General features: G+C 42.7%; 3 protein-coding genes across 3 annotated transcripts; all 3 read right to left on the reverse strand.

The window, feature by feature from the left end:
• Positions 1-3,511: 3,511 nt before the first annotated feature.
• LOC150062489 (arylacetamide deacetylase-like 4 family member 1) lies at positions 3,512-13,400 on the reverse strand. Its single transcript, XM_090333917.1, has 4 exons — positions 13,233-13,400; positions 10,295-10,511; positions 9,289-9,352; positions 3,512-4,286 (listed from the first exon to the last, which is right to left on the reverse strand). Exons 1-4 carry the CDS (start codon positions 13,398-13,400, stop codon positions 3,512-3,514), a joined length of 1,224 nt encoding a protein of 407 aa, XP_090190043.1.
• An 11,880-nt stretch (positions 13,401-25,280) lies between these two features.
• Positions 25,281-34,916, reverse strand: LOC150062490 (arylacetamide deacetylase-like 4 family member 1). The gene is made up of 4 exons (XM_090333918.1): positions 34,752-34,916; positions 31,858-32,074; positions 31,072-31,135; positions 25,281-26,055 (listed from the first exon to the last, which is right to left on the reverse strand). Exons 1-4 carry the CDS (start codon positions 34,914-34,916, stop codon positions 25,281-25,283), a joined length of 1,221 nt encoding a protein of 406 aa, XP_090190044.1.
• A 10,703-nt stretch (positions 34,917-45,619) lies between these two features.
• On the reverse strand, positions 45,620-53,990 carry LOC150062491 (arylacetamide deacetylase-like 4 family member 1). The gene is made up of 4 exons (XM_090333919.1): positions 53,823-53,990; positions 52,777-52,993; positions 52,025-52,088; positions 45,620-46,394 (listed from the first exon to the last, which is right to left on the reverse strand). Exons 1-4 carry the CDS (start codon positions 53,988-53,990, stop codon positions 45,620-45,622), a joined length of 1,224 nt encoding a protein of 407 aa, XP_090190045.1.
• Between the last annotated feature and the right edge of the window lie 17,814 nt (positions 53,991-71,804).

A 71,804-nucleotide genomic window follows, 5' to 3' on the forward strand; every position in this document is an offset into this window, starting at 1 on the left:
GGAATCAAACCCGGGTCTTCATGCATGCTAGGCAAGCACTTTAACCACTAGGCCAAACTCCTGGCTCCCATGCCATTTCTTTTATACACAATTTTTTTTCATTTTTCTTTAGTTTTTTTAAAAATTTTTTCTCTTTTCCTCTGAATGTAGTTCTTCATTTCCTTTCTTCTGTTCCTTTCCTTCTACATATCCCAATTCTCTTTTTGGTTCCTCCTTCTGTTTTTCATTATATACCTTACTTTTACTTATAGTTTCAATTTAACCTGTTTCCATTCATTCCATATGTAAGCTAGGCTGTAGTAAAAACTAAACTTGAACTTGGCCTGGTGATCTGAAGGTCCAGTAATGCACAAAAGAGAATCGCAATGAAAAATTCTAGTATTTTAGATTAAATTTACTTTACCCCCCACAGGTGTGTATGTGCATGCATGTACACGTGTGTACACACACACACTTGCACACACATGCACTCACAAAAACATACACACACACAGAAAGTCTGCTTTGAAATCAAAAAAGTTTTCAATACTGCCTAAATAAAGAATCAAATGGGCAGCTGGGCATGGTGGCTCACAACTGTAATCCTAGCGACTCAGGAGGCTGAGATCTGAGGATCTCTGTTCAAAGTCAGCTGGAATATGACAGTCTAAGAGACTCTTATTTCCAATTAATCACCAGAATACCAGACATGGCAGGGTTACTCAAAGTAGGAGCGTGCTAGCTCAGGGAAACACCAATGCCAAGAGGTCAAACCCCACAATAGATAAAAGGAAAAAAAAGACAAAAAGACAAAAAAATACAAATGTGTAGACATATCTTGGATTTGTGACCTCAGACTGCCAAGCAATACCTTTACGTTTATGATGATGGGATACTGTAGGCACAGCACAAGGTCAGAGGTTAAGTACGCCATACTCAAGGCTGACCTGACTCCTCTCACTACCCAATCTGCCACTACTGGAGACCAACCCCCAACCCACCAATAACAATGTTCTTCCAAATAAATACCTTCCATGTAGAGAAGACCCTATGTCCCTATAATCTCCATGACTGTGATTCAGGTCCTGTGTGATCCCCTTCTGGGAGCATGACCTCTGACCATAGCAAATGTGGCATACACACAATTACATGTTTGTGAGTCCATCTGAGTAGTCCAGATAATGTCTCTCTTGTGTGTTGAGGGAGAGTCAGCCATTTAGAGAAAGTCAGAGGAGAAGAAAAGCGTACAAGGATTTGAGAAGTCACAAGTGTCTGGCCAACAGCTAGAAAGAAACCGAGACTCTCAATCTCTCACCTGAAGGAACTGTACTCTACTGAACAATCAAAAGGTGGATATGGACCATTTTCTAGTTGAGACCCCATTGAGACTGAAAACCAAATGGAGCCATAAACCAGAATTTAGCTGAGCTATGCCAGACCCTTGATCTACAGAAACCATGATGTAATGGGTCTGTGGCTTTGCCACCAAATTTGTAATACATTAGTTGTGTAGAAAGAAAAAGATGATATCCTCTTCCGTTAAAGCCATTAATGTAGCTGGATGCCTGTGGCTTATGCCTGTAAACTTAGCTACCAAGGAGGCTGAGATCTGAGGATCACTATTTACAGACAGAAAAGTCCATGAGGCTCTTATGTCCAACTTACCATGAGGAAACCAAAAGTGGAACAATGTCTCAAAGTGAAAGAGAGCTAGGCTTGAGCAAAAGACCTCGGAGACACTGCCCAGGGAGCTGGTGACCTATAAAATCTGAACCATGGTGTCTGCTTAGGCTCTGAAGGCCCAATAAAATTGTACCTGACAAGCAAACACACAAGATCTACAGAACAAGACCTTCCATTAATCATAGAGGATGAGAGAGATCACTACCATTAATCATATGATTCAATATTTTGAGACATTGAGATTGCTATGTAGGCCAGTTGGCCTATGATAACACCATAAAACTTCTGGTATTAGGGGAGTGTGTCATCAGGTCTGGTTATGTCAATTAACCTTGATTGAGAACTTGATTAGATTGAGAGATGTGTGAGAGTTCAGAAAAGAACATTTTTCTTTCCTCTGTGAGTATGTTTCCAGAGAGGATTAAAGGGAAAAGACCCATAATGAATTTGGCATGCAATATTACACAGAAGGTAAACTCAACAAAAAAGAAGAAAGCAGAAATCCAGGGGGTGTGGATTCTCCTTTCTCTCTCTCTGCCTTTCTCCATCTCTCCCTCTCTGTCTGTTTCTTCTCCTGCTTCTCAGTTGCCATGATGTGACTATCGTGCTATATCCTCTCCACCACATCTGATTCAACTCTGAAAAATCTGAAGCACATAGAACCCATTTGATGGTTTAATGCTTGCATAGTTCTTTGGGCATTTGTTATAGGGATTAAAAGTGTGATAAACACAGTACTGGTACCCAGAGATTCAATGCTTGCACAGAAGAGGCCCTCCAGCTGCATCACTTCCCTGCATCAGGACCACAGTGGTGCTGGGCTCTCCCAGATGCACATCCTGCAGATGGGCCATGCAGTGACTGCTGGAGCTGACCAGCATGCAGTGAGAGGTTCCCATCCCTCCTCTATGAACAGAGAGAATGACCTGGAGAAGCAAGGACTGTGTTCTCTGTAACCAACTGCAGGAGGCTCTCCTGAGAAAGGCGTCTGCACCTGACTCCCTGGGGATGGACTTTCACATCCCTCCAGACTTCCCATGGAAGATGGCCCTGAGAGCCTGACTCTTGGGAGTCAGGGGTCTGCTTTGGGGTTCTGATTAAAGACTTGAACTCCACAAAGCTCGAAACTCATCAGAACTCATCTTTACTGCCCATCTCTCCTCACTTGCCTCCTTGTCTGTCTTTCCTCTAAAGCCCTCTTTGAGTCGTCCAGCCCGGGGGTGACCTGTTCCTCAGGACAGCAGGAGGGAATGTGAGGTGAGTTTAGATTGACAGGTGACCTTGACTTCAGGAGCAATGAGGTGACCCTATCTTGAGCAAGACTGTGGCCCCGGAAAGCTTTGTCATCAAGAGTGTGGATTCACCCAGTGAGAGCATGACAAATAGGACACATTTATTCTGCACAGATCTATAGGCTAAAAGAAAAAGAAATACCAAACCCAAGGGCATCTTCTCTTCCTTTGATAATCATTCTCTGAAGGGGAATGGTATAGAATGGTGCCCCTGAGACCCTGGACATTGTGGGTACGGAAGACAGATTAGACTTCCATGCTCAAGAAGCCAGGTAACCTTTATTCTCTCATCCTCATGATCTTGACCATGCATTCATTCAGTGTTGGAGTTGTGGAGCTGTAGTGGAGTTGTTGAACTCCACTAAGGCTGATGGAGAGACCATCTAACCTCATCTTACTCAGGGCTTCTTCAGAAGTACCATTAATATTTCTTTCTGGCTATTTGGTATTTCTTCTTGTTTTTTTTCTCTATTCTCTGTTTTCAGTGCAGCAAATGGAACCCAGGGACTTAAGCATTCTAGGCAAATTCATTGCCACACCAGAATGCCACAAGGCCATCATATTCCACATAGGTATGTGACTAGAACATTCATAATTTTTTCAGCACAAGGGAAATAGAGAAGCATGCTATCAAATAATAGTGTACATCCATGGAAACCATCTTCTGCATGGAACCAGGTCACAGGGACCCCCTGATCTTCCAAGCGCTTCTTATACAGCAGGCCATCATCTCGGAGGATGTCCCACTCACAAGTCACCACCAAGGCCTCAGGAAGCTGAGCCATAATCTGGTCTTCTGCCAGGATTGGGGCATTGGCTACCTCGAAAATGTGTCTGGTTTCCAAATAGGCAGCCTCATTAAAAGGTGCGTGAAATTCACCTTGGTAGTATTTCTTTCTGAATCTTTCAGGAAGATTGTCAGAGCTCAACCACTTCTTATACTTCTCCCAGATATGGGCAGGAATACAAGCACCTTTCAACAAAGCATCTTTCCAGGAGGAGTCAATTCTCAAGTATCGACAGACACACATCATCATGATGTCTCTGGTGAGAAATGGGAAATTTGTGTTCTGGGGAAATGAGGGTAGCTGAAAATTGATGAACTGGACAGCAGGGTAGACCAAGATCTGAGCCCGGAGCTTGGGAATATCAGTTCTGCCCACCAAGGCCTGGGTGATGAAAGCCACAGCGGTAGCTCCAATACTGTCTCCAGAGACCACCACCCGAGATGGATCCACCCCATAGAGTTTGAGGGACTTCAGAAAGTGGATGGTGGCATTCAGGCAATCCTGGAGGGAGACGGGGTAGTGGTAGTGAGGAAGCTTGCGGTACCTGTGGAGGAAAAAGGAAACCCAGCACCTCAGTGAGCATGAGTGTTAGAAGAGGCCATGTGCACAGTGCCTTCTTCCCCATTAACCATGACCACCTCACAATGTGTCCTAACAACAAAAGAGGCTGATGGCTATTTCTTCTACTTGTGTGTACAGAGAATCTGTTTAGAGTCAGAGTGGCTGAAGTTCTCCCTCAAACCCCATATCTGCTTCCAGAGATGAACAAACCTACACACAGGATGCTGCTACTTCAAATGCCTTGGCTATGGAAACAGAAAATAAGAGGCAATTGAAACTGCTGGCGGTCCCACTGTGTGTCAGCAGGGGTGGGGAGGGAAGGTTTAGGTCAAGGTGACATCGCTGTGGTCATAGAGGAGAAAAGAGGAATGGAGAGGAGGTGGTATACGAGGAAGGAGAAGGTATTCCTGAGTTGAGGCATCTCTCAGCTGTCTTCTCCCGACTTGCCCTGTGGTAGCCATCTGCCCAGTCTGAAGCTTCTTTTCCCCTGAGTAATTCCAAAGCTGTCCATCCATGTGCTCTGGCCCACGGCCAGATCTTTGCATGGATCGGCTATCATCACACACTGTGTATCTCCTCAGAAGGCATCGGTGCAGTTGCTCAAGCACACCTTTCTGTGGTCCTTGTTTAAGGGATCTTCATTTTCTACAGGGATTTTGGGGTCATGGACTATAGGGTTGGAAGCTCAGACACCATGCTAGCCCATTAGGATCAGGTCTCCACACTGGAAAGAGTTTGTTCTCCCTGACATATTCAAAATTGTATACTGATGCTTAATGACTTACTGGAGTCCTAAACCTGCATTGGCTCCTCATGTAGAGGAAATCCAAATGGAATGAGCCTATCAAAGATGCATAAAATAACGGTCTTTTAAAACGTTTTCTCACGCCCTTCTCTAAACTTCATCATATTGACTTTTGGTGATCATTTGGAATTAGCTTCAGAATCATATTGACCAGTGGCTACTGCCTCTTTTTGCAATCCAATGATCCCTTGGCTTCTAAAAGAACAGAGATTTATTTTTAGTTCTCCGTGTTCATCTCTATATTAATGGCAGTTGGTAGTAGGTGAGTAAGTAGGTATGCAGGTAGGGAGGTACCTAGATAGGTAATGGAACGAGGAAATGACTTTCAGTAGGTGTTAGAGGAAGTGAATGTCATCCTGTAGAACCATTGTCTTACCAGTGAATGGGTCGTGGGCAATGAACTTCAGACACTGCTGATTCCCTACATCTTCAGTCATATTTCCACTAAGAGATACGCTACACTGAATGTCAAGGTCAGCTTTTTACATTGCCTTTGTGGGTCTAGGCAAAGTTTTACGATATTGATTTGGTTTCCTTTCTTTTTCAGTCCTCAAGGATATTATCAGACGTTTTGTATCCTTGTGAAATTTACTAACACTGCTTTGGATTATGGGATGTTCTTTGGGTTCATTTACTAAATAACTCTTCAGTATTTCCTAATAGCTCAGTCATTCTACAGTTTGGATGGAAGGCCTTCTTGGAAAGGCTCATTTCTCCAAGTCTTGTTTCCTACTTGGTAGATCCAATCATGTGAGACCTTTGGGTCTGTTGTTTTCATAGTCACTTATAAGACCACACATTAATTTGTGCCTGAAGGACACCCAACTCCACCTAATTTCCCACTTCATGATCACGTAAAAGTACTAATAAACACCTGTTGGAAAAAATATAGATTTGTCGGCAAAATAAAATTTCACTTCATGGCACATCATATGCAGTGAACACTGCTAGGCTTTTCTGAAGAGAATTCTGGGGAAAACCTCACTAGACTTAAGCTTAAGGCCTTATGTATATAATACATTAATAGAATTGTAACAGACTGTATTGCTAGGAGAGGCCCATAAATAACTATTATATTACCTCCACCTGCCCCTAGAAATGTCTCAACACAAGGCTTCCTTCCTGTGGGAGGGAGTATCCACCCTCTTCCTCTGCCTAAACCAGACTTAAATTATACCTTCCCAAATTCTTCTGGGCCTTGCGTATCTCTTGCTCAGATTCACTCCCTACCTATGGTGAATCTCCTGCTTACTCTCACTTCCCTTTCTCCTCTAGAAACTTGTGCTCATCTCATTACTCATGTGTTTGTTGTTGGCTTTTTTGTCTCATCTCTTTCTACTTGAACTCAGAGCTGACCCTGAGATTCTTTTGTTCAAAGTTAGTATTCTACCACCTGAGCCATATTTTTGGAAGCTAATTGGAGATAAGAGTCTCAGATATTCCCATCAGGCTATCTTGCAACTTCTGTCCTCATATCTCAGTCTCCTGAATAACTGGGACATGTTGGGTTGTTCAATTCATCGCAGGAGTTTTTGTGAATCTAGAATGGACCAACACACACACCAAATCACAGTCAGGTCATTTGATTGTGAGGGCTCTAACTTCAACAATGGATGAAGCACAGAATAACCTAAGATCTGTTGGTATTATTGAGCAGGGGTGGTTTTGAACATACAGGTCTGTGAAAGGAATATGGAAAACTTTGTTATAAAAGATGGCAAGGCTACCAAATGCTGTAAATATAGGAAGTTAGGTGATTTGGGAAGAAGCCCTGAAGAGAGAAGCTCTCAAGGCTGATGGGAAAATGCTCATGAGGTCTCAGGTGGAGACATGATTCTGTTGGGAATTGGACAAAATGCCATTTGTGTGACATTATGGCAAAAAAATACCTTTACAATTTGTCCATACCTTGAGACTTTTGGGGAGATAGAGACAAATAGAAACAAGAATGCCGAGCTGGAAAATTTAAAATCAACACAATTTCCCAGATAATTACTGTGCTAAAACACTTGGGAAAAGAGAGCATGGTTGTTAAAGAGAATAGGTAAATAAGAGGAAACAACCACTCTTAAGGAAACAATAAAGATCCCTTGAGAACATTTCAGGAACTGGCCAGACCTCATCTCCCTTAGGTGATCAACTGTGTATAAAATTTTATAGTTACTCTTAAGCACCTTCATTCCATGTTCCTTCTAGGAGGTTATTTCCTCAGAATCATTTTACCATGCTCAGTAAACCATGCACCCAGTGATGAATGCCACAGGGTCCACAGAGGCCCAGCTACCCCATGAGCTGTTCATAGACTGTTGTTGGCATCATCCAAGACTACTTGGGGTAGAGATTTGAAACAGAAGCCTGAGATGCTGGCAAATCGGGGCAGTGTTGAGGTCCCTGCAGGCAGTCTTTGAGATGGGTGATTGGTGGCCCAAGGTATGAGGATAAAGCCTGTGTTGCAATGGAAATGCAAGTAGTTGATGATACAGGGAAATGGGGTCTATGCTAAGTAAATGTGCAGGCAGTGACACAGCCAGCTCAGCAGAGAGCAAGTTGGATTTTAATCTCACGGCCCACAGGAACATTTGGACATCACGCCACACAACCATTTGCTCCAGATGGCAGAAAGGGAACTACATGACTTAATGTTTTCCCAGCTATGTTTTATTCGTGTTCTGATCCCTTTCTTGCTCTGTAACTCCATCCTCCCCTTTTGCAATGGGAATGTTTACTCTGTCTCATTTCATCTCGAAGGAATTTAACTTGCTTTGAACTTTTCAAAGACCAACAGATAGTAATTGACTTTGAGTCTCAGAAACTAATTTGCACTTGAACTTTTGAACAATTTCAGAACTAGTAAGATTTGAAGTACTCTTTTACATTAGGAGATGGCTAGGTGACCTTGAAGTCCATAGCAGAATATTGTTGTTTAGATATGATGTATCCTTTAAAAAAAAAAACAGAAAGAAAAAGAAAACTTCATGGGTGAATGCTTGTTCCATAGTTGGTAGAACCAATATTAAAAGGTGATAGTGGAATGGGGGAGCTAAATTCGCCAGATGAAAGAATCGACTGATAAATTAGTAATTTCAGGGTAGGATGTGGACATAACAAGACGTAGGTGCTAACTGGGGAAAGCAGGTTACTGTGTTTGAATGGTGTCATATTTCTTTTGCTTGCTTGCTTGCTTTCTTTCTTTCTTTTTTTTTTTTCCTTGTGGGTCATGGGGCTTGAACTCGGCCTGGGTGCTGTCCCTGAGCTCTCCAGCTCTAGGCGACCACCCTATCCTTGAACCCAGCCCCACTTCTTAATTTTTAGAAGTTAATTGGAGATAAGAGTCTCAGGTCCTGAACAAAAGTCTTATAATAAGTAATTGTTGTCGTTAATGTACTATGTTATCTCTTATCTCTTTTGCTGTCCCTTGGTTATCTCATATTGTTACAGAATTTTACCTTGTTATCAGATATATTGTATATATGCTTATTTGGTTGTTTGAAATCGAATAGGGAAGGGAGAAAAACAAGATGAGGGACTGGGGTGGGGGGAGGGAAATGGAGACAAAAACATGATAAATGTATCAATGTATGTGAAGCAATTATTATTACAATAAAAATATATGAATAAAAAGGAGCCTCAGGTCCTTTTGTCCCGGGCTGGCTTGGAACCTTGATCCTCAGATCTCAGCCTCCTGAGTAGCTAGGATTACAGGCATGAGCCACCGTGCCCGGCTTGAATGGTGCCTTATTTTTGACCCCTTCCTGTCTCTTTCTCCTTCCTGACTACAGTTATGTGAACATCTTGACTCTGCCCTGTCCTCCTGCCACGATGCTGACCTACCTCTCCAGAGGGACATAGCAATAGAGCGAGATAGCCTGGCTGGGCTGAACCTCTCAAATAGTGAGCAAAACTATAATCCTGCTTCTCCAAAAGATAATTTCCTCCTGTGTTTGTTAAAGTGGTGAAAAATAGAAGTACATATTCTTGTATTTTCTTTATTTACTCTAGCAGAGCTCCTCCTTGCATGCCCAGTGATGGTGATCCTTTTGCACACTTCTGGTGTCCTGTGGCACTTGCCTCTGTCTGGGAGTGAGTGTGTAAAAGACACCTGTTGTCAGGACTCCTCTAGCCTATCCATAATCCTCCAGACTACCATGGCTGCTACTCCCTCCTCTCTTACTCCACTTACCCCACGAGGAGCAGCACTGAGTCTGTCTTCTTGGCCAGGAAACTGCACATATGGTGGTAAAGATCTGCAAGACAAGAACAAGCCAGTGTTGGGCATGCTGGGGACCTAGCACTCCCCACCACAGCCCCAGGGTGAGCAGCCGCTGGTGTAGGGTTGTGGGTGGCATACTGTCTGGGTCCTATTCCTGTTCCTTTGGAAATGACACTGTGAAGCTCTGGGTAGCAAAGCCAGATACTTATCTAGAGTTTACCATGCATGGAGGCTCAATGGACCATAAGGTTCATCTACTTTTTTATTTTTTATTTTTTTTTGCCAATTATGGGGCTTAAACTAAGGGCCTGAGCACTGTCCTTGGGCTTTCTCAAGGCTAGAGCTCTACCACTCAAGCCACAGCACCATTTCTGCCTTCTCCTATGTATGTGGTACTGAGGAATCAAACCCAGATCTTCATGCATGCTAGGCAAGCACTCTACCACTACGCCAAACTCCCAGCCCATAAGGTCCATCTTCTGCAATGTTTATTTTACAGTTGGACAAACTGAGACCCCAGAAGGCTTAGGCATCTGAAGCTGACAAAGCCAGCACTAAGGAGTTTGGATTGGGAGGGAGGAAGATGAACAATTTTATATATGCACTGTGGTGAGGAAGCAGGTGTGGCTGGATCTGCCACTTGATTAATACAGTGGTTTGTCCAGGTTTTAGAAGGCAGGGAGCTTATGACAAAGGTGGTCATGGGAAGGAAGGGAGGACTCACAGTGACGTCTCTAGAAGAGCCTTTCAGGAATCCCCGACCCCTACCAGGAGTGAGGGACCACACAGTGGAGAACACTGCCAGGAAGCTGCATCCCCACCCATGGCTGGGCGCCTCGTCTCTAGCTGCTCGTCCTCCACCAAGCTCCAGCCACTGCTGGAACTGGGCCTCCCAGAAGGACACTGGCCAGCTAGACGAGGCTGATGGTGATGAGGCCCTTCCTCCCTGACCACACGCCACAGGGAATCACTTTACCCAGGCCGCCTATCACTGCGCCCCCTCCATGGTAGAAGATGATGCCTCGACGAGGGCTGGAGGACACTGCCTTAGGCCGGAACAACCTCACATTGATTGTCCCGAATCGCAGGTTGGTCACCAGCACGTTGGGGTCCTTTCTTACGGGCAGTAGGCGCTGTAGAAATTGACAGAAGCCGGGCATGGAGCAAATTCTGAGCTTCTCAAGTATACACCCCTGGAGGAGAGTTGGAGAGAACGTTGAGCTATCTTTTCCATATTCAGCTCTGTTAGACATTTTGAAGCCAGGGTCAGGCAGTCGGTGTGCACACGGCTGCATGTGCAGATGAGGTCCTCAGTTCCTCCTAAGGCTTATGGATATGGGAGCTGGTCATGGTGTTCTCACAACTCAGAAAGGTGAAACCCAAGGAAAGGCAGCCATGCGTTCTCATCAGAAACAATTTCTTGGCACATCCATAGCAAACACCCCGGTCTACTTGCCTTAGATCAATGCTGATTCTTTTGTTGTTGTTGTTGGTCATGGGACTTGAGCTCAGCCTGGGCACTGTCCCTGAGCTCTTCAGCTCAAGGTTACTGCCCTACCCTTGAGCCAAGCCCCACTTCCTGTTTTCTAGAGGTTAACTGGAGATAAGACTCTCAGTTCCTTTTGTGCCCGGGCTGGCTTTGAATCTTGATCCTCAAATCTCAGCCTCCAGGGTAGTGAGGATTACAGGCGTGAGCCACTGCACCTGGCTTCATACACCATTTCTACCAGACTGCCTCTGACTGCTTGGTTAAAATAGAGCCTTTCCTTCTTTATTGACTCATTTCCTATACACACATGTGAGAAAAGTCACAGTTTTTAGTCCTAATACAATTGTTAGAGGCTTCTTTTTCCACAGAGTCCACTGTGAAGATGAAGGCTGAACATGGACTTGTTCCAAACTCAGGCCAGCCTTCACAGCCATGGTAGTTGTAAGCCGTGAGTGAAGGAGCTACTGCTGCCTCGCTCGCCCTTAAGATTTACTACACCTGTCCTGGCAGTTCCCTTTTCCACACAGCAGAAGAACCTTCCAATAGTCAGGGTTTTGTGAGTGCATGGAAATTTGCACAGAAAGAAGTTTACAAAGACTAGTTGCTTTTTCCATGATTTCTTCACCATCTGCTCTGTTCTTGACAGAGATAATGGGATGCTATAACGTTGATGAAGGAATTTTGGAGTTACTCGGATGCTGCGGTAATGTTTAGTTATAGGAAATGCAGTTTGGTAGCTATAAAGTTCTTGCTATGATGGTAAATCTGCTTTCTGATCAGCTAAACCAGCTGAGGCTGGGCCTCAATTGGTGAGTTTGGTTAGTAAGGTCTCACATAAGTTTATTATCACATGAAAATTGTAGTATGGAGTCTGCTTCCTTTTGAATTTCTATATGGCCTCCTATCTCAATAGAGGACACCAAAGACCCAATGGGTCCTCCAGGCTTTCTAATGTTCCTAATAGCACTTATAATCTCAAGGCAGTGATTGTAGACTAATTCAATATGGAATTTTCCCTTTCCTTATGTATCAATTTATATTAATGTTTACATATACATACGTACAATATAGAGAGATATGTAAACAAACTATATTCTATAAATATCCCTTAGATCTACCATAACATAATTTTCTGCCACCAAACTGTCTTCTACTTTCTTTGTCTTCTCTACACCTTTATAATAATTCTACAGGATGGCATTTGATCTATCATGCCTAATAAATTCCTATGGTTTAGAAAAATAGCAATCTGCAAAAGAAAATGAATATTCATTGGGTTCTGGAGGTTTATGCTTCTACTCTCAATTACTTAAGATGCTGAGATGCAGAAAATCAGCATTGCCAGCCTGCATAAGCAGGAAAACCTGGAAGACTTTTTTTATTCTCCAATTAAACAGGAAAATGGTGAACTAAAATAGTGCAACTCATATGCCGCACCAAAACACATGAACAAGGAGGCTGAGTGTGGGTGTGAGGCCTTGAGTTCTGAGCCAAGTACTGCCACATTAATATATTAAAGTATTAACATCATACATTAAGTCTTGTGGTTGTATGGCTTGCTTGAGTTTCAAAACACAGGACAAATGCTATTAGATTACAGAAAACATTTTCATCTCCCCAGTATTGTGAAGGAATTTCACTGGTAGCAAACTCTTGCCCTGAAGAGTTTTATTTACAATGTTATTATCAGGCTGACGTAAAGAGGGGTTACAGTTATTTTCATCAGGTAGTGAGTATATTACTTCTTGAACATTATTACCTTGTCCCATGTTTTTCAATTACTTCCCCCCACCACCCTCCCAAGTTGTAAAGTTCATTTCCAATATATTGCCTTGTGAGTATGGCTGTCATCCTTTGTGCTTGTCTCATCATCTTGTTTTTCACCTTCCCTTCCCTGATTCAGATGAACAAATAAATGTGTATACAATACACCAGGTGAGAGATTTTAGACTTTGGTTCATAACTGCTGGTTCCAATCTTCCAAGACAGAACAACAGCCACAGGCTCGTAGAGTCTCCCTCATCTAACTAAGCCTCTTTGCTTATGGAACAGAACGTATTTTACCCAATCAGGTGTGGACTGCCTCACCCATGCTGTCTTGCAAAGACAGGGCCTTGATCCACTATACCAATTCATTATCTGACTCAAAAAGACCATAGATTCTCTCTTATTAGAACCTACTCTACCAGTTCCTTCTGTTTACTGTCTGTCTGGTGAATGAACATAGAGAGGCAAGGCTAATTTTCACGGCAACCATGCTTATCCCTTCCTTCTTCAGTGAGCCCACAGCAAGATGTTTGGCATATTTCAGTGACTAATGTACAGTAGCCTGTACTGTTGGACTATGTGGCTTTTTGCAAAATACTTTCCCAAGGCCTCACTTCTCACTACTCAAGCTTGACACAATAATGAAAAACAACTTTACCCAAGTTATTATCAGTTGGGAGGCACAGTACAGAATCCGAAACTTCACTTTGTGGACGATGGCAGGAGGAACATCAGTAACTACAAATTTTCCTATGAGAATCCACAAGTTGAAGCCCAGAAGCAGGGTGCAGCCAATAGTGAGAAGCATCGCCAACAAAGCCATCATGGTGCCCTTCTTCCTTCAAAATGGGCTGAGAAACTCATGCCACCAGGAGAAGGTCGAAAGAAAATCTGTTGCCCACAGAACCAGGCACTTTATAACTTGCAGCCTCTGACTCACCATCACAGATAAAGGCTTTGCCACATTGACTGGGGGAAAAAAAAAGAGCTTGCATCAGATCCTGGCCTGGAGAAGTTCTGGCCCAACATGTGTGGTGCCCTGGCACCTGGTCCAGGTCAAGGCTGTGTATTGTCACACCACCCTAATATTCTGCAGTCTGCTTAGGAGAGGAGCAGATAGTGCCTATGGGGCTTCTGTGAAATGTTGCTAAGCCGTGGCAGGGCTGCTCAGAGACTGGAAAATTATTGAGCAGATCCTGTCAAATGTCTCTATTCTCAGTTGGAAGATCAGAGATTAGCAAGGTTGTCTGTGTCCCACAGTAAAGGAGGACAAACAACCACCAGTCTTTCTCTTCCTCCTCACTTCCTTGATATGCTAAAAATCAAAACTAAGCTCCCAATTAGTCTTTATATTAGGGACCTGGTGCATTCTCATAATTTGACCTTGCTGATCCAAAAGGGACAGCCCTTTCTAGCTTTGAGAAACAGCAAACAATCCATCTGTGAATACACTTCTCATGTACAGTCCAAGAAGTGCAGACTCCACACACTTAACTACCAATATTCTTGGCTTCTCAATGCTAACAGTCTACCTGCCATGACTATTCAGTGACCAGAGCCTACATACACAGGCAACATTTTTTTTGGTTCACTCAAATCATTTCTGCCATCCAGTGGTGAATCTGGTGACCCAGCCCGGCTTTTGTCTTCCTGTGGAAACACTATCTAGAGTTCTAAACATGTTTCTTTCTACCTTTCTGCCTCTTGAGCAGTCATTGCTTCACTGCTTGTGCCTTCCCCGGGTAACAATGCCCCGCTCATTGGAACTGTGAAGAACAATGCACATTTTCAATGGAAATTAAATCCTGAACCAACAGCCTTATTCAATCTCACATTGTCTAGTAATAAACTCAGTGGCTGGTGGTTTAGCTCAAGTGAGGCTCTTTGCTCAGTCCTCAGCAACTGACACACAGATTTATCTTTACCTGGGTGTCTTCTATTAGAAACACAAGAATATTCATTTGTGACAGCGGGCCGGGATGTAATTTCTTTTTGTTTTAGATTTTTTTTTTGCCAGTCCTGGGCTTGAGCTCTGGGCTGAGCACTGTCCTTGGACTTTCTCAAGGCTAGAGCTCTACCACTTGAGCCACAGCACCACTTCTGGCTATTTTTTCATATGTATGTGGTACCAAGGAATCGAACCTGGGTCTTCGTGCATGCTAGGCAAGCACACTACCACTAGGCCAAACTCCCAGCCCCTGTAATTTCTTAATAACCATATAGTACATTGTCCTCACCCTAAATATCCTAACATTCTACCTCTCCATTTTCTGATTTATGAGGTATTAGAATAGAGGAATCACTTCTTCCTTACTCTTAAAAAGCAATAAACTCAGTTCCTTACTTTACATCCTAATGGAGTAGCATCAGAAATGCTAAGAAGATTTCTTTAATAGTCTCCTGAAATAGAAAGGGAAACACAAAGAAAGATCTGAGTTCGACTGCCTTCATTCTCTGGTCTTCCCCAGGTCCTTATTCTGAGTCCCAGGTGTCCACATCGGAAAACTTAGGATTTGGATATGAACTATCCCTGAAGACCAAAGTTGAACTCTTGCTCCACAATTGGTTGTTCCAATGATTGAACGGTGCCTGGATTATGAGTGCTCTGATGATGCATAACTCAGCTGAAGGATTAATAACCTGATGGCATTCTTTAGAAATGGTATTAGTCGGGTCTTATTTGGAGAACATAGGTCACTGGATGTGTATTATAAAATGCTCGCTTGCCCCTGGCCCTTTCCCAGCACCGCCCAGTGCTCTGTATTTTGGTTATCAAGATGTCATCACCTTTGCTCTATCAACCTTCCTACGACTATGATGACCAGCTTTACAATAAACACAGTAAAGGTAATCTTGAGCCCAAGCACCTGTGCCTGGGAAGGTGAGGAATATTATTGGGTCTGAGCAAGAAGACAGAGGCTATTGAAAAGGCCAGTAGGTCTGGGGAGGTGAGGGCTGTCTGGCCAAGCTTGGGTGAATTGTCCTGCCTGTGTCAAACAGTCTACACACACCTGGTATAATAGGGGAGGAGTCCATACTTTCTATTCCATCTTTAGGTCCATGAGATTGAGCCAAGAGAGGAGAGGTAAGTCTGTCATATAGAATCTTTGGATAGATAAAATGATTTGGCTGGGAGAGGAAACTGGGAAAGAGATTGGTGGTTGTCTTTTCTGGCTACTTCCAGCTCACACTGGGCAATCATTTTAGGTATTGGTCTCCCACTGGGTCATAGGTTGGTTAGGCCTCTTCTGTGTTGAGGAGCTGAGGGTCTTGGGGCCAGATCTCATCTCTGCTAAGGGTTTGGCATCCTACAGACATGAGGAACTCTGCTGCCCTCTGGGATGTGAATGTGTGCATGTGTTCCTAGAGGAAATCAGAAAGCCATTTGACAAGACGAGGTCCTATGGATATTATCAGTACAATAGAACATTGGACCCACAAATGGCAGAAGGAAGCATGGCAAAGGAAAACCTGGATGACTTGGCTAGTTCCAGGAAGTCGTTGAGTTGTTAGAAAATGTCCATAGCTACTTCTGACTGATTAACATCTGGCAAGTGGTGAGTGCAGAGCTTGACGACGCAGACAAAAGCTGGTGCTGGATTGCAGTGTCCAAGGGATCTGTAGGATATCTTGATCATCACCTGAATTTGGAGCAGCCTGGGCTCTAGAAAGTCCATGAGACTCTTATCTCCAAACAATCACCAGAACACCGGAAGTGGGGCTGTGGCTCAAGGGGTAGGACAGCAGCCTTGACGGAAGAGCTCAGTGACAGTGCCCAGGCCCAGAGTTCAAGCCCCACGACCAACAAAAAATAAATGAAAAATATGATAAAGATATAGATATAGATAAACATAAATATATCTAATTAGAGATCAAAAGTTCACTAGGCACTGATCTCCAATTAACTCCCTAAAAATTTAGACATGGAGTGGTGGAGCAAGTAGTAGAATGTTAGTTTTAAGTAGAAATGTTTAAGAACAGTGCCCAGGCACTAAGTTTAACCCCAGGACCTACACAGACACACACACACACACACACACACAAACACACATATCCACTTTAAAATACGTGTGCATTAGCATGCCAAAGGAATACAAAGACAAGGCTGAGTCTCCAGGCTCAGAATTAGTCTGTTGGAATGATTTTTTTATTAAAAGATTTTATTCAGAAAAGCATATGAGAAAATGTTCATCATCTGTGGTCATAAAGGAAATGCAAATAAAAACAACCCTAAGATACCACCTTACCCCAACAAGAATGGCCAAGATTCTGAACTCAGACAATGACAGTTGTTGGCAGGGTTGTGGAGAAAAGGGAACCCTACTACACTGCTGGTGGGATTGTAAACTAGTTCAGCCACTCTGGAAAGCAATATGGAGGTTTCTTAAACAACTGAAAATTGACCTTCCCTACGATCCCACCATACCACTTCTGGGCATCTACCCTGAACATCATAATCCAAGATATGATAAGGTCACCTGCTCAGCTTTGTTCATCTCTGCACTATTCACAATATCCAGGTGATAGAAATAATCCAGATGCCCTACTGCAGATGAATGGATACAGAAAATGTGATATAGATATAGATATAGATATAGATATACAATGGAATTCTACATAGCCAACAGACAAGATAAAATAATGGCATTCGCAGGGAAGTGGATGAATCAAGTTGAGTGAGACAAGTCAAGACCAAAGGAACAAAAGGCACATGGTATCCTTAATATGTGGCTATTAGATCCAAATAGTACAAGAGCTAGGACTCAATATTTGCATACCCAATGCTATGGACATGGTATGGGAAATATAAACATAACTATGTAGACATAAAAACCTATGACTCTATAGACATAATGTTTTATTTCATAAATTAATATGTATCTATGATATATATACCCTTAGCCTAATTTTGATTAAGTTCTAAAAACTAAGAGCCAGTGATTGTATGTAGAGATTCCCTTCTTGAACACTTGTTTGTTAAACATGTCATTTGAAATCTGATGTAAAAATCAATATTAATAAATTCTTTAATAAAAATGGGGGAGGGGAAAAATGAGGGGCTGGGGTGGGAGGAGGGAAATGGGGACAAACGCATGAGAAGGGATATCAATGTGTGAGAAGTTATACACTCTCTATCTGGCAAATGTAACTGTAATCCCTCTATATATTGAAATAAACATTTTAAAAAAGATTTTATTAGCACTGATTTTTTACATCATATTTCAAATGCCATGTTTAACAAACAAGTATTCAAGAAAGGAATCTCTGTATACAAACACTGGCACATAAATTTTAAAACATAATTAAAATTAAGCTGAGACTTTCTATGTCATAGATACATATAGCTCTATACACTATAACGTTATGAGGGATTCTGGGAAGATGGCAGCAGTTCAGGGTGAGTCTTTCTGAGCTTTCGTCAGGATACCAGTTTTAGTTAGCATTGTAGCAGAAAGTTTATAGCTAAAGAACGATTCTAAGTAAGCTGTAGTAGCACAGAGACCTCAGTCAGAGAGGAAAAGGTCAGGTAGCCTGCTTAACAAGACAGCTTTGAACCCACACCATGGCGGGGGGGTGGGTCACGACTGTGTTGGCAGTGGCTGCGGCTGTGGACATCTTCATCCTACAGGCTGCAGACATGCAGATCGCAGTAGGAGCCGAAAACCAAGGGGAAGTGTGAGCAGCACCTCACTAAAGACACTCTCACTCCTCACAGAATGGCACTGGGAAGGTACTCCTCCCCCACCAGCTCACAGCAGCGCCATCTTGGTACTGGCAAAGACCCTGCCAGACCAACGAGCAGAGAACTGGAGCCTGGGAAGTGGTGTCAGCAGCGCCATCTCTCAAAAGGGCAAAGAATTTGACCAGTGTCAGCTTAGCCAGGCAATCAGTTCCCTGCCATGGAAGGATCAATTCCTCCCTGGGTAGGGAGGATTTCCTCTGGGGGTGTGGGGGGAAAGCCAGAGGCGGCTCCACCCCAAGGATGCTCCCTGCTGCACTGGCAAAAACAATAGTGGTGCCCCAGGGTGGATCAGAGTGAATTCTGAAGTTCTCCACAGACTCCAGATAGAATACAACTCCATCATCACAGGACATGAGACTTCATAAGGAGACTGGATCCTGAATTCAGTGGACACACAAGCTTCCCCTCCCCAGCCCCCCCAAAAACCTTGAAGATATCTTTTAAATTTTACTACTTTTTTCATTGTGTTATTATTTTTTCATATATCTTTATTGTAATTAATAGAAGGGTTACATTATATTCACCAGATAGAAGGTGCATTACTTCACAAACATTGACACCCTTTCTCATGTCTTGGTCCCCATTTCCCTCTCCCCACCTCCGCCCCTCATCTTGTTTTCCCCCTTCCCTACCCAATTTCAAATAACCAAAAACACATATATACAATATATCAGATATCATTGTTTTTATTTTTACTTGTTCCTTTTGTTTTGCCATTTTTTTCTCCATCCTTCCTCTCCCCCTTTTTTTTTCATTGTGGATCTGTTCACTCCTAGAAACATAGCAACAGCAATTAGTACACATCTCCTTCATTGTGTACATACTTGTTTCAGATTAGATTTTTATTGACTCAGTCCCTTGTTTTTTAACCTTACCATTTCTAATTTTAGTATTTCTTCTTTAAGTACTCATAATTGTGAATTTTTTTAAATTATTGTTCTCTTTTATATTTATTTTTCTCTTTTAATACACACTTTTTATTATTCTTTTTTAAGTTTAATCTTTTTTTAATTTTATTTTTTGTTGTCGGCGTAATGTATAGAGGGGTTACAGTTACCTTCACCAGGTAGTAGGTGCATTACTTCTCACACATTGATACCCCTTCTCATGTTTTTGTCCCCATTTCTCTCCCCCATACCTCCCCACAATCATCTTGTTTCCTCCTTCCCTTTCCTATTTCAAATAAACAAATAAACATATACACAATATGCCAGGTAACAAAGTCAGATATAGTAAAAAATGAGATTAAGCAAAGTGCAACAAAAGAGAAGAGAAATAACATAGAACATTAGAAATAGCAATCACACAAGATAAAGTTCTTGCTTCCATATCCTTTTCACTTAGTCTCATCCTGTATGACCTTATGTACCTAGGTTTTGTGCTATAGTAATCCACTGCTAGGGGAGTCCTAGATGTGTACTAATTATTACAAATGAGGGAAACCATTGAGTCTATGTTCCTTTGGGTCTGGTTTATTTCACTTAATACGATTTTTTTCCCAAGTCTTTCCATTTCCTTACAAATGGGGTGATGTCATTCTTTCTGATGGCTGCATAGAATTCCCTTGTGGAAAAGAACTACATCTTGTTGATCCAATCATCTATTGAGGGTTCCATATCTTTCCTATGGTAAATAATGTTGCAATAAACATCATTGTTCTAGTAGCTTTTGTATGTCCTTGTTTCTGGACGTTTGGGTAAATGCCAAGGAGTGGGATTGCTGGGTGATAGGGGAGCTCTATGTTTAGTTTTTTGAGGAATGGCCATACTGCTTTTCAGAGTGGCTGAACGAGTTTACAGTCCCATCAATAATGTAGTAGTGATCCCTCCTGGCCACATCCCCTTCAGTATCTGTTGTTATTAGATTTCTTGATCATGGCCATTCTAACTGGAGTGAGGTGGAATCTCAAAGTTGTTTTCATTTGCATTTCTTTTATGGCCAGAGATGTGGAGCAGTTCTTCATGTGTCTATTGGCCATTCTTATTTCTTTTCAGAAAAGTCTCTCTTTAAGTCTTTGGCCCATCTTTTAATGGGATGGTTGTTTCTTTGAATATTTGTTTTGAAGAGATTCAATTTTTTTAGCTGTAGATATATTTTAGATATGAGGTCTGGAGGGATCTGCTTTCTGAACTTAAAGTTTCTTTACATATTCCCCTTTTTAAATCTACCACCATTTTCCTCTTCCAAATGAAACCAGACTTGGATGAGCCCTCATCCTCAACCCAAGATTAAAAAGCAGGGGACTGTGGCCAGGAGTTTAACATCATGGTAGAGTGCTTGCCTAGCATGCACGAAGATCTGGGTTCGATTCCTCAGTACCACATACATGGAAAAAAGCCAGAAATGGTGCTGTAGCTCACGTGGTAAAGCTCTAGCCCCAAGGACAGTGGCCAGGCCCTGAGTTTAAGGCCCAGGACTTGAGAAAAAAAAAAGCAGGAGACTGAATCAAGAAAAATATAATTTGAAACAAGTCTGTACACAATGAAGGAGGACTACTACTAATTGCTGTCATTATGTTTCTAGGAGTGCCCACAATGAGAGAGGTAAAAACAAAAAACAAAAAGGAAAAAAAGGATGGAGCAAAAATGACCAAAAAGCAAAAATGAAAAAAGTAAAATTAAAAAGATTATGATTAGAAAAGAATATTCTTCAGTTTTTTGAGGGGGAGAAATGTGTGTCTCCACTGAATTCAGGAGCCAGACGCTTTACGGAGTCTATCTCCTTTGTTTTGGCTTAGTTGGTTTTTCCAATCAGTTTGTTTGCAGGGGCGGAAAAAGTTCTGCCTTATAGGCTTGGGGTCTTTCTGACGGCTCCTCCAGGCTAATATACTGGCAGAAAGATGAGCTGCAGGAGATGTCCTGCAGGAGAAAGTTGGCTGTTTTTTGTAGCTTGAATGTGAGTTGTATTTCTATCTTTAGAACTCGCTGATCCAGCCTGGAGCCACTATTATTTTTTGCCAGTTCAGCTGAGAGTGGCCTAGAGGTGGAGCCGCCTCTGGCTTTGCTTTCTGAGAGAAGAAAGCCGCCCTGCCCAGGGAGGAATTGATCCCCCAGGGCAGAGAATAAATTGCCCAGCTAAGCTGACACTGGTCAGATCCTTTTTGCCCTTTTGAGAAATGGTGGTGCCGACACTTCCCAGGCTCCAGTTCTCAGCTAGTTGGTCTGGCAGGGTCTTTGCCAGTACCAAGATGGCGTTGCTGTGGGCTGGTGGGGGAGGGCTACCTTCCCAGTGCCATTCTGGGAGGAGTGAGAGTGTCTTTAGTGAGGTGCTGCTCACACTTCCCCTTGGTTTTCAGCTCCTTCTGCCATCTGCATCTGTCTGCAGCCTGCAGGATGGAGATGTCCGCTGGTCTTTACCTGGTCTGTGCTGGGTGAGTGAGGGGCTGAGTGCTCAGGCCCCGGTGTCTTTGCCTTGGCACAGCTGCTCTGGGGAGCTGCAGCCGCAGCCACTGCCAACACAGTCGCTGTGTGGGCTCAAAACTGCCTTGTTAAGCAGGCTGCCTGACCGTTTCCTCTCTGAGATCTCTATGCTATTATGGCTTACTTGGTGTCACTCTTTAGCTATAAAGTTTCAGCCAAAATGCTAAAATTGGTATCTTGGCAAAAGCTCAGTTAGGCTTACCCTGAACCTCTGCTATCTTCCCAGAATCCTCCCTATATATATATTTTTTCATTTTATCCTGTTTCTGTCCATTTCATAAGCATTGAAGGTGAGCTACGCTGTAGAAAAAGCAACCTTTGAAGTTAGACAGTCCAGTGATGCACACAGGAGAATCCAATGAAGAATTCTAGTATTTTAGAGCAAATTTCTTTACCTCCTCATAGATGTGTATACGAAAACATACACATGTGCACACACACACACACACACACACACACACACACACACACACACACATGTCTGCTTTAAAGTGAAGAAGGATTTTCTTACTGCCTAAATAATGGAAAGGTCAGCCAGGCATGGGTGGCTCACACCTATAATGCTAGCCACTCAGGAGACTGAGATCTGAGACCCAAGATTCAAAATCAGTGAGGGCACAATGGCCTGAGAGACTCTTGTTTCCAATTAACCACCAGAAAACTAGAAAAGGAACTCGGCTCACAGTGGGAAAGTCCTAGCTTTGAGGAGAAGTGCTCAGGGACAGCATCTAGGTCCAGAGTTCAGGCCCCACAATTGACAAAAAATAGAAAAAGAATGCAACTGGATAGACATATCTTGGATTTTTTACCTCAGACTGCAAGGCAATACATTTGTGTTGTAAAAAGCCGCTGTGTTCATAATGATGGGGTTCTGTAGTCACAGCATAGTAGCAAATGTTAAGTACACATTCAACTGTTCTATCAAGGCTGATCTGACTCATTACTACCCAGTGATAATCTGCCAATACTGGAGACCAACCCCAAACCCACCAATGACGTTGTTCAAACAAACACCTTCCATGCAGAGCAGACAGTACGATCCTATTGCCTCCATGAGAGTCCTATGTGATTCATGTTCTGTTTAATTCCTTTCTGAGAACAAGACCTCTGGCCTGCTTCTGAGAAAACGTGGCATAGGTGACTGCATGCACACAATTATATGTTTGTGGCTCCATCTGAAAAGTTCCAGGGGTGATTTTGGCCCAGTCTGTCCCTCGTGCATGTTGAGGGAGAACCAACCAGTTAGAGAAAGTCAAAGGAAAAGTCCACATGGATTTGAGAAGGTGCAAATGCTGACATCTGGCCAACAGCTAGAAAGAAACAAGGGCTCTCAGTCACTCGCCTGACTACTCTACCAAACAAAGGCTGGATGTGGATCAATTCTAGTTGAGACTTGGTTGAGAATGAACTTCAAGGCATTCATGGAAGCGCAAATGAGCCATAAACCTGAACTTAGTCAAGCTTACGCCACACCTTTGACCTACGGAAACCACTATATAAAGAGGGTGAGGTGTCATTACCAAATTTGTAATACACTAGATGTGTAGAAAGAAAAAGATGATATCCCCTTCCATTAAAGCTGTTAATGTAGCCAGGTGCCTGTGACTTATGCCTGTAAGCCCAGCTACCGAAGAGGCTGAGCTCTGAGGATCACTGTTTAAAGACAGAAAAGTCCATGGGGCCCTTATCTCCAACTAACCAAGAGGAAACCAGAAGTAGAGCATTGTTTCACAGTGGGCTAGTGCTAAGCTTAAGCAGAAGGCCTGGGGGACAGTGCCCAGGATGCTGGGGACATATAAAACATGAACCATGGTGTCTGCTTAGGCTCTGAGGGGCCCAAGACAATAGTTTCCAACTTGTGAACACAAGATGTCTAAGAACAACACGCTCCCTCAGTCGTAGAGAATGAGAGAAAGCATCACCATTACGCACATTGTTCGGCATGCTATATGCCTGCAAGGCCACCACATAACTTCTGATATTAGAGGAGTGAGTCCTCGCGTCTGCTTATGTTGATTAACCTTGATTGAGAACTTGATTAGATTGAGAGTTGTGTGAGAGCTTAGAAAAGCACGTTTGTTTGTTTGTTTGTTTGTTTGTTTTCCTCTGTGAGGATAGTTCTAGAGAGGATTTAAAGGACAAAGATTCATAATGAATTTGGCATGCAATATCCCATAGATGGCAGACTCACACAAAAAAAGTGGAAAGCTAACAGCCAGTGACGGTAGTCTCTCCTTTCTCTGAATGTCTGTCTGTCTGTCTGAATCTTTTCTCTTTCTGCTTCTTGGCTACCATAATGCGACTAAGTGGCAAGAGTCTCTCCACCACATCTGACTGAATTGTGAAAAGATCTGAATCAGATACACTTCAAACACTGGTTTGTCAGTTAAACAGTTCTTTGGGCATTTGTTGTAGGGATGGAAAGTGTGATAAACACAGTACTGGTACCCAGAGAGGCAATGCGTGCACAGAAGAGGCCCTCCAGCTGCATCACTTCCCTGCGTCAGGACCACAGTGGTGCTGGGCTCTCCCAGATGCACATCCTGCAGATGGGCCATGCAGTGACTGCTGGAGCTGACCAGCATGCAGTGAGAGGTTCCCACCCCTCCTCTGTGAACAGAGAGAATGACCTGGAGAAGCAAGGACTGTGTTCTCTGTAACCAACTGCAGGAGGCCCTCCTGAGAAAGACGTCTGCACCTGACTCCCTTGGGGATGGATTTCACATCCCTCCAGACTTCCCATGGAAGATGGCCCTGAGAGCCTGACTCTTGGGAGTCAGGGGTCTGCTTTGGGGTTCTGATTAAAGACTTGAACTCCACAAAGCTGGAAGCTCCTCAGAACTCATCTTTACTGCCCATCTCTCCTCATTTGCCTCCTTGTCTCTGTCTTTCCTCTAAAGCCCTCTTTGTGTCATCCAGCCCAGGGGTGACCTGTTCCTCAGGACAGCAGGAGGGAATGTGAACAGCAGGAGGGAATGTGAGGTGAGTTTTGATTGACAGGTGACCTTGACTTCAGGAGCAATGAGGTGACTTTACCTTGAGCAAGAATGTGGCCCCTGGAAATATTTGTCATCAAGGGTATGCATTTACCCAGTGACAGCATGACAAATAGCTATTTATTTTGCATAGACCTTCAGGCAAAAAAATAAAAGAGTCCAAACCTAAAGCTACTTTCTCTTCCTTTGATAGACATTCTTTGAATGATGATGACAGAGCATGGTGCCACTGAGACCCTGGGTATTGGACTTCCTTGTTCAAGAAGCCAGGTGACCTTTATTGTTCTCTCCACATCAGGGCGTGGACCATTAAATGTATCTTTCCTCAGTGTTGTAGAACTCACTAAGATCTCAGTTGATGAAGAGACAATCCAAGTTCATTTTACTCAGGGCCTCATTGATAGTATGCCATTGTTTTATTTCTATTTACTTGTGGGGGGGGGTCCTAGATAATTTTTTCTCTCCTCTAGTGTCAGTGCTGTGAATTGTGCACAGGAACTTGTACGTTCTAGGCAAATTCATTATCACAAAGAAACAGCACAAGTCCATCATATCTCCTTTAGGTATTTGACTGTAGCATTGAGAACTTTCTCAGAACAGGGGAAATTGAAAAGCATGCTATCAAAAAATATTAGGCATCCATGAAACCCATCTTCTGCATGAAACCAGGTCACAGGGACCCCCTGGTCTTCCAAGCGCTTCTTATACAGCAGGCCATCGTCTCGAAGGATGTCCCACTCACAGGTCACCACCAAGGCCTCAGGAAGCTGAGAGATAATCTGGTCATCTGCCATGAGGGGGGCATTGGCTACCTCGAAAATGTGTCTGGTTTCCAGATAGGCAGCCTCATTAAAAAGAGCAAAAATTTCAGGCTGGTAGTCTTTGTTTCTGAATCTTTCAGGGAGATTGTCAGAGCTCAACCATTTCTTGTACTTCTCCCAGATATGGTCTGAAATACAAGCACCTTTCAACAAAGCATCTTGCCAGGAGGAGTCAATTCTCAAGTATCGACAGAAACACATAATCATGTTGTCTTTGGTGAGAATTGGGAAATTTGTGTTCTGTTGAAATGAGGGTAACTGAAAATTGATGCCTTGGACCATAGGGTAAATTAAGATCTGAGCCCGGAGCTTTGGGGTATCTGTTCTGCCCACCAAAGCCTGGGTGATGAAAGCCACAGCCGCACCCCCAACGCTGTCTCCAGAGACCACAATCCGAGAGGGATCCACCCCATAGAGCTGGGATGACTTCAGAAAGTGGATGGTGGCACTCAGGCAATCCTGGAGGGAGACAGGGTAGTGGTAGTGAGGAAGCTTGCGGTACCTGTGGAGGAAAAAGGAAACCCAGCACCTCAGTGAGCATGAGTGTTAGAAGAGGCCATGTGCACAGTGCCTTCTTCCCCATTAACCATGACCACCTCACAATGTGTCCTAACAACAAAAGAGGCTGATGCCTATTTCTTCTACTTGTGTGTACAGAGAATCTGTTTAGAGTCAGAGTGGCTGAAGTTCTCCCTCAAACCCCATATCTGCTTCCAGAGATGAACAAACCTACACACAGGATGCTGCTACTTCAAATGCCTTGGCTATGGAAGCAGAAAATAAACAGTGATGGGGGGAAAGGTAATTGAAGCTGCTGGCGGTCCCACTGTGTGTCAGCAGGGGTGGGGAGGGAAGGTTTAGGTCAAGGTGACATCGCTGTGGTCATAGAGGAGAAAAGAGGCATGGAGAGGAGGTGGTATACGAGGAAGGAGAAGGTATTCCTGAGTTGAGGCATCTCTCAGCCATCTTCTCCCCGACATGCCCTGTGGTAGCCATCTGTCCAGTCCGAAGCTCCTTTTCCCCTGAGTAATTCCAAAGCTGTCCATCCATGTGCTCTGGCCCACGGCCAGATCTCTGCATGGATCGGCTATCATCACACACTGTGAATCTCCTCAGAAGGCATCGGTGCAGTTGTTCAGGTACACCTTACTTTGGTCTCTGTCCAAGGGATCTTCATTTTCTTCAAGGCTTTTTGGATCATGGACTATGAATTTTGGACCCCATGACTCCATGCTAGCCAGTGGGGACCAGGGCTGCACAGTGCATTCAAAATAATATTCTGGTGCTTCATAAGTGACTGGAGTCCTTCAGCTGCATTAGCTAATCATGCAGAGCAAACCCAAAAGGAATGTTTCTATCAAGGAAGCTGAAAATAATGTTTTAAAAAGGCACTCATTCTCTTTTCTAACCTATATCACACTGACTTTTGATGATCTACTGGGCTTAGATTCAGAACTATACTGACCGGTAGCTACTACATCTTTCTTTGCTCAAATGATTCCTTACTTTTTCCAAAACCAGAACAAAAAAAAATGTAGTTTATTCTCCACATGGGTATCTACCACCACTCTATAGTTTGGATGAGAGGCATTCTTGGAAAGGCTCATTTCTCCAAGTCTTGTTTCCTACTTGGGAGATTCAATCATTAAGACAGGACTAGATTGAATCAGTCAGAGATAATTAGCACTGTTGTTTTCATAGTCTCTTGTATGACTAGTCCATTAATTTGCCCCTGCCTGAAGAACACTCCATGAGTCCATCTAATTTCCTACTTTATACCCATCCAAAAGTACTGATAGAAAATAATTTTGGTTGATTAGCAAAATAAAATTCCACTACATAGCACATCATATGGACAAGGTTGCTAGGTTGCTTTGAAGATCTGGAGAGAACCCCTCTAAAATTAAGGCCTTATGTGTGTACACTACATATCATTAATATAGTTATAACACAATGTACTGTTAGAGCACACACACATGAAATAGCTATCACCACAACTTGCCACTTAAAATTGTCCCTGCACAAAGCATCCTTCCTGTTGGAGGGATTCTCTTCCCTTTCCTTCTGCCTAAATCAGTCTTAAATTATACCAGCCCACATTTCTCTGGGTCTTCTGTGTCTCTTGCTCAGTTTCACTCCCTACCTATGGAATACATTCTACTTACTTTTGCTATACTTTCTCTTCAAGGAACTTATGCTTTTCTAATTATTAATGTCCATGGTGTGTTGGATTTTTTTTCTCCTCTTTTTCTACTTGAACTCAAGGTTGTCCTAAGATTCCTTTGCTCACATTCCTTGAGCCACATTTTTGGAAGTGAATTGAAGTTGAGAATCTCACAGACAATCCTACTTGGACTACCTTGGAACTACAATCCTCATAGCTCAGTCTCCTGAATAAGTAGGATTACAGGTCAAGTGTGTTTCATTCTAAATTTTACTGGAGTTTTTGTGAACTTTGAATAGCACCCAACTGAGATTATAGTCTAATAACAAGATTCTGAGGGCTTTGACTTCAACAATGGTTGAAGTACATCTTGACTTACAATCTGTTAGCATTATTGGGCAGGGCTGGTGGAGAAACGAAGTTAGAAGAAGTAGATTACTGAAGGTGGTTTGAAACCTACAGGTCTGTGAAAGGAATTTGGAAAACTTTGGTATAAAAGGTGGCAAAGGGGCGCCAAACGCTGTAAATATAGTAAATGGGGTGATTTTAGAAGAAGCTCTGAAGAGAGAAGCTCAGAAGGCTGATGAGAAAGTGTTCATGAGGTCTCAGGTGGGGTCATGATTCTGCTGGGAATTGGACAAAATGCCATTCATGAAACATTATGGTAAAGAAACTCTACATTTTGACCATGTCTTGAGACTTTATGGAAGACAGAGACAATTAGAAACAAGAAGACTGAGCTGAACATTTTGAAAAGCAACAGAATTGTCCAGAAAACTACTGTGTTAAAACATTTGGGAAAAGAGGGTATGGTTGTTCAAGAGAATAGATAAGTAACAGGAAACAACATTTTACTTAAGGAAATCAGAAAGATTTCTTGAGAGTATCTCTGAAATTGGCAAGATCTCATCTCCCTTAGGTGATCAAGTGTACATAAACTTCTTTTCCTTTTTTTTTTTTGCCAGTCCTGGGCTTGAGCTCAGAGCCTGAGCACTGTCTTTGGACTTTCTCAAGGCTAGAGCTCTACCACTTGAACCTCAGCACCACTTCCAGCTTTTTTCTATATGTGGTACCGAGGAATCGAAGCCGGGTCTTCATGCATGCTCCGCAAGCACTTTAACCACTAGGCCAAACTCCCAGCCCCGTGTACATAAACTTTTATACTCACTGTTAAGCACCTTCATTCCATGTGCCTTCCAAGAAGTTGTTTCCTCAGGATTCATTTTACCACGGTCATTAAACCATGCACTAAGTGGCTAAGGACACAGGGTCCACAGAGACCCAGCAACCCCATGAACTAGTGGTAGACTTATTGGCATCATCCAAGTCTACTTGGAGTTAGTTTTGCATAATACCACTGATATTCGAAAAGAAAGCCTGAGAAGCTAGGCTAAGCAGGGCAATGTTGAAGTTCATGCAGACAGTCCTTGAGATGGGTGGTTGGTGGCTAATGGTATGCAGATAAAGCCTATGCTACGATGAAGATGCAAAGAAATCGTGACGCCAGGGAAATGGGGTCTATGCTAAGTAAATGTGTAGGCAGTGACACAGCCAGCTCAACAGAGAGCAAGTTGGATTTTAATCTCACAGCCCACAGGAACATTTGGACATCACGCCACACAACCATTTGCTCGAGATGACAGGAAGGGAACCACATAATTGTTTTCCCAGCTATGTTTTCTTCTTGTTCTGGTCACCTTCTTGCTCCATAACTCCATTCTTCCCTTTGGGAATGGAAATGTGTGCTCTGTCCCATTTCATCTTGAAAGAATTGAACTTGCTCTTAACTATTGATGGATCCACAGACATTAATGCCTTTGCATTATGGGCTGGCTACGAGACTTTGGCAGAATGTTGTGGTTTGGATATGATGTGGCCAGAAAAAAAAACTCACGGGTTGAATGCTTGTTCCAGAGTCAATGGGACAAATATTTGAAGGGCGATAGAGCAGCAATGGATCTGAACTCGCCAATGAATGAATCAGTGATGAGTTAATAATTTCAGGGTGAGATAGCAAAGGTATGGAACCAACCAAACGCCCCTCAGTAGATGATTGGATCAACAAGATGTGGTATTTATACACAATGGAATTCTGTGCAGCCATCAGAAAGAACGACATGGCCCCATTTGTAAGAGCAATGGAAAGACTTGGAAAAAATCATATTAAGTGAAGTAGCCAGACCCAAAGGAACATTTGTAATAATTAGTACACATCAAGGACTCTCCTAAGAGAGGATTACAATAGCTCAAAATCTAGGTACATAAGTTCATATAGGATGAAACTAAAAGGATCTCTACGATATGGAAACAAGAGCTTTCTCTTGTGTGACTGTTGTTCTTAATGTACTGTGTTATTTCTCTTCTGTTTTGTTGCCCTTTGGTTAATCTCATATTGTTACTGTATCTGACTTTGTTACCTGGTATATTGTATATATGTTTATTTGTTTATTTGAGATAGGAAAGGGAAGGGGGAAAAACAAGATGATTGGGAGGGGATGGAGGGAGAGAAATGGGGAGAAAAACATGACAAGGGGTATCAATGTGTGAGAAGTAATGCACCTACTATCTGGCAAATGTAACTGTAACCCTCTGCAGATTACCTCAACAATAAAAAATAAAATAAAATAATAAGGGGCCGGGAGTTTGGCCTAGTGGTAGAGTACTTGCCTAGCATGCACGAAGACCCCGGTTCGATTCCTCAATACCACATACTTAGAAAAAGCTGGAAGTGGTGCTAAGGCTCAACTGGTAGAGCTCTAGCCTTGAGAAAAAATCCAAGGACAGTGCTTAGGCCCTGAGCTTAAGCCCAGGACTGGCAAAAAATAAAATAATAAAAATAATAATTTCAGGGTGGGATATGGACATAATGAGAAGTGGATAATAGCTGGAGAAAGTAGGTTATTGTGTTTGAGTGGTGTCTTATTTCTGACCCCTTCCTGTCTCTTTCTCTGGCTACAATTGTATGAGCACCTTGACTTTGCCCTGTCCTCCTGCCACCATGCTGACCTACCTCTCCAGAGGGACATAGCAGTACAGCAAAGTAGTCTGTGTAGGCTGAACCTCTCAAATAGCAAAATTAAAACTCTGCTTCTCCATAACATACTTTCCTCCCACCTTTGTTAAACTGATGCAAAGTGGGTAAAATGGAGGTATGTAATCTTCTGTTTATTCTCCCAGAGATCCTGCTTGCATGCCAGTGTTGGTGATCTTTCTCCATGCTTCTTGTGTCCTGAGGCGCTTTGCCTCTGTCTGGGAATGAATGTGTAAGAGGGCCCCTGTTGTCAGGCTCCGGTATCCTGTCCATAATCCTCCCGGGCTACCATACTGCTACTCATCCTCTCTTAATCCACTTACCCCACTAAGAGCACCACTGAGTCAGACTTCTTGGACAGGAAGCTGCACAGATTGTGGTAAACATCTGCAAGACAAGAACAGCCCAGTTGGTGCCATAATGGGGACCTGACACTTCCCACCACTGGTATACAATGTGAAGCTTCTAATGTGATCCAGTGGGTAGCTTACTGTCTGTTTCCTATTACTGTCTTCTCTGCAATGACACTGTGCAGATGTGAGTGAGCAAACCTAGAAATTTATCTACAATTTACCATGACTCAAATCTCAACTGGACCATAAGGTTCATCTTCTGCAAGGGTTATTTATTAAAGGGCAAACTAAGACCCTGGAAGGCTTAGGTATCTAAAATGGACCAAGCCAGCACTAAGGAGTTTGGATTGGGAGGGAGGAAGATGAACAATTTTATATATGCACTGTGGTGAGGAAGCAGGTGTGGCTGGATCTGCCACTTGATTAATACAGTGGTTTGTCCCAGGTTCTAGAAGGCAGGGAGCTTATGACAAAGGTGGTCATGGGAAGGAAGGGAGGACTCACAGTGACGTCTCTAGAAGAGCCTTTCAGGAATCCCCGACCCCTACCAGGAGTGAGGGACCACGCAGTGGAGAACACTGCCAGGAAGCTGCATCCCCACCCATGGCTGTGCGCCTCGTCTCTAGCTGCTCGTCCTCCACCAAGCTCCAGCCACTGCTGGAACTGGGCCTCCCAGAAGGACACTGGCCAGCTAGACGAGGCTGATGGTGATGAGGCCCTTCCTCCCTGACCACACGCCACAGGGAATCACTTTACCCAGGCCGCCTATCACTGCGCCCCCTCCATGGTAGAAGATGATGCCTCGACGAGGGCTGGAGGACACTGCCTTAGGCCGGAACAACCTCACATTGATTGTCCCGAATCGCAGGTTGGTCACCAGCACGTTGGGGTCCTTTCTTACGGGCAGTAGGCTCTGTAGAAATTGACAGAAGCTGGGCATGGAGCAAATTCTGAGCTTCTCAAGTATACACCCCTGCAGGAGAGTTGGAGAGAACGTTGAGCTATCTTTTCCATATTCAGATCCTTTCAACCAGCTCTATCAGAATTTTTTTTTCCAGTCCTGGGGCTTGAACTCAGGGCCTGAGCACTGTCTTTGGGCTTTCTCAAGGCTAGAGCTCTACCACTTGAGACATAGCACCAATTCTAACTTTTTCTATGTATGTGGTACTGAGGACTCAAACCTGGGTCTTCGTGCATGTTAGCCAAACACTCTACCACTAGGCCAAACTCCCGGCCCCTCTGTCAGACATTTTGAAAGCAGTGTCAGGCAGTCGGTGTGCACACGGCTCCATGTGCAGATGAGGTCCTCAGTTCCTCCTAAGACTTAAGGATATTGGAGCTGGTCATGGTGTTCTGAGAATGGAGAAAGAGGAAACCCAAGGAAAGGCAGCCATGCATTCTCATCAGACAGAATTTCTTGGCACATCCATAAAAAATACCCCTGGTCTACTTGCCCTGTCCCAATACTAATTCTTACCTTTTTCTACAGGTCTGCCTTGATTACAGAGGTAAAGTGGATCCTTTCTTTATTCTAAGACTCCTTCCTTTTACATACATATGAGAAAAGTCACAAGATACATGCAACAATGTCTGTGTCCTAAGACACATACGACTGCCAAGGGCCTTCTTTCCCATGCAGTGCACCAGAACAGTGAAGGCTGTCCTCCAACCTGCTTCAAACTCAGGCCCGCCTTCACAGCGCGGCAGCTCTATGCCTGTGTGAAGGCCTCACTTCTGCCTCGCCCTCCAGGTGTGGTTACTGGACTAGACCTATCCGGGCACAGCACAAGAACCTGCTAACACTATCTTTTCTGAGTTTATGGAAATTTGTACCGAAAGAACTTTGCAAAGACTACTTACCTCTTTTAAGTGATTTCATCTGCCCTCTTCTGGTCAAGAATAATGAGGTTATGTAAGTGTGATGGAGGCCTTCTGGAGTTACCTGGTAGTGTTTAGTTACTGGAAATAGAGTCTGGTAGCTAGAAAGTTCCCGCCGTGATGGCAAATCTGCTTTCTAACCTGCTGAGCCCGAGGTAAATTGATGAGTTTGGCTGGTAAGACCCCAAATGTGCTCCGGGCCTTCCAATCTCCCTAATAGCAATTAGCATCTCAAGATAGCAACTGTACACTAAAACAATGCAGAACTTTCCTGTCCATACGTATCACTTGTGCCCATGTGTATATATACATATATGGCAATAGATCCCAGTATATATAAATCAATATGTAAACAATATTATCTTCCTCAAGTACCTCTTGGATCTACCCTGTCATACTTTTCTGCCACCAAACTATACTCTATTTTCTTTGTCTTCTCTGCCTTTTTATTATTGTTTTATAGGGCAGAATTTGTTCTCTCATGTCTAGCTCCTTCCTATGATTGAGACAAATAACTATCTTCCAAAGAAAATGATTAATATCCATTGGCCATCATAAGCTTATGCTTCTAATCTTAATTACTTAAGAGGCTAAGATTCGGGAAATCAGCACAGGCAAACTGCATAGGCAGGAAAATCTGGGAGGCTAACTACTTCTCCAATTAAGCACCAAAATGGTGAACTAAAGATGTAGCTCACACATAAGATTATTATATGTCGGCAATAAAGCTGAGTGAGGGTGTAAAGCCTTGAATCCTAGCCCCAGTACTGGCACATTAAAAAATATTAAAGTATTAAGATGATAAAATGTATATAATTTATAAATATATAAAGCATATATAAATAAAATAATTATGAATATATATGAATGTGTATATGACTCTGCAAACAAATATAAAATCATAAAATATTAGTATCATGTTGTCCTATGTTTTGTCTAAGTTTCAAAGCTCCAGGATGCTATTTGGTTACAAAAAAAAATGATAATGATCCTCCCCAATTTAATGAAGGAATTTAACTGTCAGCAAATCCTTGCTCTGGAGATTGTTTAACACAACATGTGGCTCATAACTGCTGGTTCCCATCTTCCAAAACAGACTCAACTGCCACAAACTCTTAGAGCCTCACTGGCCTAACGGAAGCCTCTTTTCTTATGAATGAGCAACAGGATGTGTTTTACCCAGTCAGGTGTGGACTGTTTCGCCCATGCCATCCTGCTTAGGCCGGCCCACGACAACCCATCATCTAATTCAAAAGGACCACAGATCCTTTCTTAATCCAAGCTTCTCTACTAGTTCCTTCTGGTTACTCTTTGGTAAGTGGACGTAGAGGAGAGTCAAGGCTCTTTTATTTTTTATCCCCTCTGTTCTGGACCTTGAACTCTGGGCCTGGGCAGTGTCCTTGGGCTCTTCAGCTCAAGACTATCACTCTACCACTTGAGCCATAGTTTTCTGGTAGTTAATTGCTGATAAGAGTCTCTCAGACTTTCCAGTCCAAACTGGCATTGATCTGCCATCCTCAAATCTCAGTCTAGCTAAGATTACATATGGGAGCCACAGTGCCTGGCTCAAGGCTCATTTTTTTTGGGGGGGGGGAGGCAGTGTACTTACCTTTGTCAACGTTCAATGAGCCCACAGCAAGATATGTGGCATGTTTCACTGACCAAGGTCCATTAGCCTGTACTTTTGGACTATGTGGTTTTTTGCAAAATATTTTTCCAAGGCCTCACTTCTTGCTACTCTAGCATGACACAATAATTAAAAACAACTTTACCCAAGTTATCATCAGTTGGAAGGCGCAGTGCAGAGTCCGAAACTTCACTTTGTGAGTGATGGCAGGAGGAACATCAATAAGAACATTTTTTATGAGAATCCACAAGCTTAACATGACAACCAGGATGCACCCGACAGTGAGAAGCATCACCAACAAAGCCATCATGGTGCCCTTCTTCCTTCAAAATGGGCTGAGGAACTCATGCCACCTGGAAAAGAAAATTTCTTGCCACAGAACATGGCACTTTATACGTTGTAAAGTCTGACTCACCATCACAGATAAAGGCTTTGTCACACTGAAAAACATAGAAAAGAGCTTGCATCAGATCCTGGCCTGGAGAAGTTCTGGCCCAACATGTGTGGTGCCCTGGCACCTGGTCCAGGTCAAGGCTGTGTATTGTCACACCACCCTAATATTCTGCAGTCTGCTTAGGAGAGGAGCAGATAGTGCCTATGGGGCTTCTGTGAAATGTTGCTAAGCCGTGGCAGGGCTGCTCAGAGACTGGAAAATTATTGAGCAGATCCTGTCAAATGTCTCTATTCTCAGTTGGAAGATCAGAGATTAGCAAGGTTGTCTGTGTCCCACAGTAAAGGAGGACAAACAACCACCAGTCTTTCCCTTCTGCCTCACAGCCCTTGATCCGCTATTCAAAACTAAACTCAACTGGGTAAGGTGGCTCGTGCATGTCATCCTAGCTACTCAGGAGGCTGAGATCTGAGGATCTCGGTTCAAAGCCAGCCCAGGCACTAAAGACTGAGATACTCTTATCTTAATGAATCACTAAAACAACCAAATACACAACAACAAAAAACAGGAATTGGACTGTGGCTTAAGGGGTAGGGCAGTAGCCTTGAGCTGAAGAGCTCAGGGACAGTGCCCAGGCCCAGAGTTCAAGCCCCATAACTGACCAAAAAACAAAACAAAACCAAAAAAAAAAAAACCCTAAGCTTACAATTAGTCTTTATAATACAGACCTGATGTTTTCTCATAATTTGACCTTTCTTATCCAAAAGGGATAGTACTTCCTAGCTTTGAGAAACAGCAAACAATCTATCTGTGAATACACTTCTCATGTACAGTCCAAGAAGTGCAGACTTCACGCCCTCAACCACCACCATTCTTGGCTTCTTGGTACTAGGCCACCATGCACCTGCCACGACTACTCATTGACCAGAGCCTACAAGCATGAGACAACACTTTTGCCCTTGTGTTCACTGAAATCAATTCAGCCACCCAGTTGGAAATCTGGTGACTCAGCCTTGTTTTTGTCTTCCTGTGGAAACACCATCTAGAGTTCCTTCTACCTTTCTGCCTCTTGAGCAGTCATTGCGTCACTGCTGTTTCCTGCCCCAGGAAACAAGCTGCCCTTCATTGGATCTGTAAACAATTTGTATTTTCAATGGAAATTAAATCCTGAACCAGAGGCCTTATTCAATCTCACATTGTCTAGTAATAAACTCAGTGGCTGATGATTTGGCCCAAGTGTTGAATGCACACATACACGAGGCAATGACACACACATGTTTATCTTCTCCAGGGAATCCTCTACTGAAACATAAGAGCATCCATTCATGTCAGCAGGTCTGGATGCAATTTCTTTTTACTCACCATCTAATCCATATCCTCACTCACTAGATATCCTCACCCCTTACCTCTCAGTTTTCTGATTTGTGTGGGTTGGATTAGAGGAGTGACTTCTTCCTTAATTCCTCTTTTAAAAAATTAAGACCAGTTCCTTAATTTATAACTTAATGGAGAAACATAAGAAATGCTAGGATTTCCTTTCTGTTTTAGTCTCCTGAAGAAGAAGAAAAGGAAATAAAAAGGAAGAGTTGAGTATGACTGCCTTCATTCACTGGCATTCCCCTGGTCCTTCTCATTCTACGACTCCGAGGTGTCCGAATCAGAAACCTTTGGTTTGCATATGAACTATCCCCGAACACCTGGATTGGAAGCTTTTTTCTATAATTGGTTGTTCCAAGAATTGAAAGGTGATTGGATGATGAGAGATCTGACATAATGCATAACTCTGCTGATGGATTAACAACCTGATGACATTACTTAGAAGTGGTAATAGTTTGGCCTAGTGGTGGAGTGCTTGCCTACCATGCACAAAGATCCAGGTTTGATTCCTTGGTACCACACACATAGAAAAAGCCAGAAAGTGGTGCTATGACTCAAGTGGTAGAGCTCTAGCCCTTGAGTTCAAACCCCATGACTGGCAAAAAACAGAAGTGGCAATAGTTGGGTCTTATTTGGAGAACATAGGTCACTGGGGATATATGATAAAATTCCAACTTTCCCCTGGCTCTTTCCCACCCCCACACCATGTTCTGTGTTTTTGGTAATCAAGATGTGATCACCTTTGCTCTATCATACCATCCTACTATTATGATGAGCATTTTACAATAAACCTCTTCAAGATAATCTTGGAAATGAACCCAAGTACTTGTGCACAACACTGATGAAAACAGCAGAATCTTATGAGGATTTCGTGGCTGCGCAACAGATGGAAAAATCTATATGAAATTGAATAGTGGTCTCCACAGATTGAATATTCTATGGGGTGTTACACAGTCATTCAATAAATGAACAAAAGTTAAGGCCTTGAAGTAAGGAAAATGTAAGTAAAAAATACAAGATTTAACATAGTCTCACACACTTTCTTTTCTTTTTGTTTTTATTCTCACTTTTATTTAAGGTTCCTTGTGTGGTTTTTTATCTGTTTTTTATTTTGTTGTCAAGGTGATGTACAGAGAGGTTATAGTTACAGTCATAAGGCAATGAATACATTACTTCTTTTTATGATGTCATTAATTTATTGTATATTCTTTTGCACAAATACCCAACTTACAGGTTTAATTGTCCTTCTCTTTTTTCATTTCTTTTTTATTCTTCTTCCATATATTTTTATTGTAATTAATAGAAAGGTTACATTATATTCACCAGATAGAAGGTGTATTACTTCACAAAAATTGATACCCTTTCTCATGTCTTGGTTCCCATTTCCCTCCCCCACCCCCAGAGTACATTACTTTTTGAATATTATTACCATTTCCCATGTTTTCCTTCTCCCCAACTACTCCCAGTTCAAGTTAATTCCCAGCATATTATCCTGTGAATATCGCTGTTACACAGATTCACCCTTTGTCCATTTTCTCATCATCTTGATTTTCCCCCTTTCCTTCCCCAATTCAAATAAACAAATAAATGTATATACAGTACACCAGGGCCAAAGTCAGATACCACAACAACAGGGGATTAAATCATAAGGGGAAAATAAATAACAACAATAGGAAAAAAAGATTAAAGAAATAACTTCAGAGCCTGACATAGTGTCTCATGCCTGTAATCCTAGCTACTTAGGAGGCTGAAATCTGAGGATCTTGGTTCAAAGCCAGCCCAGGCACTAAAGTCCGTAAGACTCTTATCTCCAATTAACCACCAGAAAACCAGAAGTGGAACTGTGGCTACTGCCTTGAGATGAAGAGCTCAGGGATGATGCCCAGGCCCAGAGTTCCAGTACCATGACAGAAAGAAAGAAAGAGAGAAAGAAAGAAGGGAGAAAGAAAGAAAGAAAGAAAGAAAGAAAGAAAGAAAGAAAGAAAGAAAGAAGAAGGAAGGAAGGAAGGAAGGAAGGAAGGAAGGAAGGAAGGAAGGAAGGAAAGAAAGAAAGAAAGAAAGAAAGAAAGAAAGAAAGAAAGAAAGAAAGAAAGAAGGAATTCACATAGTATGTTAAAAACAACAATCACAAGGCTATATCTCTTGTTTCCCTGTCCTGGAATTCATTTCACCTAGCCTCATCCTATAAGGCCACATGCACATGTGAGCTTTTGAGTTATTGCACTCTTCTGCTAGGAGAATCCTGGACACATACTAATTGTTACAAATGAGGGAAAATATGGAGCCTTTGTTCCTTTGAGTCTAGCTTAATTCAGTTAATATAATTTTTCAAGTCTTTTCATTTCCTTATGAATGCGGCAATGTCATCCTTTATATGGCTGCATAGAATTCCATTGTGTATGTACCCACATCTTCTGGATCCACTCATCTACTGAAGGGCATCTGGGTTGGTTCCATAGCTTAGCTATGGTAAATAATGCTGCAGTGAACATGGCTGAGCTAGTAGCTTTAGCACATCCTTGTTTATGGACATTTGGGTAAATGTCCAGGAGTGGGATTGCTGGGTCATAGGGGAGCTCTGTGTTTAGTCTTTTGAAGAGCCTCCACACTGCTTTCCAGAGTGGTTGAGCAAGTTTATACTCCCCCCAGCATCTGTTACTAGATTTCTTGAGAGTGGCCATTCTAACTGGGGTGAGGTGGACTCTCAAAGTTGTTTTTTGATGTACATTTCTTTTATGGCCAGAGATGTTGAGCGTTTCCTCATGTGTGTATTGCTCATTCCTATTTCCTCTTCACGGAAGTCTCTCTTTACGTGTTTAGCCCATTGGTTAATGGGATGGTTGTTTCCTTGTGGATTTGTTTTTGAGAGGTTTAATTTTTTGAGCTGTAGATATATTTTTTCTAACTTCTTTATTTTATTTTATTGTTGGGGTAATATATAGAGGAGTTACCGTTACATTCTTCAGATAGTAGGTGCATTACTTTTCGCACATTGATACCCCTTCTCTTGTTTTTGTCCCTGTATCCCTCCCAACCACCTTGTTTTGCCCCCTTCCCTTCCCTTTTTCAAATGAATTAGCATATATACAATATACCAGGTAACAAAGTCAGATACAGTAACCACATGAGATTAACCATAAGGGGAAAAAAGAGAAAAGAAAGAATATAGTACATAGCTGATATATTGTGTATATGTTTATTTGTTAATGTGAAATAGGAAAGGGAAGGGGGGAAAACAAGATGAGGAGAGGGAATGGAGGGAGGAAAATGGAGACAAAACCATGAGAAGGGGTATCAATGTGTGTGAAGGAATGCACCTTCTATCTGGCAAATATAAGTGTAACCCTTCTATTAATTTCAATTAAAAAAAAGAAATAACATAGTACATTAAGAACAACAATCATGGGCCAGGAGTTTGGCCTAGTGGTTAAAGTGCTTGCCTAGCATGCATGAAGACCCAGGTTCGATTCCTCAGTACCACATACGTAGAAAAAAAGCCAAAAGTGGTGCTGAGGCTCAAGTGGTAGAGCTCTAGCCTTGAGAAAGTCCAAGGACAGTGCTCAGGCCCTGAGCTCAAGCCCAGGACTGGCAAAAAAAAAAAAAAGAACAACAATCACACAAGATAAAGCTCGTGATTCCATATCATTTCATTTAGTCTCATCCTATATGACCTTATGTGAATAGCTTTTGAGCTGTTGTGAGCTGTAGGGATGTTTTAGATATGAGGCCCTTGTCTGCTGAAGATCTCCTGTTCTGTGGGCTTTCTATTTATCTTGCTAGCTATGTCCTCTACCACATAGAAGAATGAACATGCTGGACTGCATTTATCTTCTGCAAAATATGCCTCCTAAACCTCAGTTTTTTTACCCTTATTTTTTGCCAGTCCTGAGGCTTGAACTCAGGGCCTGGGCACTGTCCTTGGGCTTTCTCAAGGCTAGCACTCTACTGCTTGAGTCACAGCACCACTTCCAGCTTTTTCTGTGTATGTTATGCTGAGGAATCTAAGCCAGGGCTTCGTACAGCCAGAAGCTACTAGCTCACACTCACAGCCCATTTTACCCTTATACTGAGAAACACATCATCAAGAATGGCCAGAATCCTGTCAAAGCTCTCTGACTTTTCTGGACAGAAAAATTTGGACTGGTAATAGTTATATAGGTTTCCTGACTTCACTGGGACCAGTGAAATCAAAGATGTGCAGAATCTAAGACATGTATTTAGCCATGAAAAACACGGCAGGCATACATGCCAAGGAGAAGATCGGGAATGTTCCAGCAACAAAAATGCTTTTGTTCACTGAAGGGTTGCCAATGTAACATGGTGTCTGCCCCAGGAATTAAATGGATGACTACTCTACTATAAAATAACATGACAGTAATAAAAAAAAAAAGCTAACTTGAGTCACAGATGTGGAAAGCCATGGCTTCTCACCCTTTCCAAATCCTAAGTTAGTTCATAGTTCAGGGCCTTTAATTCAAAAAGAGGCCAGAGCTTCTGGAAAAAGAACTTTTCCTCTACATTTCAAATATAGATTGCAATGTTTAATGCAACTTCAGACTACAGGATATTGTGCTTCTTACTGAGTCGATCCTGCCCAATACATTTTCTATGACCTCCTGGAAATGAGTTCTGAATTAACACTAAATCTGGTGTCTTACATTTTCGCATCACTCTTCCCAGTGAAACAGGGGTGAACTGAAGTCAGGTGTCTTACAATCTCTTTCCTCAGTGGGCCCCTTGGTTTAAAGATGCATGTATTTTTGTGGCCTTTGTATTTGAATGTATAATTGCAGATAGATAACAGGGAAACTGGCAGACTCCACATGCTTCCCCCATGTCAGCAGGAACTTAAGTTGTCAAGGGTGATCATGTCGGGGGCACTGGGCCCTCCCTCCCTACCAGGATAGAGGCACTGCTGCTCCCGAAGGACAGTGCAGAGGTCCACTCAGCCATACAGAACATGAAGGAACAACTTGACCTGTTATGCTATGTGGGATGTATGGACTGTCAGGTGAATGACTGTAGATGGGCCTCAAATTACTCATCCAGTGACTCCAGTAGTGGCTGTTCCCCAGTTGCAGTGTCTTGATGGAAGCAGGTAAGGGTTAGGGAAAAAAAGGAAAAACGCAAAGGCCAGACTCAGACTCCACAGGCTAGAATTGTTTACAGAGGAACAGCGAGGGGCAACAACCTTCCCAGAAGATCAGAAGTTGTGAAAGAAGGTGGAATTGGAGTTCATCTTTTATGGGGTCTGAGCAAGAGGGTAGAGGTTATGAAAATGGTTATTAAGCCTGGAGAGGTGGAGAATTTATGAGATCTGAGCAAGGAAACAGAGGTTATTGAAAAATCCATTAGGTCTGGGGAGGTAGGGACTCTCCGGCTGAAAATGGAATGTTTACTGTCACGGTTAGGTGTTTGGAATATTTTTTGCCGGTCTGGGGCTTGAACTCAGGCCTGAGCACTATCTTTGGGCTTTCTCAAGGCTGGAGCTCCTCTTGAGCCACAGCATCACTTGCAGCTTTTCCTACATATATGGTGCCAAGGAAAAGAACCCAAGTCTCTGTGTATGTTGCTCAAGTACTCTACCACTAGGCCAAACTCCCTGCCTAGGTGTGTGCAATTTTATTTGTCTCTGAAGTGCTGTATGAGAACAAATGTGGCTCTTGAGTAGAAATTGGACAGTAGAGACTGGCATAAGTAGGCATGCTTCTCCCACAAACCCACCTAGTCTCACTCAGCACAAAGATGACCTATCTACCTTCTGGATTTACAACGGTCACACACCACTCAATGTGCCTTTGCAAGTTCTTCAGTGTCTTCAAGCCTAACCAGAGGTTATTATCATTGCCCAGAATCTACTTTCTCCTTGGACATCCATCTCCTCATGTCAGGGAGGTGTGATGAAGCACAGTTCATTCCCAGGGGAAGGTGCTAGGGATTTAACCTTGCCAGAGCCTGCTAGAGGAGAATCTGAGCCAAGCACCCTCACTTTTGATGTTTCTAGTTCATAGAACCTTGCCTGTAGGAGACAGTTGAACCCTGGAACCACTCAGTGATATATACTGTGCCATGGTCAGTGGATCAGAGAGTTCAGTGCTGCCTTACACTACAAGACTTCCACAGCTCACTCTGCAGGAACAAGATCACCATGATTGGCTTGACCATGCTCTTCTCATTGCTGGACTAGTTTTGGTCCTGGGGGGTCAACATATGGATTTTGATAGTGCAATTATTGATCAGAAATTTTCTCCTGTCTTTGTTTAGTTCAGTGAGTTTCGAAATCCTGCACTTGTCTTCCAGCTGACAATAACATGGGTAAACTTTTCACTTTTAATGACCATATTTTCACAGGAGAATGAGGACATGAGACAGAAATTGCGCTGACATCAAGGTGATCGATGAGGTCTAATTTCAGTTCTGAATGTAAATATCCAGTTTTGCCAGGATCAATTATTAAAGAGACTGTGTCTCTTTCAGCCTATATTTCTAGCTCCATTATGGAATAGTAGATGGCTTTAGGACCGTCGGTTTATTTCTTACTCTTCTGTTCTCTTCATCCCTAGACCTATTTTTGTGTCAACATTACCCTGTTTTAATTACTACTGCATTGTAATATAGTTTGAGATTTGGTGTTGTTATTATTTTAATACTATTCTGCCTACAAAAGATTGTTCTGCCAGCACAACCAAGTTCTTTGCGGCATATTCCTGACCCTCTTCTAAGACTTAAGAATTCCAACATTGTTCAAAAATTCACCTTGTAGATCACTTCAGAGACTCAAAGTAACTTACTACCTTTGGGTCCCTAAAAATTTTCAATATGCAAAGGCAGAGACAATATTCATACTCCAAATGTAAAGAATAGAGGTACAGGAATAAAAACGAAACAAATATTAAGCTCTAGTGTTCCCTGCCTCTCATCTGGAGCAGAGGAAGGTATGATATGATCCTCAAATGATATGGGCAGTTCTGCTTCCATGGCTGTGTGCTGACAGTCTTTTCTCTCTGCTTAGCCTAAGATCCATATTCCTGACATCATGAACTTCCTTGGTTACCCAATGAAGGTTAAGCCTCACTCTCACACCTTTTCCTATGAATCATCTTTTCATGGGCCGCTTGCAGGTTCAGCAGCATTGCTACACGTTGCCTAATTCCCCCCGGTTTCCTTTGAAGTCTCAGAAGTCTATGTTGCACCATAAGTGTTGCATTTCGCACACCTGCAAGCAATCGCCACATGGGTAATCCCAATAGTTGTGTACAAACATTTCAGGAGGGAGCTGGGCCATCTGTGCACCCCAGGTGCCATGGCCACGTAATGTCTGACTGGTTGGCCGTGGTGAAATTGATCCTGGAGACACGGTTTTGTAAGGCGCCCTGTGGAAGGCAAGTGTTCCAGGATGAGTACACACCTGTACACCTGACAGCCTAAGAAGGAACGTGTCTGGCTACCTCCTGAAGGCATCTTTCTTTCTCTTATTTAATTCTCCTGTGTCAGTCATGGAGCTTGAACACGGGGCTTCTCTGCTGTCCTTAAGGTCTTTTCCTCAAGGTTAATCACGTGGCTCATTATTTTGAGACACAGGCTTGCTATGTGCCCAGGATTTCCCAGAATGTGTTAGGACTGTAACACTAGCATAGGCCTTCTGGTATTTCAGCTGAGTGTGTCATCGTGTCTGATTATGTTGATCAACCTTGATTGAGAACTTGATTAGAGTAAGAGATGTGTGTGAGTTTACAAAGGAAGATGTTTTTTTCTCTGTGAGGATGTTTCTAGAGAGGACTAAAAGAGAAAGACCCATAATGAATTTGACATGAAATATCCCATAGGTGGCAGCCTCAGAAACAAAAAACAGAGAGACAAAAGTATAGACTCTTTTCTCTCCTCTCCACTCTCTCTCTCTTTCCTCCGATCTCCCCCTTTCCCAGGTCTGTTTTTCTTATTTGTCTTTCTGCTTCTTGGCTGCCATGATGTGATTACATAGCAATAGCCTCTCCACAACTGATTGTACTCTGGCAAGCTCTGACATAGGTAGACCTCAATAAATGGTGCTTCAGTTCTTTGGGTATTTGTTACACAGTTCTTTGGGTATTGGTTACACAGATGAAAAGTGTGACAAGCACAATATTGGGATGCAGAGAGGCAATGGCTGCACAGAAGAGGCCCACCAGCTGCATCACTTCCCTGCGTCAGGACCACAGTGGTGCTGGGCTCTCCCAGATGCACATCCTGCAGATGGGCCATGCAGTGACTGCTGGAGCTGACCAGCATGCAGTGAGAGGTTCCCATCCCTCCTCTGTGAACAGAGAGAATGACCTGGAGAAGCAAGGACTGTGTTCTCTGTAACCAACTGCAGGAGGCTCTCTTGAGAAAGGCGTCTGCACCTGACTCCCTTGGGGATGGACTTTCACATCCCTCTAGACTTCCCATGGAAGACGGCCCTGAGAGCCTGACTCTTGGGAGTCAGGGGTCTGCTTTGGGGTTCTGATTAAAAACTTGAACTCCACAAAGCTGGAAGCTCCTCAGAACTCATCTTTACCGCCCATCTCTCCACATTTGCCTCCTTGTCTCCGTCTTTACTATAAAGCCCTCTTTGAGTCGTCCAGCCCGGGGGTGACCTGTTCCCCAGGACAGCAAGAGGAAATATGAGGTGAGTTTAGATTGACAGGTGACCTTGACTTCAGGAGCAATGAGGTGACTCTATCTTGAGCAAGACTGTGGCCCCGGAAAGCTTTGTCATCAAGAGTGTGGATTCACCCAGTGAGAGCATGACAAATAGGACACGTTTATTCTGCACAGATCTATAGGCTAAAAGAAAAAGAAATACCAAACCCAAGGGCATCTTCTCTTCCTTTGATAATCATTCTCTGAATGGGAATGGTATAGAATGGTGCCCCTGAGACCCTGGACATTGTGGGTACGGAAGACAGATTAGACTTCCATGCTCAAGAAGCCAGGTAACCTTTATTCTCTTCTCTCAGCCTCATGATCTTGACCATGCATTCATTCAGTGTTGGAGTTGTGGAGCTGTAGTGGAGTTGTTGAACTCCACTAAGGCTGATGGAAAGACCATCTAACCTCATCTTACTCAGGGCTTCTTCAGAAGTACCATTAACATTTCTTTCTGGCTATTTGGTATTTTTTCTTGTTTTTTTTTCTCTATTCTCTGTTTTCAATGCAGCAAATGGAACCCAGGGACTTAAGCATTCTAGGCAAATTCATTGCCACACCAGAATGCCACAAGGCCATCATATTCCACATAGGTATGTGACTAGAACATTCATAATTTTTTCAGCACAAGGGAAATAGAGAAGCATGCTATCAAATAATAGTGTACATCCATGGAAACCATCTTCTGCATGGAACCAGGTCACAGGGACCCCCTGGTCTTCCAAGCGCTTCTTATACAGCAGGCCATCATCTCGGAGGACGTCCCACTCACAGGTCACCACCAAGGTCTCAGGAAGCTGAGCCATAATCTGGTCTTCTGCCAGGATTGGGGCATTGGCTACCTCGAAAATGTGTCTGGTTTCCAAATAGGCAGCCTCATTAAAAGGTGCGTGAAATTCACCTTGGTAGTATTTCTTTCTGAATCTTTCAGGAAGATTGTCAGAGCTCAACCACTTCTTATACTTCTCCCAGATATGGGCAGGAATACAAGCACCTTTCAACAAAGCATCTTTCCAGGAGGAGTCAATTCTCAAGTATCGACAGACACACATCATCATGATGTCTCTGGTGAGAATCGGGAAATTTGTGTTCTGGGGAAATGAGGGTAGCTGAAAATTGATGAACTGGACAGCAGGGTAGACCAAGATCTGAGCCCGGAGCTTGGGAATATCAGTTCTGCCCACCAAGGCCTGGGTGATGAAAGCCACAGCGGTAGCTCCAATACTGTCTCCAGAGACCACCACCCGAGATGGATCCACCCCATAGAGTTTGAGGGACTTCAGAAAGTGGATGGTGGCATTCAGGCAATCCTGGAGGGAGACGGGGTAGTGGTAGTGAGGAAGCTTGCGGTACCTGTGGAGGAAAAAGGAAACCCAGCACCTCAGTGAGCATGAGTGTTAGAAGAGGCCATGTGCACAGTGCCTTCTTCCCCATTAACCATGACCACCTCACAAGGTGTCCTAACAACAAAAGAGGCTGATGCCTATTTCTTCTACTTGTGTGTACAGAGAATCTGTTTAGAGTCAGAGTGGCTGAAGTTCTCCCTCAAACCCCATATCTGCTTCCAGAGATGAACAAACCTACACACAGGATGCTGCTACTTCAAATGCCTTGGCTATGGAAGCAGAAAATAAACAGTGATGGGGGGAAAGGTAATTGAAGCTGCTGGCGGTCCCACTGTGTGTCAGCAGGGGTGGGGAGGGAAGGTTTAGGTCAAGGTGACATCGCTGTGGTCATAGAGGAGAAAAGAGGCATGGAGAGGAGGTGGTATACGAGGAAGGAGAAGGTATTCCTGAGTTGAGGCATCTCTCAGCCGTCTTCTCCCGACATGCCCTGTGGTAGCCATCTGTCCAGTCTGAAGCTCCTTTTCCCCTGAGTAATTCCAAAGCTGTCCATCCATGCGCTCTGGCCCACGGCCAAATCTCTGCAAGGATCGGCTATCATCACACACTGTGAATCTCCTCAGAAGGCCTCGGTGCAGTCATTCAAGTACACCTTTCTGTGGTCTCTGTTCAAGGGATCTTCATTTTCGTTTCCTTTGATTTTTGTCAGTCATGAAGCTTGAACTCTGGGCCTGGGTGTTGTCTCTGAGCTCCTCAGCTCAAGGCTAGTGCTCTACCCCTTGAGCCACAGTACCACTTCTGGTTTTCCGGTGGTTAATTGGAGATAAGAGTCTCACAGACTTTCATGCCTGGGCTGGCTTTGAACCATGATCCTCAGAGCTCAGCCTCGTGAGTAGCTAGAATTACAGGCATGAGCCACCAGCACCTGTCAGGATCTTCATTTTCTCCAAGGTTTTTTGGAGCATGGACTATAGTTGAAAGCCCAGACAGCATGTTTTTCAGTAAAAGATCCGGTCTCTACCCTGGAAAGACTGTATTCTCCTTAGTGTTTCCAAAATAATATAGTGATGCTTCATACAGAGGCAATCTAAATGGAATGAGTCCTTCAAAGAAGCATAAAATCATGGTCTTTTAAAAATTTCACTCAGCAGGCACTGGTGGTTCACATCTGTAATTCTAGCTACTCAGGAATTTGAGATCCAAGGATCAAGGTTCAAAGACAGCCCAGGCACGAAAGTTTGTGAGACTCATGTCTCCAATTAAGCACCAGAAAAGTAGAAGTAGCACTGTGGCTCCAGTGGTAGGGTGGAAGCGCTCAGGGACAACACCCAGGCCCTGAATTCAAACCCCACGCCCAAACAAGAAAAAAAAAATTCTCTCATTCCTTTCTCTAAACTGTGTCACATTGACTACTGGTGACTGTTTGGACTGGTTCCAAATCATACTAACCATTGTCTATTACTTATTTCTTCATTCCAATGACACCTTGAACAGAGATTTGTTTTTAGTTACTCCCCGATTCGCCTCTGCAACCTTGGCAGTCATTAGCTAGGTAGGGAAGCAGGTAGGCAGAAACATAGGAAGGTATAGAGAGAGATACATAAGTAAGTATTGAAAGAAGGAAATGACCTTCAGGCTGCAGAGCCATCCTCCACCAGTGAACAGAATGTTGGCTATGACCTTCAGACACTGCTGATTCCCCACCATATTCACCCATTTCTCCCCCGAGATACATGCTACCCTGAATCTCACATACACCTTATTTTATCATTTCCTTTTCTCATTGTTTTTTGGAGCCTAGGAGACTTGTTAAATATTGATTGGCATTTCATTGTTTTTAAATTCTCAAGGACATTATGAGGCTTCTTGTATTCTTATGAAAACTTTCCCCTTAATTATATTAAGATTTCTGTACATCTTGGAATGCTCTTCGAGTTCATTTACCAAATAACTCTTGAATATTCCATCATAAATCAGTCACTCTGCAGTTTGGATGAGAGGCATTCGTGGAAAAGTTTATATCTCCAAGTCTTGTTTCCTACTTGGTAGACCCAGTCATTGATACAGGTCTGGATTGAATCAGGCAGAGAAAACATGGTCTGTTGTTTCCGTAGTCACTTGTAAAACCAGCCCATTAGTTTGCCCCTGCCTGAAGAAGACCCTACCACGCCACCTAATTTCCCTCTCCATAACCATCCAAAAGTACTGATAAATACCTGTTGGAAAACAATTTTGATTGTTTAGCCAAATAAATTTCTACTTCATGGCACATCATATGTACAATAATACTCTGCTAGGCTGCTCTGAAGATCTGGAGAAAACCCTTCTAAAATTAAGTCCTTATGTTTATACACTCCATATAATTAATTATAACAGAATGTACTGTTAGGGCAGACACACAGTCAAATACCTATTATATTACCACCACCTGCCACTTAAAATTATCCCCACACAAAGCATCTTCCTGTAGGAGGGATTGTTTACCCTTTTCCACTCTAAACCAGTCTTAAATTATCCCATCCCACATTCTTCTGGACCTTAACTCTGTCTTGCTCAGGTTTACTCTCTACTTTTAGCGTGTGTGTCATGTCTTGGGCTTCATTTTTAACTTGAACTCAGGGCTTTCCTTAAGCTTCCTTTGCTCACGATTAGCACTGTACAACTTGAGCCACAGCTACACTTGTGACATTTTTGGCAGTTAATTGGAGACATGAATCTCATTAGACCTCAGAGTCTGGAATAGCTAGGATTACAGGTCATGTGTGTTTTGTTCAATTCTTTGCTGGAGTTTTTGTGAACCTGGAATGGCACCAACAGAGATCACAGTCTGGTAACGATCGTGAGAGGGCTCTGATTTCAACAGTGAAACACATCTTGATTCACAATCTGTTTGCATAATTGGGCAGTGGCTGGTGGTGAGACCTAGTTAGAAGAAGTAGATTACTGATGGTGGGGTTTTCAAGTGTACCTTGTCTTTCAACATTGACTCACTCTATCTTCTTTCTGAATCCATGCAGTAAGGAACTTTGCTCTGATTAGTGGCCTTATGACCAGTCCATATTGTAAGTGGAACAAGTTGACTATGGGATGATACTTCTGAAACCATGAGCTAAAATAAATCTTTGCAAACTTTCAGACCAATGAAAATTCTGCACTGATGGCTAGGGAAGAGGGATAGCTGCTATGACCTCCCAAGAATATGGTTCTTAAGCCATGGGAAAAGGCCTGTGAAAGGAATTTGGAAAACATTGTTATAAAAGGTGGCAAGGGCTGGACACAATGGCTCATGCCTTTAACCGTAGCTACTCAGCAGGATGAGATCTGAGGATCATGGTTCAACACCAGCCAGAGTACTAAGGAACTTAAGACTCTTATCTCCAATTAACTGCCAGAAAACTGGAAATGGTTCTATGGCTCAAGGGATAGGGTGGTAGCCTTGAGCTGAAGAGCTCAGGGACAACGTCCAGGCCCAGAGTTCAAGACCCACAAAAAAGGGGGGTGGCATGGCCCCCAAATGCTGTAACTAGAGGAAAATAGGTAATTCAGGGAGAAACTCTGAAGACTAGAAGACTGGTGGGACAATAGACATAACACACTGAGCTCCTGAGGTCACAGGTGGAAACATGATCGGGTCAGGAAGTGACTACATGCCATTCACGTAGCCTCATGGCAAGGGCTCTACATTTTACCCATGTCATGAGACTTTGGGGGAAAGAGAAACGATTAGGGGAAAAAAAACTGAGCAGGAAAATTTGAAAAACAAATGATCTTTTCCATAAAGCTAGTGTGCTGAAACTCTTGGAAAAAAGAGGGTGTGGTTGTTAAGGAGAATAGTTAATTAAAAAGAATAGTTAGATAAAAGTAAACAACAAAATAAGAAAGCTCTCTTGAGAGTGTCTTAGGAATTGGAACTTTCTAGTCAGACTTGAATACCTTCCTTCCTTGGGATTTCTAGAAAGTTATTTCTTCAGGATTCATTTTACCATGGTCAGGAAGCCACGCTACAGCCACAGGGTCAACAGAGGCATAGCTACTCCATAAGGTGTTGGTAGACTGCTGTTGACATCATCCAAGACTACTTGGGGGTAGTTTTGAAGATTTCCACTGAGATTTGAAAGGAAAGCCGGAGACGCTAGGCTAAGCAGGGCAGTGTTGAGGCCCCTGCAGGCGGTCTTGGAGATGGGTGATTGGTGGCTGAAGGTATGAGGATAAAGCATTTGTTGCAGTGAAGATGCGAGGAAGTTGATGACGCCAGGGAAATGGGTTCTCTGCTAAGTAAATGTGCAGGCAGTGACACGGCCAGCTCAGGTCACCTTCTTGCTCTGTAACTCCATTCTTCCCTCTGGGAATGGGAGTGTCTGCTCTGACCCTTTTCATCTTGAAAGAATTTAACTTACTCTTAACTTTTCAAGGACCACACGTAGTAATTTACTTTGAGTCTCAGAAACGACCTTGGACTTGAACTTTGCAGCAATTTTGGAACTAGTAAGACTTGGAGGACTCTTGGAAAGACATGATGGGATGGCTATGAGCCATTGAAGTCCATGGCAGAAAGTTGCAGTTTGGATATGACTTGAATGCTTGCTCCATAGTTAGTGGAACCATATTGTGAGATGAGAGAACAACGAGGAATCAAAATTCAACAATGAATGAATCCATTGATGAATTTACTTCAGGACTTTTTTCTTTTCTTTTCTTTTCTTTTTTTTTGTCCATCATGGGGCTTAAACTTTGGGCCCTGTCCCTGAGCCTCTTCAGCTCAAGGCTACTGCCCTACCCTTGAGGCACTGTGCCACTTCCAGTTTTCTGGAGGTTAATTGGAGATAAGAGTTTCAAGGACGGGGCCAGGAGTTTGGCCTAGTGGTTAAAGTGCTTGCCTAGCATGCATCAAGACCCGGGTTCGATTCCTCGGTACCACATACATAGAAAAAAGCCAGAAGTGGTGCTGGGGCTCAAGTGGTAGAGCTCTAGCCTTAAGAAAGTCCAAGAACAGTGCTCAGGCCCTGAGCTCAAGCCCAGGACTGGCAAAAAGAAAAAAAAAGAGTTTCAAGGACTTCAGTGCCAGGGTTGGCTTTGAGTCGTGATCCTCAGATCTCAGCTTCCTGAGTATCTAGGGTTAAAGGCATGAGCTACTGTTGCCCTGCGTTCAGGGCATTTTTTTGACATAATGAGGGTGGGTGCTAGCTGGAGAAAGCAGGTTACTGTGTTTGAGTGATAGCTTATTTCTGACCCCTTCCTGTCTCTTTCTCCTTCCTTGACTCTGCCCTTTCCTCCTGCCACCATGCTGACCTACCTCACCAGAGGGACATAGCAATGGAGCGAGATAGCCTGGCTCGGCTGAACCTCTCAAATAGTGAGGAAAAGTAAAACTCTACTTCTCCATAACATACTTGCATCTCCCATTTGTTAAATTGATGCAAAGTATGTAAAATGAAGATATGTAATCTTCTGTGTTCTCTACCAGAACTCCTCCTTGCTTGCCAGTGTTGGTGATCTCTTTCCATGCTCCTTGTGTCATGAGGCAATTTGCCTCTGTCTGGGAATGAATGTATAAAAGGGAATGTGTCAGGACTCCTCCATCCTGTCCATAATCAACTTGGATTGAAATGGCTGCTACTCTGCCTGTCTTGCTCCACTTACCCCACGGAGAGCAGCACTGAGTCTGTCTTCTTAGCCAGGAGATTGCACACATTGTGATAAAGATCTGCAAGACAAGAACAACACAGTGCAGGCCGTCACAGCCTTACTGATAATAGCTCCTGGTGTAGGCCTGTGGGTCTGTCTTTGTTCTATTACTGTCTCCTCTGAAATAAAACTTTGCACCTCTGTATAGGCGAAGCCAAATGTCTAGCTACAATTTGCCAGAGCCATAGGCCAAATAGACTACAGGGTTCATTTTGTGCAATGGTTATTTACAATAGGGCAATCAGACCCCAGAAGGCTTAGGCATCTGAAGCTGACAAAGCCAGCACTAAGGAGTTTGGATTGGGAGGGAGGAAGATGAACAATTTTATATATGCACTGTGGTGAGGAAGCAGGTGTGGCTGGATCTGCCACTTGATTAATACAGTGGTTTGTCCAGGTTCTAGAAGGCAGGGAGCTTATGACAAAGGTGGTCATGGGAAGGAAGGGAGGACTCACAGTGACGTCTCTAGAAGAGCCTTTCAGGAATCCCCGACCCCTACCAGGAGTGAGGGACCACGCAGTGGAGAACACTGCCAGGAAGCTGCATCCCCACCCATGGCTGTGCGCCTCGTCTCTAGCTGCTCGTCCTCCACCAAGCTCCAGCCACTGCTGGAACTGGGCCTCCCAGGAGGACACTGGCCAGCTAGACGAGGCTGATGGTGATGAGGCCCTTCCTCCCTGACCACACGCCACAGGGAATCATTTACCCAGGCCGCCTATCACTGCGCCCCCTCCATGGTAGTACACGATGCCTCGACGAGGGCTGGAGGACACTGCCTTAGGCCGGAACAACCTCACATTGATTGTCCCAAATCGCAGGTTGGTCACCAGCACGTCGGGGTCCTTTCTTACGGGCAGTAGGCGCTGTAGAAATTGACAGAAGCCGGGCATGGAGCAAATTCTGAGCTTCTCAAGTATACACCCCTGCAGGAGAGTTGGAGAGAACGTTGAGCTATCTTTTCCATATTCAGCTCTGTTAGACATTTTGAAGCCAGGGTCAGGCAGTCGGTGTGCACACGGCTGCATGTGCAGATGAGGTCCTCAGTTCCTCCTAAGGCTTATGGATATGGGAGCTGGTCATGGTGTTCTCACAACTCAGAAAGGTGAAACCCAAGGAAAGGCAGCCATGCGTTCTCATCAGAAACAATTTCTTGTCACATTCGTAGCAAACACCCCTGGTCTACTTGAGTTAAATCAATGTGGATTCCTACACCATTTATACCAGCCTGCCCCTGATTGCTAATGTAAACCAGAGCCTTGCTTCATTGCTTGACTCATTCCCTATACACTTATGTGAGAAAAAATCAAAACAGCTTTTACCATTTAACACATACCATTGTTAGGGGGCTCTTTTTCCATATAGTCCACAGTAAAGAAGAAGGCTGCAGGAACCTGCAGCAAACTCAGCCCTGCCTCCACAGCCTTGGTAGCTTTAAGCCCTGTATTAAGGTCCTATTGCCACCAACCCATTATTTAACACAAAAGGACCACAGAGTCTCTATTACTACTCCATGAGTTCCTTCTGCTTACTGTCTGTCTGGTGAATGGACATAGAGAGTCAAGGCATATTTTCATGGTCATTATACTTACCCCTTTCCTTCTTCAGTGAGCCCACAGCAAGATGTCTGGCATATTTCAGTGACTAATGTACATTAGCCTGTACTGGTGGACTATGTGGCTTTTTGCAAAATAATTTCTCAAGGCCCCACTTCTCACTACTCTAGCATGACACAGTAATTAAAAACAACTTTACCCAAGTTATCATCAGTTGGGAGGTGCAGTGCAGAATCCGAAATTTCACTTTGTGAGTGATGGCAGGAGGAATATTAATAATAAGAAAATTTTTTATGAGAATCCATAAATTGAATCCCAGAAGCAGGGTGCACCCAATAGTGAGAAGCATCACCAGCAAAGCCATCATGGTGCCCTTCTTCCTTCAAAATGGCTGAGGAACTCATGCCACCAGGAGAAGGTCGAAAGAAAATCTGTTGCCCACAGAACCAGGCACTTTATAAATTGCAGCGTCTGACTCACCATTATAGATAAACTTTTTGCCACATTGAAAAACATAGAAAAGAGCTTGCATCAGATCCTGGCCTGGACAACTTTTGGCCCAATACATATAGAGTCCTGGCGCCTGGTTCCAGGTCAAGGCTGTGTATTATCACACCACCCTAATATTCTCCAATCTGGTTAGGAGAAGGACAAACAGTATTAAGGGGGCTTCTGCAAGATGTTGCCAAGCCATGGCCCGGCTGTTTAGAGATTAGGAAGATATTGAGGAAGTCCTTCCAGGAGCCCTGTGTCTGTCACCTTAATGGAAACTCAGAGGTCAGCAAGGTTTTCTCTGTGCCACAGTATAAGAGGACGAACAACTACCCTTACCCCAATCTTGCTTTACAAAACCAAGCTCCCAATTACTCTTTATATTAGTGACCTGTTTTCTCTTATATTCTCATGATTTGATCTTGCTGATCCAGAAGGAATACGACTTCTGGCAAACAGCTTACCTGTGAGCACATTTTTCATATGCTATCCAAGAACTGCACATTCCACAACCTCATCCACCATCATTCTTGGCTTCTCAATGCTAAGCCACCATCTTCCGTGACTACAGTTACATCCATCAGGTAGCAGGTGTATTACTTCCCCCTTTCCCTCCTCTCATCCCTCTTTGATCCTCTTGAGCAGTCATTGCTTCACCGCTGGTGCCTGTTCCAGATAGCAAAGCTTCATCACACACACACAAAAAAAAAGACTGTGAAGAACAAGTTGTATTTCCAATGGAAATAATCTCCACTGAGCCTTGGCCTTATTGAATCTCAGACAGTCTACTAATAAACTCAATAGCTGGTGGTTTGGCTCAAGTGTAAAATGCATGCATACAAGAGGCTTTGGGTTCAATCCCCAGCAATAGACATATATTTTTATCTTCTGCTGGGATTCCTCTGCTGGAAACACAACATCTATTAATATCAGCAGGCCAGGATGTAATTTCTTTTTAGCACCATCTAACCCATTATCCTTACTCACTAGATATCTTCACCCCTTACCTCTCTGTTTTCTGATTTATATGGTGTTGGAATAGAAGAATGATTTCTTCCTTTAATTCCTGTTTTTTTTCTTGTGTTTTTTAAAGCCTAGTTCCTTATCTTATATGCTAAGGGAGAAGCACAAGACATGCTAAGAATGTTATTTTTCTTTTTCAGTCTCCTAAAGGAGAAAGGGAAACAAAAGGAAAGAGTTGAACATGGCTGCCTTCAATCTCTGACACTCCACTGATCCTGCTCATTCTGTGATTCCTAGGTGTCCTCCAAACCTTATGGCTTGAATATTTCATATCTCCAAGGCTCATAGGTTGAATGCTTGTTCCAAAATTGGTTGTTCCAATAATTGAGAGATGATTGGATTATGAGGGCCCTGACTTAATGCATAACTGCTGATGGATTAATAACTTCATATTATATAGAAGCATTAATAATTGGTTCTTCTTTGGAGAATGTAGGTCAGGGGGTGTGATATTATAAAATGATTTATGGGGTCTGAGCAAGTAGACAGAGGTTATTGAAAAAGCTTTTAGGTCTGGGGTGTTAATGGGCTTTCAATTGGGCCAACCATGGTATGTTTACAGCCAGACATAAGTGAATTGTCCTACCTGTGTTATACAGTCTGCACGTAACTTGTGTAAAAGAGTGGGATAAAGACTGCTCTGATTTCAGCAGGGGATGAATCAACATGATGGAAGTATGGAAGTAGTACTAAATTAAGGCCAAGACAGACAAAGTAGATCGCTGGGATGTATGTTGGAAAAGTGGCCTTTACCCAGACCACTTTTTCTGTCTCTGCTTCCTGGCAGCCATGAGAGCAGTTTGCTCTGAGTGTCTTCCCATTGTCTTGACTGGCACCTGTCTCATCCCAGGCACACAGCGATGGACAAGGTGACCATCGACTGACCGTCTGAAGTCATGTGTTTAAATGAATATTTTTCTCCTGCATGTTGTTCACCCCAGGTATTTGCCACCAAGACTAAGGGTTGAGGATAGCTATGCCAGATAGTATTTATGACCTCTCATCATTGCATTCCGTAATGATAGGCATCACTTCAGGCTTTGCTGTAGGGGACAGTGTCATGCCTGTGTCTGTGAGAATAATGCAGGATGTTCTTTTAAGGCAAACTCACACTATGGGATCTAGAATCATTTGGGACGCACCTTTACCTCTTCCATCTCATAGATAAACCTCTTTCAAGTCTGACTCTCACCAGAAAATGGCCAGGTTACAGTATGAATCTGCAAGACATGACCAAGAATGGTACATAAAGAGAGTCCAGAACTTTGCATCACTGTGCCAGAGATAGCACTGCCAATGAGTCTCTAGGGTTGATGCATTTACTCAGTTCCTATATTTTCCTACTCTTAAATGATCCTTGTCAGCTCTACCTGGGGACACCCAGACAGATCTGTACAATCTACTGAATGTCAAAACTCAAGTCGATATTGGGACTTGCCTTCTATAATTTATAAATTTACAGTAGAAAAAACTGAGGTCCAGGCACAATAAGAGCTCGGAAATAGATAAAGACAACACTAAGGAGTTTGGACTCAATTCCCAGGAATAGTAATAATTTCATATATTTATAGTGATTAAGACATGAACAATCTAGAGTGAGACAATTTAATTAGCAAAGTGAGCTCATCCGCTGTTTTAGGTGGGAGATCTTTGCATGTTAGCACTACATTGCATCTTGACGCAGTGCTGAGCACAGAGCCCGCCACATGCATGTCCTGTCGAGTCTGGCCATGTGCTAACTGTCTCCACTGAAGCAATAGAAAGTCTTTGGATACTTACACCCTGGGCTGGCCTGAGTCACTGAGTCTTGACCTCAAGTGGGCATTAGGCACTAGGATTTTCTAAACCAGGTCATTCCAGTATTGAAAAAAGAGTTGCTGGGGTGGTTTACTAGGGAAGGGAAACTAAGATGGAGCAAGCATGGGGCAAATTAGGCATCTACTCAGTTCCAATTCATGGTACTAAACTGATAATAAGATCTTGTCTTCCAGACAAATGGCATTTGATGTCGTTCTTATAGAATCAAAATTAATCATAATCAGTATACATGCATTAAAAAAACTCAATAAAACAGGCCGAGAGGAATTTGGCAATAAATTCAACCAAAGTCATTCCTGTGCTTTGGGTTTCCCCAGTGTTAGTGAGGGCAGAGAGAAAGTGAACAGGAAAAGCACTATGGTATCCTGCCATGAGCTCAGACTGCGTCACTCGCCTCAGGAAGATAGATGTCAGGGGGAAAGACTAGGGAACAGGGCCTGTCTTCAGAGTGACAGCAAGAGATCTTCAGGTAAGATGTTGAAAGAGGCCATTGCTAGAAAGGTGATTTGAGGTGTGAAGGAAGATTGAGGCGCCTCTGTCTTGCCTTGTCAGGGATGAGGACAGCCTTTCAGGCAGAGGCATCGATCAGGGCTGATGTCAAAGGGGAGCGATCCTCTGCATCCACAGGGCACAAAGCTTGATGGTCTCTAGCAGGACAAGCTCAAAGCTCAAAATGATGTGACTGACCGAGTCAGAGACATCGTGAAGGACCAGAGGAAAGACTGCAGTGAGTAGTTGTGAGGTGTATTCACAATACATGGTAAAAGTGCCACGTTGAAATTACAGGGCTCAAGAACACATGGACTAGGTCCACAGTTATCCAGCACAGATGGGGAAAACAGATGCACTTTGTGTTCCTATGAGACTCTGATGACAGGACTGAGGCTAAGCGCGGGAAGGAGAAGAACGGTCACAGTCAGTGGTTGGCAGCCCCGCTGCCACATCCCTGACCTCCTTGGACGAAGACAGCTTCTCACAGAAAACATTTCCAGAGAGGGTACAACGAAATCATGATCCTGACCCTCAGTCTCTATCTGACCTCCTCCACCAAGCTCCCAGAACACTTCCCTTGTCCCCTTCCCCAAGTCCTCAATACAGCTTGGCATGGCTGAGCGATTACTGAGGCCATTCTTTTCCAGGCTGTCCATCACTGAGGCCCCTCCTCACAGAATATGATTCCTCTGTGAAGGCTGGGTAATCATGTCTTGAGCTGGAATAGCCTCACTGGGGATTGTCCCAGATCTCAGATTGGTAACCACCACTTCTGGGTCCTTTGTTATGGGTAGTGAGTGTTCCCAAAACTAGATAAAGCGTATTTCCCCATTGGAGATAAGATTCCAAAGGGCAAATTCCAACTCTCTTTGCTCTCTTAGAAACATCAACACCCTTGCCTACTGCCTAAGGAACAACAAGGCTCACAGGGCTAAAAGAACTATAACAAAAACGGACTTCTACTGTGTACAAATCACCTAAGTCTGTGGTATTGTTAGAGAAACAGGAAAAAAGACTAGAATGAGAAAATGACTCTGCCAAAGATGAAATCCAGTTTGGGGGTAAGTAGAAAAAAACTCAGGACAAAGCCAATTCTAACTGTCCTCAATACCTGCCCCTGAGCTCACAGACTCTCTTGCTCTGTGCTGGGCTCTACCTAGTTGAAGTGCCAAAGACCTTCCATCATCTGTGCCAGCACTCAGCATGGCACACCTGGAGCTCTGGTGACAAAACATGTTACCCTGTGATTATGCTTCATGGAATAGAGTGACGTGCTCAATTAGGTATGTGTGTTGTAGGCTCTGGAAGATACAACAGTGGATCAGGGCTAAGAGAGTTTCCTCAACTCCTCTGGAAACCTTTTAAAAGCCAGTGTCTCCATATTTACTGAAAGAGTTACAGGAGATCAATTACTTAACTAGATTCATTTGTGGTCACATTGAATTACCTCCTCAAAGGGCCTCACTTTGGGGATATGTCTCTGTCATCAGGAGAACAGTAGGGTAGGAAGGGGATATTCAAAATAACAGCTGGTATACATTAGGTGTCTAAAATGCACCCACGTTGGTTGGAATGACTTGAAGGGGTGAACTTCCTTCTATTTCTCAAACCCTTCAAACACAAGTAAAACGATCAATTTCCTTTTACCAAAAGGGAAACTGAGGCATGTGGAAATTTAAAGAGGCTTCCCACAAATTATCAGTGCATAAGAGATAGTATGTTCTTAACCAGTGAACCAGAAAGAGCTTCGCTTTGCAGTCAAACCACCAACCAACAGAGAGAACCTGTCCGTGATAATCGACAAGTTTCACTCAGTCTCATTTACAGTGTAATGAAAAATGATAGCCAACTATTAGATGAAGAAGCAAGTGGCGGGACAGATTGGCCTGCCCACATGGATGGCCTCATTAATAGTTCAGCTTATCTTCCTTGCATGTGCTTTGCCTTCTCCCAAGACAAGTGAGGTGTGCCAATTTATGCCCTACATGGAGGCTCCCCAAAGGGAATGCTCAATCATTTTTGACCTCTGAGAGTCAATAGATGGTAGGTTAAGCTACCCATTGGTCTAGATTTCCCTTTCACGTGTTGAAATCATCTGAGAACCCTTGGATTTCAGGAGAAATCCGCTCCTTGTCAGGGAACACTCTGAAACACACTTCTTCAACAGGTTAATGTTGCCTCTGACCTCTGCAACAGTAGAGTACTTCTGCAACAGTACTTCTCCCACACATTCTTGGCTCAGCTCTACCTTCTGTTGTTCCCTGGGAGCTTTCAAACATGGGCTCTGTATAGATGGCGGCCACCTCTCTTTCCTCTACAATCTCAGGTGTCCTGATCTTCAGGAAGCCATCATCCTCCCCTTCTCACACATAGGTACTTCACCGTGAAAGCCTTCTCTCTCCTGATCCACACTGCCTAAGACTGTATTCCATGGATAAGATCATGCATACCTGTCCTTACCAACAAACTCAATGATCCTTATGAAAAAGAGACCACAACCATCTGCCTCTTGTTTTCCACCATCCAGAGTAGTAAACATTGGTCAAGGAATTTTCAACAATGCAATGCGATATGAAACCTCCTACTCCTCCAGCTCTGAAAGGTTATGACATAGGTCACAGCTTTGCTTTGACTTGATATTTCCAAACATGTGTCCACATTAATACCAGGTGGCAAGTTAGGGCAGAGGTTGAGTTAGAAGGAGGTAATTAATATACAATATTTGAAGTTTAGAAGGTAGAACACTAAAACTCCTTTACAAAATATGCTGGTATTATTTCTCCTTAATATCACTAGTGTCTATTACATTATTGTTCATATTATTTTTAGTAGTTCTTAGGATCCAGGCCACAGCTTCATACACACTAGACAAATAGTTCACCGGTGAACTGCATCTCCAATTCTTTATCTTTTACTAGGGCTAAAAATCAGTGTTACCAATTGTTATATCTGTAATGGTTTAACAGAATTCAACATGGCACTACTCACAATGTGCCTTGACTGAATACTTGACTGAATATTTGTTCCTAGCTCTAGGAAGACTATTTCCAGTGCTTTTCTCATTTAATCCTTACATCATGCCTACAAAAAGCATCTTCTATCTAGGATTATATAGGTGGGAGATACTGGAACCCTTCACTTCTGCCCTGTGAAATCAGGGATGAAAGGGAGGACAAAAAAACAAGCAGTGTCACTTGTGTGCTTTAATTTCTTACTGCAAACCAACTGAAATTCTGTATTTTTTAATTTCTCTTAATCTCAAGTTTCTAAAAGAAAAAGATTGTTTACGCCCTCTCTTCCCATGCTCATATTTTAGAAGAAAAAAACCAGACTCAAAACCAGGAGGCCACACCATATGTGATGGGATCGGAGAGATCAGAGAACACAGTACTGATTTTTCTATAAATACAAGGGGAAAAGAAAAAACTCATTAGGCTTCCCTTTGTTCATTGAAACCAAAAGTGCTGCTTATAACCTTAGTCCACTCGTTGTTAGTCTGGCTAACAATTTAGCAGTATGGGAGCAATGAGACACATCAACTCACCATCTCAGTTTATTCTTTAACTTCCTCACCAAACTATTGAGCATAACCAAAGACCTCATCCATTCACCACTCAAAGGTTCAGGGAATTGGAGTGTTGGTTAAACATGGACAGCTTGTGGGGGGAATAAGGAAAAGGGACAAAGGGAAAGCCTTGAAGTTCTATACCTCAGTCAGCAATCACCTTGGTTTTTGTGTTCAAGTCCAGCTGGCCTACTCTCAAGCTCCATTTCCCTGTGTCACTCTAGGTCAGCGTCATGGACAATCTGGAATCCACCCAGGCCCCCAAGTTATCAATCTCAGGCTGCTGATAGGTTGATTGACATGAATCAAAGACAGCCAAACTTCATGCCACAAGTTCTCATCCAGGCCTGCCTGGGTTCTACCCACCTCTGATAGCGAATCACAGGGGTAGGAGAAAGGAAATCTCACTGGTGATCAGTATGTACAAAAGATGTGGACCCTTTGTAATATTTTCAAGATGATATATAAAAACAGTTGCTTGTGAAATATACTTCTGTAAATAACATTTAATTTTTAAAATAATATATTTGGTGTTGTTTTCTCAGATGCCCTGCGATCACTTTTTATTTTCATTTTAAATACTGCAGTTTCCTCTGCATTTCTTTTTTTTTGCCAGTCCTGGGCTTGAGCTCAGGGCCTGAGCACTGTCCTTGGACTTTCTCAAGGCTAGAGCTCTACCACTTGAGCCTCAGCACCACTTCTGGCTTTTTTCTATGTATGTAGTTCCGAGGAATCGAACCCGGGTCTTCATGTATGCTAGGCAAGCACTCAACCACTAGGCCAAACTCCTGGCCCCTCCTCTGCATTTCTTAAAGTGTGTTTTAAGGGAAACAGTAATCACCAGTATATTTTTGTTTTGTAAGATCTCTAGCTCGTTAATATAGATTTAAGCTTTAAAGCGCTGTCTGTTTGCATTTTCCCCCCAGTGGTACAGAACTATAGAAAATTACCTGGTTTTGAACTAAAATATTCTCTTGTACCAGTATTGATTAGAAAATAAAACTAAGTAAATTAAACACACACACACACACACACACACACACACACACACACACACACACACAAAGGTGCACCAGGCTACTGCCTAAGGCATGGGACTCACACTCAAAGTTGTCTGATACTGAGGACTCCTGGTGTCTGAACCATACAGTGTGGTTCAGATTTTTCTCAGTATCCTTAAACTTTTTATCCTTTGCTTGTCTTTCTTCTGAGATCACATAGACATTCACATGAAAAATTCTCTTCCCAGGTTCTGTTATGGATATTGTGTCTCTTTAGACACCAGGTGCAGAGATCAGGCAGGATTTTCTGGGTTGAATTCACTCTTCAGAGCCACCACAGTGGCTCCTGTGAACAGCCTGTAGCAAATGTTATCCACAGGTGCTTAATTTGTGGGCTTGCCTTGAAGACAAACACTAAAAGCTGGATAAAATATCACTTTTTCTGGGCTACTTAGATACCCACATTTCTCTCTTTTATTTTAGGATTCAACACTAGTCTGGACTTCCACATAGAGTATGGACACATATATACTTAAGATTTTTCAGCCCTCTGAAGACTATGAACCAGGCAAATAGGAGCAACAGAAGACTTCTATATCACTGCCTGTCTTCTTTGATCAATAGCACTTAGTAATTATAAATGAGATTACATTTCTTTAGAAGGAATCCCAAGATCATGATGAAAAAGATCACTACCAGGAAACATCTTCTTTTACCAAATATCAACCCTAGCACATTGTCATCCAGTGCTTTTTACCAACCTGGTACCATAAGTACTCAACCCATTTCAGAGATGACACTGAAACACAGAAAAGCTAAAAAAAATGTCCAGAATGGCAAAGTTGGTGAGAGGTACCACAGGGCTGCCAAGCAGACACTTAGCATTGGTTTCAAGCCCAACTTTCTCACCTCTTTACCTCCCTACCTGCACCCTCATACTTGCCCAGCAGAGATAACCAGTGGGAATTGTTTTCTGAAATAGTTTTTGGACTTCATAAATGTGCAAAACTAAAAAAAAAGGTAGGAAGGAATGTAAGAAGAGTAGAAGAGAGGAAGAATGAGGGAAAAGGGAAGGAAATTAGCAAGAAATTAGCAAGATTCAGAACATCATAAGGGATTACTTTGCAAATGCTTATGCTAACAAATTCAAGAATTTGGAAGAAATGGAAGAATTTCTAGCAAATATTGATATACTCAAACTAAACCAAGTAGAGTTAAATCCACTAAATAGATCCATATGAAGTAATGAAATAGGAACAGCATAAGAGACCTCCCATCCAAGAAACGCCCACATCCAGATGGTTTGCCAGCCAAATTCTATAAAGCCTATAAAGGTGAACTCACGCCAAATATTCCTCAAACTCACCAATAAATTTGAAAATGAAAGCTCACTACCAAATGCTTTCTATAAAGCCCTCATCCCAAAACCAAACAGAGATTCAGGGGAAAAAAAACAAAACAAAAAAAACCTATGGACCCAACACTTTGATGAACATAGCAAAACTTCTCTGTAAAATTCTGGCCAATCCAGCAGAGGGGAGGAAAGGAGGCATGCAAGGTGTGCTTGGATGCACACTTTGAGTAGAGCCATTGATATATGTGGTTCTGCTTGTCCCATGGAGATAAATACATTTAGTAGAAACATTCTTGCTAATATTTTAATAATATACTATAAACCTGCTAATGAGCTTAAATTGCTTAGTGTATTTTGCTTTAATCTCATTTTAATTTGAGCATAAAGGAAATGCAATATTTTAATTGTAATTCTGCCAATACTTCTGTCTAAAAGCCTGTTGCCATTTTTGTGTTCAGTGAAATTTTTATCCCTAAGAAAAGCAGAATTGCAATTTCTTTTTACAAAACAGATTGTGTTGGTGTAGTTTATTCTTGGTTATCAAAATATTCATCCGGCTTTGGGATTTTGCATTGGTGAATTCATAACATTTGGGAAAGCATGACACACACCAGACGATCTCAGTTACCTAAAGGGACTGGTGTTACATGGAAGATCTAGACAGTCATGTCCAACTGAACTGCTTGTGGCAGTAATTCTTTGCACTTTGTTTATATATTTTTTCTGTAATGCACATGTTAAATAAAATTTATTTAAAAAAAAATTCTGGCCAATCGACTTCAACAACTCATCAAGAAAAGTATACACTATGAGCAAACAGGATTCCAGGGATGCAAAGCTGGTTCAATACACACAAGTCTATTAATATAATTCAACATATCAACAGGAACAAGGACAAGAACTACATGATCATCTCCATAGATGCAGAAAAAGTATTTGACAAGATCCAACACCCCTTTATGATGAAAGTTCTGGAGAAACTAGGAATCCATAGAATAGTCCTCAATATGATTAAGACTGTATATGACAAGCCTACAGCCAGTGTAATACTTAATGGTGAAAAGTGGAAGCCATTTCCTAGAAAACCAGGAATGAGACAAGGATGTCCACTCTCTCCACTCCTCTTCAATATAGTATTAGAATTCATAGCTAGAGCAATAATGCAAGAGGCAAACATAAGGGAGTCTAAATATGGAAACTCTCCCTCTTTGTAGATGACATAATGCCTATCTACAGAATCCCATAGACTCTATTCCCAAGTTGAGCTGATCCAAAACTTTGGCAGAGTAGCAGAGTATAAAATTAATATACAAAGTCAGTAGCTTTTCTGTATGCCAACCATGAGAAGGGAAAGGCTGAAATTAGGAAAGTAACTCCTTCAGCAATAGCTTCAAAAAATAAAAAATAGGGTCGGGAGTTTTGCCTAGTGGTAGAGTGCTTGCCTAGTACACTCAGAGACCCAGATTTGATTCATTGGTACCACATACATAGAAAAAGCAAGCAGTGGTGCCGTGGCTCAAGTAGTAGAGCTCTAACCTTGAGAAAGCCCAAGAGCAGTGCTCAGACCCTGAATACAAACCCCACAAATGACAAAAAAATAAAATAAAAATAAAAAATAAAATAACACTTGTGTATTTGAAATAAGAAAGGAAATGGGAGGAAACAAGATGATGGGGATGGGGTGGTAGGAGGAAAATGGGGACAAAAACATGAGAGGGGATATCAATGTGTGAGAAGGAAAGCAACTACTACCTGACAAATACATTATCCTGACAATGGAAAATAAATAAATAAAATAAAGTAAAAGGTCGGGAGTTTGGCCTAGTGGTAGAGTGCTTGCCTAGCATGCACAAAGACTGGGGTTCGATTCCTAGGTACCACATACATAGAAAAAAGCCAGAAGTGGTGCTGAGGCTCAAGTGGTAGAGCTCTAACCTTGAGAAAGTCCAAGGACAGTGCTCAGGCCCTGAGTTCAAGCCCAGGACTGGCAAAAAATAAATAAATAAAACACCTAGAAATCAACTTAACCAAAGAAGTGAAAGACTTCTACAATGAAAACTTCAAATATCTGAAAAAGAATATTAAAGATGGTCTAAGGAAGTGGGAAAACCTTCCACACTCCTGGATTGGGAAGGTCAGCATCATGAAAATGGTAACATTGCCAAAGGCTAGCTACAAATTCAGTGCAATACTCATCAATATCCCAAACTCTTTCTTTAATGAAAAAGCAAACAAAAATCATATGGAACAATAAAAGACCCTGAATAACAAAAACATTACTTAGCAGGCAGAACGGTGTTCGAGGAATATCAACACCAAACTGCAAACTCTATTACAAAGCCATAGTAATTAAAACAGCATGGTGCTGATGCAAGAACAGGCCTGAGGACCAATGGAATAGAACTGAAGACTAAATACTCACCAAAATCCCAATCCTTCTTCACAGATACAGAATAAAGCAATTCTAAAATTCACATAAAAACACAAAAAGGCCATAAATACAAAAAGAAATCTGACTCGTTTGTTAAACCTGTCATTTAAAATATGATGTAAAAATCAACGTTAATAAATTCTTAAAAAAAAGAAATCTGGAGCAAAATGACATTATTATTATTGATGTATCACGATAGCAGACTTCAAACTATACTCAAGAACCATAGTAAAATAACAACATAGTCCTGGCACAAAAGCAGGCATGCAGAATAATAGAACTCACTTAAAGACTCAGAAATAGACTCATGTACCAAGAATCAACTGAATTTTAACAAAAAAGATTAAAATATATGTTGAAGAAAAGATAGTCTCTTCAACAAATACCTGGGAAAATGGATAACCACATAAGGAATTTTTAGGTCTCAGTTTCTCATCCGAACATTAATTCCAAGCTTGTCTAAGACTTTAAAACTTTGAACCGCTTTCAGGAGTATTTTGCATAGAAAACTTCCATTTATTTTTCCCTAAAAACAAGGAAAATTCTAGAATTTGTTGATTTAGGAAGTAACTTCCTGAATAGTTCTCCACTAACTAAAAAAATGGGAGCAAAGACTGACAAAATAAAATTTAAATCAAGCTAAAAAGCTTTGGCCCAGCAAAAGAAGTAGTCACTAGGCTGAAGAGACAGCCTATGGGATGTTTGAAAATCTTTGTGAACTGTATGTCTAATAAGGAGCTAATATCTAGAATACACAGAGAGTTTAAAAAGTTAAGTTCCCAAGCCAGGCGTGGTGGCTCACGCCTGTAATCCTAGCTACTCGGGAGGCTGAGATCTGAGGATCAAAGCCAGGTTCAAGGCCAGCCTGGGCACAAAAGGACCTGAGACTTTTATCTCCAATTAACCTCTAGAAAACTGGAAGTGGGGCTTGGCTCAAGGGTAGGGTGGTAGCCTTGAGCTGAAGAGCTCAGGGACAGCACCCAGGCCAAGTTCAAGCTCCATGACACACACAAAAAAAGAAAGAAAGCAAGAGAGAGAGAGAGAGAGAGAGAGAGAGAGAGAGAGAGAGAGAGAGAGAGAGAGAGAGAGAGAGAGAGAGAGAAAGAAAAAGAAAATTAGTTAAGCTCCTAAAGACTCATTAACCCAATTAATAAATGGCCAAAGAGATTAACACACACATCTCCAAAAACAAGGTTCAGAAGAAATGCCTAACACATCTTTGCCATGAAGCAACTACCGATAAAATATTAGAGTAACATTAAGATAACATCCCACTCCAATCAGAACAGCCATCAAGAACACAAACAGGGCCAAGAATGTGGCCTAGTGGTAGAATGCTTGCCTAGCATGCAGGAAGCTCTGGTTCAATTCCTCAGCCCCACAGACACACAAAAAGCCAGAAGTGGCACTGTAACTCAAATGGCAGAGCACTAGCCTTGAGCAAAAAGTGTCCAAGGGCAGTGCCAAAGCCCTGAGTTCAAGCCCAAGGACTGGCAAAAAATTATTATTATTATTAATAATAATAATAATAAAATAATTATCTTCAAGTAGTTGTAGGAAACATTGTCATTATATAAACTAGCTTATAAATAAAATGTATTTCGATCAACGTCACCCCTTTCAACAACTCTCTTCCATGCCTCCCCTATCCACCACTTTCTTCAGTTTTCTTAATATTTTCTTTCACTTCTCTTAACTGTGTAAGATGTAACTGGTTGCATCTGTATTCTGTGCATTCATTGCATCACTGCATTCTCCCCATGATTTCCTCTTCATTTGCATACCCCTTGAATTCATCCCTTTTAAGTGCCCACGTCCTGGTGTTTATTTTATTGTACTTTAATTTTGTCTTTCTAAGCAAGCAAACCACTTGAAAACTCTCTTAAATCTACCATATTCCATTTAGAACATGTACATACACTTGCATAACACCAAACATATTTACTTGTAACTTTATAACATAAATCTAGCTTCCACATATAAAGAAAAGCATGCACTCTATTTCTCTTCCTTCACATATGATCATTTTGTGTTTGATGCAGTCTCTGTTATCAAGTCTTTTATGTATTTTCCTTGCTTCTGAATCATACTCTGAAAGTTTCTACCTATGCCCAGGAGTTCTAGTTTTCCCTACTTTTTCCTGTAATCATTTCAGGATTTCACATCTAACCCATTTTAAATTGATGCTATTGCAAGCTGATATAGAAGGTTCTAGTTTTAGTTTTCTGCATGGGGATATCCAGTTTGGCCAGTAATATTTGCTGAAGAGTCTGTCTTTCTTCCAGAATATTGTTTGGCGCCCTTATTGACTATGAAATAACTGTGGGTCTGTGAGTTTATTTCTGGGTCTTCTATTCTGCTGCATCGATCCTCAGGCCTGTTTTTTGTGCCAAGAAGGAGCTGTTTTTTGTCGCTATAGCTCTGAATTCAGTTTGAAGTTTGGTATTGGTTTATCTTCAATGCTACTTTGTTAAAAACTTTTTTTTGCAATTCATATCCTCTTAGGGTTCCATAGGGAACCCTAAGATTGTTTGGCTGAAAACCTATCCTTAATAAAAAAAAATAATAAACAAGAAAGAGGACTAAGGTAGGTCCAGAGAGCAGCCATGGGTTGAGCAAGCAGCCTGGGCCACTTCAATATCGTCATCTACTTCACTGACTCCTTTTCCTCAGTTCACACCTGTGGCTTCCTGACCTTCTGGTTAAAGTCAAGAGGCAGAGGAAGAGAAACCCAGTCTTCATTTACAGATGGATATACGAAGCATGCCAGTACCACATGAGAGTGGTTGGATCAACATTATGGCTCCTCAGAGGAGACCCTGAAGAACAACAAAGAGGAAGGGCTGCCAGTGTGTGGGCCTCCAGTGGGACATTGGCTGCCTACTCTAGATAAAGTAGGAATGGAAATGGTCAGAGGTGTGGCTTTTCCATGTACTGATTCATTCATCTTGTAGTTGCTAAGGCTAAATGGCTATGATCGTGAACAAAGCAACTGCATATGAGGAAATTGTACGCGGATGAACATTTCAAAGTGGAACAGAGTGAGTTGACACCTGGGTCTCAGGTGAAAATCCACTGTTCTTGTGGGCAACAGAACACGTTCTGTGGGGTTCGGATTGGAGTCCATGCCTTCACTCCAGCACTTCCATGAAGAACAGCTTCTGGTTTCCTAGAAGCAAAGTTGTTGTGATGCCAGAAATGATGGTATGACAGGCTGAATAACGGCCCCTCCAAGATATCTACAGCTCAGTCCTCAGAACAGTGGATATTTTAACTCACACAGCACAGGGGCTGTGCTGGTGCAGTGGAGTTAATGATGTGAAAACAGACATTAGTCCAAATCATTTGAGGGTAAACAATGTAATCATGGGGTCTTGTGGGTGAGACGGAGAGGTTCAAACTCACAGAAACTATGGGAGAGAATATTGGGTCACTGAAGAAAGCAGATGGATTCTGCTGTCTTCAAAATGGGAGAGAAGGTGGGAGAAGCAGACATTTGTCCCCAATGCAATAGACAGGAATTCTGGGTGTGAATGAATATGTCTAAATATTGCAATGATTTTGATTCATTTAACCTTCATTGTAGCCTCTAAGTTGAATAGTGAGGTTATCCAAACTCTATAAATGGGATAAGTCTGCCCCAAGTGGTAGATAGAGTAGCTCTCCAAGGTGAGTCAGTGAGTGCAAATTCCTTCCATGAACTGGGCTATCTGAATTCAGTGACAATTAGGCATTCCACCAGCAGGTTGCATTCTACCAGCAGGCTGCACTCACCCTTTGACAGTTTTGTCTCATTATTCCCATCTAGCATAAAACTCTCCCACCTCCTGATAAAATTGTAACTTCTGCTGTCTTTTCACTCGTCCCTACAGCCAATTCTGTCATTCTACTCCTCCTGGCTTGCTGCAACCTAGTTCATTGTTTTACTTTTCTTTAATTAGGTTTACCTTTGCTTTTGCTTTACAGAGGGGCAACAGAATCACTAGAAGTCTGTTACTGCATTTAACTCATTATTCTGCCTCTTGCAACCTGTGTTCTTCTCTCTTCTAGGCCATCTTTTCTAACATAAAAACAAAATCCTTTTGTGTCTCTGCTTTAACTTAGTCAAGTTGCCCACTGATTTAGGTTAAAATCCAGACGCCTCAACACACCCTTCACAGCCCAGTGTGAGCTCTGTGACGCTCTTGAACTTTCTTTCTGCATTACCCATCTATTCCACTCAAGACTCTAGAGAGCTTTTCAAAGTTAGAAAATGATCCCATTCTTGATTAAGTGTTTTTCCCCATTATAACTTTGCCAGATTCATCTAGAAATGCCCTGTCCCTGTCCCCACCTGTCCCCCAGCCTTGAATGGAGCCCTATCATCCTGATTCCTCACCCATCAATTAGATGAGGGCTTTTGTGTGTGCTCATAATTACTTATCTGTCCCAAGATTTAAGAGTTGGCCACCTGCTGGAACAACGATATTTCTGAGGAGGCTTTGTTATATACCTTTTTGCTCTGTAGAGCTTCAAGAGCAGAACACAGATTGCTGATGTGGTGTTGTGTTCTGTCATTTTGACAGGAAGGAAGATAAATAGGTTACAAAAAATGACTGGGAAGAAATTCCAGAAGTGTGCAGAAGAACACCTTGGCCTGACCAAATGGAAATGCGATGGTGGAAGTGGGGAGATACCAACATGAAAGGAACTCTTCTGGGGCAAGCAGCAGTTACCATCTCCAAAGCAAAAGCAATGGGTAAAGAGTATCCTGCGATTTGTAAGCTGACAGGTAGGCTTGACTGTTTTCAACTGTCCTTCTGGCATAGCCTTCTATATGCGGTAGATCTACAGTAGGAAACTACTCTTTTTTATTTTTTAACCAGTCAGGGCCTGGGCACTGTCCTTGGACATGTTTTGCTCAAGACCAGTACTATGACACTTGAGCCACAGCACCACTTCCAGCTTTTTCTGTGTATGTGGTACCGAGGAATCGAACCCAGGGCTTCGTGCATGCTAGGTAAGCACTCTACCTCTAAGTCACACTCCCGGCTCCTGGGAAAAACGACCCTTCTCCTTCTGTGATGTCTTTGTCTCCGAGCAAACCATGACTTGCTTGTGAGTGGTGAAAACAAGACAACGTGCATATAATCACCCGTGTAGGATCGGTGGCTTCCGATTGTCTCCCTCCTGCTAATTCAAGGAGACAAGCAGCGATAGCAGGAAGTCACATGCAAACACAGTGTAACTGGGTTCTACAAGGTACGGGCAGTGGTGGCTGGCCAGCAGCAAGCAACATACTCTTGCTCTCAATCCTCAACCCTGAAGGAACCATATGCTCCCATACATCCTGGCTAAGGTTGGCTTGAAGTCGTTCCAAGTTGAACTTCAGAGATGAGACTTCCTAACAACCTCATGGAATCCCAGAAGGATCATAAATAAAGCCAAGCTAAGTTGTGGCCACACTCTTGGTCATATAACACGTCTGTATGCCAAGCTATCAAATTTGTGGTGCACAGGTCTCACGGGAAGAGAAAATTGAACACCTTCCTTCATGAAAGCTATTGCTTGGCAAACCATGAATTACACTTGAATGTTGCCTTCCACAGAGCCCAAATCAATAGCCTTTGTGCATATCTCCCTACCACACAAGGGGCCAAGGGGCCTGCAGAAACCTTTGCTCCATTCATAAGAAGATGTTCTGAAGTCATGTAACCCATCTTTATAATAACAATAAAATACATTTTTAACAAGAAGTGAATTTGTTTGTTCTTTGTTTCTTTCTGGTACTGAGATGTCACTAAAAGTTTTGAACTTGTTCGGCCAGTGCAGCACCTCTTGAACCATGCCTCCAAACCACTTTCATTTGATTATTTGTCTTATAAGGGCTTGCTTTCTGTCAGGACCAGCCTGGTCTATGATCTTCCAATCCTCCCATTCATAGTTCTGATGTAAACAAGGAACAACTGTATTCACTTATTATTGGTCTACATGGGAGAAGCGCAGGATTTTTTTTTTCCTCCCCA

Source organism: Megascapheus bottae, chromosome 6, assembly GCF_031878675.1.
Source record: "Megascapheus bottae isolate mThoBot1 chromosome 6, mThoBot2.hap1, whole genome shotgun sequence".
In the NCBI taxonomy this organism is placed as follows: Eukaryota; Metazoa; Chordata; class Mammalia; order Rodentia; family Geomyidae; genus Megascapheus; species Megascapheus bottae.

Coding starts and splice junctions, on each gene's coding strand:
- LOC150062491 (XM_090333919.1), bottom strand. CDS start 53,990: ATGATGGCTTTGCTGGTGATGCTTCTCACTATTGGGTGCACCCTGCTT. Junction 52,994..53,822: donor CCCAACTGATGATAACTTGG/GTAAAGTTGTTT, acceptor ACTCTCCTGCAG/GGGTGTATACTTGAGAAGCT. Junction 52,089..52,776: donor CGCAGTGATAGGCGGCCTGG/GTAAATGATTCC, acceptor CTTGTCTTGCAG/ATCTTTATCACAATGTGTGC.
- LOC150062490 (XM_090333918.1), bottom strand. CDS start 34,916: ATGATGGCTTTGTTGGTGATGCTTCTCACTGTCGGGTGCATCCTGGTT. Junction 32,075..34,751: donor TCCAACTGATGATAACTTGG/GTAAAGTTGTTT, acceptor ACTCTCCTGCAG/GGGTGTATACTTGAGAAGCT. Junction 26,056..31,071: donor TCAGTGGTGCTCTTAGTGGG/GTAAGTGGATTA, acceptor TTTCCTCCACAG/GTACCGCAAGCTTCCTCACT.
- LOC150062489 (XM_090333917.1), bottom strand. CDS start 13,400: ATGATGGCTTTGTTGGCGATGCTTCTCACTATTGGCTGCACCCTGCTT. Junction 9,353..10,294: donor CGCAGTGATAGGCGGCCTGG/GTAAAGTGATTC, acceptor CTTGTCTTGCAG/ATCTTTACCACCATATGTGC. Junction 4,287..9,288: donor TCAGTGCTGCTCCTCGTGGG/GTAAGTGGAGTA, acceptor TTTCCTCCACAG/GTACCGCAAGCTTCCTCACT.